This window comes from Choloepus didactylus, chromosome 8 (assembly GCF_015220235.1).
Source record: "Choloepus didactylus isolate mChoDid1 chromosome 8, mChoDid1.pri, whole genome shotgun sequence".
NCBI classification, from domain to species: Eukaryota; Metazoa; Chordata; class Mammalia; order Pilosa; family Megalonychidae; genus Choloepus; species Choloepus didactylus.
Window position 1 is genome coordinate 16893481 of NC_051314.1, and position 70957 is coordinate 16964437.

A 70957-nucleotide genomic window follows, 5' to 3' on the forward strand; every position below is an offset into this window, starting at 1 on the left:
CCTCCCTCCTCCCTGCTCCAGCTTCACTCTAGCACCCCAGTTGGCAGAGCCTAACAGGAAACCAGCTGATAGAGCAGAATTGTGGTTGGGGAGTCCCGGCTCCAGCATCACAACAAAGAATACAGAAGGGTGAGTTTGGAGCTGAGGGACAGCTTAATAACCGGCGCAGGCAGGTTTTTCATATGGGAGGAAATAAGGAAATGGGCTGGTTGGTTGAAAAGGCACTGGGCTATCCAATAAAAGGATGAATTCCCGTGACCACACTGTCCAGGGAATTTCTTGATTTTCTCTGTTATGAGCACTTTGAGAGCCACTGAGTGACCCCTCCCAGAATTTAGAAAACAGATCACCCTCTGAAAGCCAAACTGTGCAGTGCAAAGATATGCCAAACCTTCTCATGAGACCAAAAGAAAATGACAAACTAAAGGACAAAGTTTGCAAAACACATGCTGGATTCAGAGTTGATAACTTCACAACTTGAACAGGAGTATTACAAATGCGTAAGGGATTAACAACAATCCATAAGGGAATGCATGCAAATGGCCAATAAATGTGAAAATAAATGTGAAAAAAAGTTTAACCAAGAAAATTAAAATTTAAAAAAGAACTGCATATCATTTCCTCAATAAAAATGACAAATGTTGAAAAAACAGTAACGAGGGCTGGGGGGAAAGGGGGACACAAATTCTCACACACTATTGATGAGTGTCAGTTGTTTTAAACCTTCTGTGGGGCTACTTGTTGATAATTATCAGCAACCTGAAATAAAAATATACATATCCCTTCACCCAGATATTCCACTTCTGGAACTTTATCTGAAGGAGAATCTTAAGGAGATGTGCACAGATTTATGCAGTGTAGTTTTTGCAGGGCTTTTTATAGCAAAAAAAAAGTGAAAACCACAGGAATATTCAATGAGGGTATTATTAAATCAATTAAGTTATGTACTTTATAACCAATATGGAATGGTGTTGTAGATACTTGCTTTGTAAAAAAGATGTTCTCAGTGTATTAAGTGAAAATGCTGATTGCAAAATTATGTTTGGTATGATCTAATTTTTGCCCTCAAATTATAAATTATGTATGTTTCCAAATATAAAAAGAAAAGTCTGAAAGGGCATACACACAAAAAATATCAAAAAAATTTTTTTCTGGCCAGGACTTTGGGTGATTTTCTGTTACTTCTTTTCGCTAAGCTGTCGTTTCTAATTCTTCAACATATATTATTCGTAAATAGGGCAAGAAAAGAGAAGGAAAGACTTAGTGGTCCCCAGAGGGTTCAGGTATCTAGAGACGGCGTGTGCCCGTGAGGAGGGAAGGGGCTCTCCTTGGAGGGCAGGCATGGGCAGTCTTGGAGGCCAAGGTCACCCAAGTCCTGTTCAGAGGCGGGGGCCCTGCTGAAGCTGAGGCCCAGAGCTGTGCTGAGAGATGCACCCTTTGGGCCATCTTAGCTTCACCTTTTTGAACACACTAATCACGCACTTAACTCCCCATCCCGGGCGTTGAGGGTTAAGATTCATCTTTCCATGATGGCTTGGAGAGAATGCTGGACAAAGATGTGAGTGTTTGGTCCCTTGCAATTGTATGTCTTGCTGCAAATTGATAAACTGGGGCAAGGGAGCATGGCCTGGTCTGGAGCTTCCAGCACTCAGGGACTCTGCTCTCTTCCCCGACCTGCGAGGCCAGTGCGCGGCCAGTCGATGGAAGGCCTTGGGGCTTGACTGTGGCCACCATTGTCAAAGGCGAGGGCGTCCCCCAAGGAAGTGGAAGAACAAATTGCCAGAGTTCTGAAATAGACAGATTACAGAGAAGTGTTCTCCCCGCTGGAGTCAGGGCCGCCTGGCAGGTTCAGGGGGGAAATCTACGGAAAACGCTTACCACAGGCCCGGGCTGGACGACATGCTCCCAAAGTCTTTATGCTGGACATTCTTGACTCGGAATAATGCTATCTCTTCCATACGGTCAGATTAATTCAAGGCAGCAGCCTGTTTACTATTACTCATGCACGTGTTAGTCCTTGAACCATTCACTGATAGAAATTGATGCATTCAGTTCATTTAAAAAATATTTAATCTTTCATAACAAAACCCACTATCTTTCCAAAAGTGCTTTAGCTTTTCCCTTTGGCTGTGGGCACGTCCTGGGCTATAGACATTCATCAATTTCCTTTACCTCTGCCATTAACTCTGCTGGACACTTGCTGAAATGTCACTGCAAAAAGATTTTCGTGAAGGAATGTACATTCTATTTTTTCTCTGAGTATTTTATTTTTCCTGGAAAAGTTTTATGTCTAGGCTCCAACAACCTCAGCAAATGTTTAGAGCTTTCAGAGGGATGGTGGGGCATCTGGCTTCGTCTGGCTTCGTCCTCAGGACGTCCCTTCTGTGTCAGGGCAGCAGGTGGGCAGAGATGGCACTTACCAGATGGCCTCGGCCATCCCCAGTGACCTCTGATCCCTGACCTGGCCGTCTTCAGGTCTCTTCCTACTCCAGGCTTCAGAAATGCACACTTTGACTCATCCATCCCATGTTGGTTTTGTTGCTCTCCCATGTTGCACCCCTTTCCCAACACACACATATCCACACACACTCACACATACCACACACTGATCCACACTCACACATACACATACACACAGTCACACTGATCTTCAGAGGTTCAATGACTCATCACAGGGATTTTAGGATTCTAGTTGCCCAGGTTTCTGAGGTTATGAGATTTTAGGATCTGTAAGAGCTAATGTTGCTTCTCAAATGTCCCACTTTGCAAGCAGGAAGGGGCACAGGCTCTGGACCCAACCACTGCGTGTTCCAACTGGTGTGATCTGTGTCCAAGTGTGAATTATTTAAATGTCAAACGGCAGCAAATCATTGCAAGTCAGTCCTGCTCTATAGGAAAACTTTTGGTGTATTCTCTTAAACAGCATGAGAGGAAAGAACACAATTGCAAAGCCTACTTTAGAGTAATAACACGGTCACAAGCACAGTTCCTGGGTGGTTTAACATTTAAAGCATGTGGAAAGTATGATGGAGGTGTTGGTTGCTTCCCCCAGGCTCCAGCCAGAGTTCCCTGCCCTCTGCTCCCGGCTGTGCCATGGTCCTCTCCTTAAATTGCTCAGAGTTCCTTGTTAAAGCACAGGCGACTCAGGCAATCTTCTTTTCCTTAAGTCAGCATCAATTGAGTGGGTGATGTGTGCCAGGCAACGTTCACAATATATTCCCTTATTCTCACAAAAACCCTGTGACGAAGGAAGTACTCTCGTGAGCCCGTTTTACAGATGGAGAAACCCAGTCTCTTACCCAAGTTAGCCAACTAGGAAGTGATGGCAACAGAGCCCGTGGTGCCACCCACCAGGTCACCCCCCGCCCTGCTTTCCCTCCCTTCACTGCCTCCGATGCCCAGCTGTGGAATGGAGCACGGTACCCGCCCTTCCTTCCTTTTGTCCCACTCCTGGTTGCCCCGACAACAAGCCTCCATACCAAAGCTATTGTGTGCATTTATTGCATTTGCTTGCTGGGAAATGGGGCGTTAACTGGAACTTCCAAAGTGGAAAGTCCCAAAGTTTGCAGCCGGGAAGAGAGCTCAGAGTCCCTTCCCAACAGCGGGGCACTTGGACTCCTTCCTCAACTTTCCTTCTCCAAAGCGAGGCTCGCCAATCCACAACCCCCAGCCCAGCCTGGCTCTCCGGAAAGCCCCTCACTGTCCGCCGGAGTGACCAGAAGGGCAGAGAAAACATCTTTTTTAGGAAACATTCACAGCTGACCTGTTGCAGGCTTGGAACTCTCTCTCAGCACTCCAGCATCCTCCAATCCCTGGAGACAGGGGAAATGGGGTTCCTCACTCCTGCCCCGCTCCTCCTGGAGCCAGGAGAGAAAGGATCAATCAGTGTCGATTGATCATTGTCAGCTGATCAGTGCCAAGTGACCCGAGGCAGGGAGGAAGCGAAATAATTAATTCACACAAAATAAAGGCAAAGTTCTGAAAACCAGAGATGAATCTCCTGTGGAAACCAAGTTTAAAATCTCAGTCTGTATTATAGCTTCAATCTGGACACATATAAAAGAATATATGCAACATATATGTAATCTATAAAGTTTCATGTAATGAAGAGCTGTGAACCCACCACAGAAACCCAAGAATTGTAAGAAACTACAGATAATTTTTATCTACTTATGTCTTCCTCCCCTATAGCTTTCCTCCTGGAAGTAGCTGCTACCTTGGATTTTGTGTGGATTGTTGCCTTGCTACTTTTTGTTCGCAGTTGTTGAGCTTTTTACAAATGGTATTGTATCTTCTGAGATTTGATTTGTTTATTCAATTACATTTCTAAGAATCAGTTGTGAGGTCTTTGTTTTGCTCTGTGTTATAATCACTGTGTAAATTTACTTTTCTGGACAGGTGTTTGGGTTTTTTGTGGCGGGCTATCACAAAGACACCTGCTACGGACATTCTTGCTTCTGTCCCTTATTGCTACGAAACATCTTTTCATGTATTTTTGAATATTTGTTTTATCTCCTTGAGTGGAATACCTGTTCTTGTTCTGTTTTGTTTTTATTTTGCCCATTTTTTATACTGAATTGTCAGTCTTTTTCTTATTGCTAATGGATACTAATATTTTGTCAATTACATGTCTTGCAAATATCTTCTAGTTTTTTACTTATCTTCTTTACTTCCTTGTGTCTTTTTTTAAAAGCATTTTTTTTGTTGTGAACTTTAACATGTATACATAACAGTGATACCTTTCAAAGTATGATTTAAGAAGTAGTCAGGGAACAAATTTCAAAGACTATTATGGGTCAAACAGTCCCACAACTTCAGCTATTTCCATTATTGTAAAATATAACATGCGTACAGAAAGGTGTTGACTTTCAATGTACAGCTCAACAGTAGTTTTTTCTTCTGTCTTTTGATGAATAGAAGTTCTTAAGTTTAATGTAGTCAAATTTATTCATATTTATTTTTTCTGTCTTGCTTAAGAAATCTTTCCCAACCCCAAGGTTAGATAGTATCCCATATATTTTTTAGTGTTTTACTTTTCCCTCTTATGACCTAAAATTACTTTTTGGAGTGGTTTGCATTAGTGATCCAATTTCATTTGTTTTGTTTTCTAAATGACTGACCAGTTCTCCAAGTGCCATTCTTTGATATTTTTTTGTTAGAGCAGATGTATAAACCATGCAGAAAGGCCAGAGTTCCCATATATCACCTTCCCCCAACCCCCTGGACAGTTTTCCCAATTATTAACATTTTGCATTGGTGTGGTACCTTTGTTACAATTGATAAAATGATATTTTAATAATTATACTATGAACATTATGGTTCACTCTTTGTATTCTATGGGTTTTATTAAATTTTATTCTGGTAACATACTTACAGCCTGAAGTGTTCTATTTTAACCACTTTCAATTATGCAATTCAGTGGTGTTAGTTACATTCACAATATTGTGCTACCATCACCACCTTCCATTCCCAAAACTTTTCTTTCACCCCAAACAGACACTCCTTTGCCCCACTGTCCTGCAAACTACTGCTTTAATATATTGAATACCACATGTGCATGTTATCTGTATGCGCTCTATTTTATCCATAGGTAAGTCGTCAATCCCTGTGCCAATATCAGTGTTTTCGTTTTGATTCCTTTATAATAAGTTTTGCAATCTGGAGGGTAGCTCTCATCTCTTTATTCCGCTTCAGAACTACGTTGGCTATTCTAAGGCCTTTGATCTTTTATATAAATTTCAGAATCAGTTTGTGAAATCCTAAACAAAGCAAAAACAAAATGAATTTATTGGGGTGTTTCTGTTGATTGAGCCAGATCTATGGATATCTATGAATCAATTGGGGAGAAGAGATATCTTTATGTGATACGAGCTTCCTAGCTATGAGTAGATCTTACACACCTTGTGTTAGATTTATTTCCAAATACCTTAACGATTTTATGGCTGTTGTAAATGGTACCTCTATTTACAATTATTTTCAAATTGTTTATTGCTGGCATGTAGAAAGGCAATTTTTAATATTAATATAATCAGCCAGATAGCTAACCTCTATCATCACATCTAATATTTTGCCTATAGATTCTGTTGGGTTTTCTATGCAGGCAATCAGATCAAATGTCAATAATGACAGATATGCGTTTGCCTTCCAATCTGTGCACTTTAATTCCTTTTTATTGCACTACCTGGCTGGCTAAGATCACCAGCGTTCAACAGATGGGGCAATAATGGGTGTTCTCACCTTCTTCCTGATTTTAAAGGAAATGCTTCTGACACTCTAATATTTTCCTATTGAGAATGATGTCTGCTGTAGGTTTTCTTGAAGACAGCCTTTATCAGATTAAGGAAGACCCTTATATTCCCAGCATACTAAAAGGTGGGTGCTGGGGGTGGGGCTGGAGGTGCATTCACACGTTTGTGTTTTAAATCATGAAGGGTCTTGAATCGTATCAGATTCTTTCCTCCACTTTGGTTGGGATGATCATATGGCTTTTCTCCTTTAATCTCCTGTGTGGTAAACATATGTGTAACTGTTTAAATGTTAAATTTCTCTTGTGTAGTTGGGTTAAACCTAATGCAGGCATTTGTATTATCTTTTTAAAATACCCTGCTGGGTTTAGCTTGCTAAAATTTATATCTATATTCATATATGAGATTTATTGTAGTTTTCGTTACTTATATGTTCTCTGAATGTTTAGAAATCAAGATTATTCTGGCTGCAGAGATGAGTTGGAAAGTATTTTATCCTCTATATTCTGGAAGATTTCTTGTAATAGAATGGTCTGTTTCTTGAACGTTTGGTACGATTCATCCATAAAACCGTTTGTGCCTGGTGAGACAATACCACTGCTTTAATTTTTTTAAGAATTAAAGGAAAATTCATGCTTCCTGTTCTCTTGATTTAGTTTTACTAAATTATACTATCTAAATATTTGTTTTGTCAAAATTTTTAAAATTTGAATATAAAGCTTTTGATAAGTTCTCTTTTAATACCTTTTAAATCTTTGCTTTTTCTATAATCATGATTCTTTTTCATTCGTAACACTTTCTCTCCCTCCCCCCTAACCCCACCTTTGTTTTCATCCGTCTTGCCAGAGTCTTTCCAAAGAAACTATTTTCGGCTTTGTTGATTTTTTTCAATGCATTTTTGTATTGTTACTGACCTTGAGTTCCGTGCTTATCTTTATTATTCCTTCCTTCTACTCTCTTTGAGGTAATTCTATTGTATTTTAAATTTTTTTTTAATTTTTAGTTTTGGAAGCTTAGCTTATTAATCTCCAGCTATTATTCTTTTTTATGCACCATATTTGGCAATTAGAAATGTTTTTAAAAATTCTCACACATTTGGAAATTTAAAAGCACTTCTAAATAACTGATGACTCAAAAAAGATTTAATAATTGAATTTAAAGATACAATCCAAAGATTATGGCAAAAGTATGTATCAAAACTTGTAGTATACGGCAAAGGTGGTGTTTAAAGAGAATTAGAGCCACCTGGATTTCCTTGTCCCACAGAGCCTCAGGCAGGGAAAGGGTCACTGCTTCGGTTGGTGTGCTTGAGCCCTGTTCCTGGGCTGGGGTGGGGGAATTCGGTTCTGTTACACAAGGAGGTCAGCGAGGACTGTGGCTGAAACCAAGGTGGTTCACAGTAATGCCTCTTAGTAGTCTTCACCTGGTCCCCATCAATGGGAAACTGAGGCTACCCAATAAAGACAAGACTACCAAGGGGTGACATCCCATAGGAAGGAGGTTGTGGGTTGCCCCACCAAATAAAGACCCCATATGGCCAACGTGCTGGCCAAGAGTCAATGATATCTGAAATGGGTGATGGAAGGAGGTAGCTTAGATGACCAATTTAGGATCTGTGACCAGCTACAGTTGCAGGGACTTTAACAGCTTTGGGCATTGATTTTCTACACAGACACACACACACACACACACAACCCCACTCCCCCTCAACTTGCCACCCCACTACTTTATATGAAGAAGACTGTGGTAGCTGACATTTTAGGTTCATGTGGGAATGTGTCTGTACTGACATCACCTTACAATGATATTGCAGCTCATGGGACTCCCCATGTGCCCTGTCTTAGAGGCATGGAATTTTCATGTGGTTGAAGGACAGAAGTGGACGACAAGGGGGGAAAGGGGTGGACTGTACCAAATATCTCATTTGCCCATCCATATCTACTCTCCACTCTTCACCCTACTCTCTGCCCTAAGAAGATGCTCCGGGTGTATTACAACCGCCTAGTCCTATGGCTTTCGGTTGGGTTTGGCAATGATCCTCCCACCCCTGCCCTCCAAATTAAAAGGGGAGAGCAGAAGGAGGGAAGAGAGGGAGGCTGGGATGTTTATTTCCCTGGTCCCCCCCCGAAAGGTTACTCAGGTCAGGGCTTGTCTACTAACCGAAGGTCACTGGTTCTCTCAAGGTGACTTTCTCTATGCCACACTCTCCTTCCAGGTTTTGCAAACACTCCCTCCCTTTATTCCTTTGGGCCCAGAGACATAACATGCTCATGGTCCTGTATCTGGGATAGTAAAGTATTCCTTCTGGTTTCCCCACATGCTGCTTACATTTTTGTAAATAGTCCATTTATTAAACTCTCCTTGAATTATCCCGATTTGAGGGTGCCATGTTTTTCCTATTGGACATCTGATGATGGGTCTGGAACAGGATTCTCAAATGGGAGGTGGCATTGGCACAGCACCAGCAGGCACTTGGGAGCAGGTTATTCTGTGAGGCCAGTGGCCAGTTAAGGACAAGGGTAACAGTGGGAGGAAAGGGGGCAAAAGGGAAGCAGGCAGCAGGGACAGGAGTGTCAGGTGGGTTTCTCTGCCCTTGTGGACAGGGAAGGGGAGGGAGTGGCTGGCTCAGAAGAGGAAAGCCAGGGCCCCCTTCCAGATGCAAATCACCCCGTGAGGGTCACTAAATGCTATTTCACTTCCTCCTCTTTTCCCCAAAAGAGACTCTTTTCACCAGTCTTGTCCTTAAATGTGAAATGATTTCTTTAATTCAGAGATAAGTGTAGAAACAGAGAGAGTACAAGCCAAGCCCGATGTGTCCATGAGCCACAGACCAGGATGTCCGTCCGGCTCCCGGCCCTTCCTGGTCCGCATCTCCTCTTTGCCAGGCGGCCCCTCACTGCCCTCGGCTCAGGGGACTGTGTTGTAGACCTTGTAGTCGTCCCTCTGGGTGACGTGCAGCTTCCAGGGGAAGAGGCGCTTCTGGGAGGGGAGGCCTCGGGCCTGCCGCACCATGAGCCGGACGTCCTCGTCCGAGAGCAGCCGAATCAGGTCCCCCTCCGCATCCCGGTAATTTAGGGCGATGTCTTCCTTCTGGAACTCCCGCCTGGGTGGGAAAGGTCAGTGAACGAGGGTTAGTCAAGGGTCCCAGTGGAGAAGCCAGGGGCCTTGGGCCTAAACGCAGAGGCCGGAAGAGGGGGCAGAGGGACGTGTATGGCCTGGATCTAAGAATTAGACAAGGTCAGAGCTTCTCTGGGTCTTACACAGGCCCAAGGGTTGGAGAAATCCAACCTCCCATTGTGTACTTGGGAAAACTGAGACCTAAAGGGGAAAGGGATTTTACAGTAAACTAGTGGCCTAGCCTGAGCTACCTCATGTATCAATGTGCTGGAGACTTAAGACCTGTCATGGGGGGAGGGGATTGGGTTGGGCAGGTTTCCTACCGAGTACAGCAGAATAGAGCCCCAGGGAGATAGCTGTGTGCAGCTATTGGGGAGCACATTTTAAGTCTTGGAACTGTCTGCGGTGGGGTGCAGGAGGTTGGGCACTCTCAGACCTTCCTGGCAAAAGTAAAAATAGATCCAACCTTTCTACAGGTAACTTAGGCAAAATAGGTCAGAAGCCAAAAGACTTGTAAACACTCTGATCCCCATGTTCTTCTTTTAGAAAATTATCCTAAGGTTATACTCAGACAAGTCATCAAATACATGACCAAAGATTGTCATCATGGCGTTGTTGATAGTAGACAAAAAGCAGAAGATAAACTACATGGCTACAAAATGTAGACGGCTACGTCAGTTATGGTGCATCTGTAGACTGGTACCATACCGCCGATTAAACTAATATCTGTGTGTGTGTGTGTGTGTGTGCACAAGCAACTCAAATGAACATCAAATAGTGCGAGGAGTAAAACTATGGGGTGATTTCACTTCTTTATACCTTTATGTGATTTCTGACATCTTTTAGCCTTACAGTTATAGTCAAAATAGCCATCCACTAATGATCTGGGTCTTGGGAGGAAGTGAGTTCCCTACCAGCACAGGGTCCACGTCCAATTTTTTTTAGTTAGAGAGACTCTGGCTTTAGCTGCAAATCTGCACTCGCAAACCGAGTGACCTCAGCTAAGTCCCTTTACCTCTCTGTGGCTCCAGGGCTGGTTTTTAACCTGGGGATGTTGATACCTTCCCTACAGGGCAGTGGCCTGAGTAAACAAGATTGCAGAATAGATGCAAAACACCCAGCACCTCAATATATCCTCTCTCTCCCTCTGGGCTCTTCTCCAGGCCCTCTGAGCCCCCACAGCCCTGCCTCCCCACCCCACCCCTTCACCTCATGAGTCCCAGCAGGTCTTTGAACAGCGGGGTGCTGCTGAGGTCTTCTTCCACGGCGATGTCCCTAGGGGGCAAGGGCAGGGGTGAGGGGGATCAGGCTGGAAGGGGGTGGGGTGGGGATGAGGCTGGCCGGCCACGCTGGGCCTTGACCTCTTATTAACGCTAATCTGGAAGGCAGCGGGAGCCTGCTGCAGACTTTTAAGTGGGGGAAGGAACAAAATGAGATTTGGTTTGGTTTTCAGTGCCAGCAGTGGGGGAATGCGGGATGGGCAGAAGGGTGGTGAGGGGAGGTGTGGGAGGTGGGCAAGGAGGGTGCGATGGGGTGGGGGGTGGGCAAGGAGGGTGGACAGGCCCCTCCCTCCCAGCAGCCTCTAACTTGATGGTGCTGATGGTGTCTTCGTAGTAGTAGCAGCGCAGCCAGTTGGTGGGGTCATCTTCCTCAGAAAAGTCCTTGAGGATCTTCACAAAGGAGAGCGGGAAGATGCCGGTGGCTCCCCGAACAGTGCCCTGGAGGAGAGGGTGGAGAGCTGGGGGGCTGGCAGAGAGGCAGCAGGGCCTCGCATCGGAGCCCCCAGTCCTTTTATAAAGCTGGGGATCCAGGTCTCCCTACTTGAGTAACAAGTTCACCCAGCTCTTCACCCCAAGAAGACTTAACCTTTCGATTTTAAAATGGGTGAAGACCTGAATTTATCTGGAAAGCTGGTTTCATCTCATTCACTCGTTCATTGACTCAGTCATTCATTCCACAACTTCTGGAGCACCAGCTACATGGCAGGCTCTGGGCACACAGAACAGGTCAAAGCCTCTGCCCTCGTGGAGCTTCCTGACAACAAGGGCAACGCTTCACAGGTGAGTAGTGAACTAGAGTGAGTCAGATGGTGGTGGTAGGTGTTAAGGAGGAAAGTAGAACAAGGGAGGAGGCAGGAGAGCAGACACCTCCCGGCACTGCTCTAGCCCTTTTCCCAGCCCAGACCTCCCTCCTAAACTCCAGCCCCAGCCCTGCCTGTATTTTGTGCACTTTTTCTCTTAACCCTCAGAACAGCCTATGGAAGACATACTCCTTACTCCTCGTTTCACAGAGGTATAAATGAGGTTCAAAGTGCCCCCCTCCTTGTGACTGCCCCTCCCCTCTGTCTGAGGACAGAAGTTAGCCAGCATACAGACACATAGAACTTTCCAGAAAACAGGAAGGCAACATACATTTCCTGTTTCTGAAGAATGACGTAGTGATATCCCTCCTGCAACAGAGCACGAGGATCAGGGTCAAACCGAAACTAAGTTGAGGAGACCAATCGTCCCCTGCTCCCTCCAGCCCCTGGACAAAGGGACCCCTCCCTGACCCCCGCCACACGTCCCCAGGGGAGCTGCCTCAGGGAGCTTTCCCAAGGGCCCTCACATCCGCTGCTCTCTGTGGGCCAGAGCCTGGGCACCCACCAGCCCACTTAGCCCCCATGGGACTCCTATGACAAACGGTCAGTGTTATCTGCATTTACAGAAAAGGAAACCATGGGGTTGAGCAAGTTTCCCAAGGTCCCAAAGCTAGTTGAAAACATGACCCAGTCAGGCAGACTCCAGAGCGCAAGCTCTTAATTGCTATCTTTTCCCGCCGCCTACAATTAAGCAATGCTATCCCCATATTACAAACCAGCGGCTTCCACCCAGGGGTGATTTTGGTCCCCAGGGGCAAACGTCTGGGGACATTTGATTGTCAGAAGTGGGGGGAGGGGGCTGCCGTGAGCAAAGCACAGGACCCCCTCCCCCAATTAAGAGGTGCCCAGCCCCAGATGCCAAGAGTGCTGGGGCGAAGCAATCCAGCCACAGACCAAGAAATTAAACTCCGCAGATTAGCTGGTTTACCTGGGCCGACAAGTCTGTTGGAGTCAGAACCAGAGGCAGGTAGGCTGGCTCCAGAGCCTTCTGCTCCGCCAGGGACTGGGTCCTCTCACACTGGCCCCCTCCCCAAATCTCCAGGGCTGTCCTCAGACAACACCTCTCTCCTGAAGCCTCCCCCAGACCCTCCCCGGCCTCCACCCGCCCTGGCTCCTGACGCCGCCTCACCTCCAGCCAGTCTTTGTTGATCCGACTGAGAAGGAAGATCACATCCCCAGTTTTGAAACTCAGCTCCAGTTTGCTGTTCCCAGTGAAGTCAAACAAGGCCTGGGAAGCAGAGCAGGGGTGAGGAGGGAGGGGAATGACACTCATTAGCTCTTTCTGAAGTGCTTTATGTACTTCCATATCCCCATTTTACAGAAGAGGAAGCCGAGGCTCAGAGAGAATGTGTGACTTGTTTGAGGCCACCCCATTTGTTAGTGGTGGAGCCAGGATTTGAACCCGGGTCTACTCGACTCCGGAATGCCTGCTCCTTCCAGCCCAGGACTGACAAGCAGGGGGGAAAGGGAAACACAGCACATGCTTGGACACCCACCTCCCTGTCCCCAGGCCTCACCAAGGGCTTCCAGCATGCCCATAACCCTTAGCTCCTCTCCTCTGGCCCACAAGCAGGGCTGAGGCCATGAAAACTCACTGAAGGAATGGATGGGAACATGCACTCCCCTCTGCTTCTGGGTGCTTGCCGATCCCCTCCCTCTCCGGACTCAGTGTCAGAGGCTTTGGCCCTTTAGAATCCCTGTCCCCAGCACCATCCCAGGCACACAGCTGGCTCTCAGCAGGAGGGCCTCATCGGCTGACCAGTGGAGCCTGGAGCAGAGGCTGCTGCCCCTCGGGAAGGCCTGGCCTGGGCCTGGGGTACCTCTGCCCGTGGAGCTTCCAGGCGGTCAAAGCCGGGGCCTTGTGGGGAGACGCTCTTGCTGCGGAGAAAGAAGGGGGGCTTGTCAGCCCACCTGAGGCCCTCGGGGCGGCTGCCTGCTCCCACACCCAGAGGGGGCCCTCCCCAGGTGTCGGAAAGGCAGGGGAAGGGGATTTAAAAATGCGGCTGCATGTGCTCCTCTCCAACATCACACTGATGGCGACAGGGCTCTCAGACCCCCGTGGAGGCGGATGCATAATCCACTTCGGATGGGGAAGCAGGGGCTCCGAAAGGGGGTGGGGAGAGGTGACATTTGTTCAGTGCCTATCACTAGCCAAGCCTTTCACATTTGTTTTATCTTCGAATCCCCACAACCAGCTTTTGAGGTAAGTGCTATTATTCTAACGTTTCAGCTGAGGAAACTGAGGCACAGGAGGTGGCAGAGCTGGGATTCAAACCTGCATCCTGAGCCCGCCCGCGGGGATGGCCGTGACCCAGCAGACACACACAATGTTTGCTGGCAGAGGACGAAGGAGGGGCTGGGAGGGAGGCCAGGGTCTCGTGAACACCATTCCCTGGTTTTCCTGGAATTCTTAGCGGTTTGGATTTTCTGATTATTTCCTGCGTCTGGAAGGGGCGTGTTTTGTAATGGGGGGGCCACAGCGCCCCTGGGGGCCAGTGTGATACAGCAGGAGCCTCAGACGATCCCTGGAGCTAAAACCCACCAGGGACAGCATCCCCGGAGACGCTCAGGGAATGTTTGTTGAAGGAGTGACTCTTTCCTCCTCCCCCTGCTCCCCACTTTCTCCAGGCACCCAAAGCCCTCAGGCCATCCCTACTGGTCCTGTGCCACCAAACCCTCCCTGGTCAGTGTCCCAGCGCTTGTCCTCTTCCAGTCCTAACTGTCACCCACATCAAAACGTGCCCACCCTCCGCCTCCAGGCCCTGCCCTTGATTTTCTAAGCTCACCTAATAAGCCAAACCATCCCGGAGAGCTCGGGGCTGGAACGGGCCTGTGTTCCTGCTCTCCTCCCAGGGAAGAGGGGTGCCTTTCCAGCAGCAGCCTCGGGGACAGGAGCCCCATTACGAGGGCCCTGGCTGGGTGGGAGGCAGGGGGAGCGCTTACACTTTCCGGGTGCGCGGGCGGAGCCGGCGGAGCGCCTGGGGCACCTGCTCCGAGTCGTAGGGCGACTGGTAAAAGAAGATCCGGACATCCTCATCCATCAGCACCCAGACAGGCAGGCTGAGAAGTTTCTGCGTTTGTGGGGAGGGGGCACGGTGGTCAGCAGAAACATCTGGACATCCCAGCCCCACTGCCCGGCTCCATCCTCCTGATGCTGGTCCTTCTCTCCCTATTAGTGCGTTGTATGCCCAAGAACCTTCATCAGGTTGAAGGTTGTGTTTCAGCTTTGCCCCTGAGTTCTAGGTTGGGAGGGAGACAACTGAATTGAAAAAAAGCTCATTTGGAAAAGACCTACATGTCTCCAGAAATGACGAGAATGGTGATGGCAGACGGTATGATATGATAATGACAGGGTAGGCACTGCCCTACCTGTCCCACACCTAGACCCTCACTCCATCTCGCAAGAGCCTGGTGAGTTAGGATCAGAGACATGAAGCCACCTGCCCAAGGCCACACAGCTAGCAAGTGACAGAGCTGGGGGTGCCCAGAGCCATCTACTGAGGAGGCGAGACAGCAACGGAAAGAGGAACCCCAAAAAACCCAAATAACCCCAGTTAGCAACAGTTGATGTGGTTATTACTACCTAAAAAATGCTTCCGGATGCTTTATCTCATGTCGCAGTAAAGAAAACCAGCCTGGGAAAGGGGAACTGTCTTGCCCAGAGTGGCAGAGCTAAGAAGTGGTGGGGTGGGGACTCAAGCCCTGGTGTCCCCCTGTGCTGGCCACACCCACCACACACAAACCCTACGGCTGTTTTCACGGATGCGGAGGACCCAGAACCTGGCTCCGCGCTGCTCAGGCCTCCCCCTGGGAACACTGCGGGTCAGCCTGGGGCATCGCAGCTCCAGAACCACCAGATCCCTGCAGAGAATCCCACAGGGGTGGCAGGTTGGGAAGGTCCGGGAAACTCCATCCTGGAGGAGCTGGAGCTGCAGAGCCCAGAAAAGACCAGGCTGAGGGAGCTGGGTGAACTGGCCTACGGGGCGGGGCGGCGGGGGGGCAGCCCAGAGCGGGTTGAGGGCCGAGGCCGAGCCAGGCTGCACCTGGGATTGAATCCCAGCCCGACCACTCACGAGCTCGGTGACCTTGGCAAGGGTGCCTCTGTTTCCTCATTGATAAAATGAGGATATTAAGAGCATCTGCCTCATGGGATTGTATAAGGATTGAATAAGAGAATACATGTAACACATTTAGGACAGCACCGAGTATATAGCAAGTGCATCACCAGTGTTAGATATTGCTCTTGTTCTTTTCATTACAACGTAGCACAGTGGGTCAGAGTACAAACCCTGCATCCACACAGATGTGAATTCAAATCCCAGCCCTCCTTCCTACCAGTTCTGAGTGACTTCACCTGTCTCCTCTACTTCCTCAGTGGTAAATAGGGATAATCATATACAACTTACAAGTTACTAAGGGGATTAGATATTCAGTTATCCAAGAAATGTATATCAAGAGCCTCCTGGTTGCCAGTCAAAGCACCCAGGCAACTCCAGTTGTTGTTATCATGGGACCTATATCCTTCATGAGGAAAGGGGTGAGACCACCAGGGGGTGGAAGTTACAGGGAATCAGGCTTTTCTGATAGCTGTCCCTTGTTGGACAAGGTGGGACAGGAGAGAGTGAGTGGTAGTGAGCTCCCTGTCACAGGAGGTGTGCAAACAGGGGATGGAGTTGCCAGAGCAGGGGTTTCCATACTGACTGATCCCTGGGCTTCTAGGAACCCAATCTGATACAAACCTGTAGAGATGGAATCCTCTGGCCAGCTGTTTGCTAAGACCAGGGGAGCTGTTGGTGTGAGAAGAGCCCAAGCTCGCAGCTTCTGCTCCCTCCTTCCCTGCAGAGCCACGCCCCCTCTTCCAGCCCCGCCCCTTGAAGGTGGAGCCTGGTCTACCCTGAGCAAACAAGCAGTTGTCACAGCACCCCCTTGAGGGGAGATGCCTCCAGTGCTGGAGCCCACAGGGCTTCCCTCCCTACCTCTTCCCGGCCACCTCCCCTCCTCTCATCCCCTTTGCACTCCTCCTACCCCAACACTCAAAATCATTAATTCTCACATTCCAGGAGCCAGTCCACAGAGGGTAGGAAGCACAGCCCCTTGGCACACATGAGAAAACCAAGGCCTGGAGAGGATAGGCAACTTGCCCCAAATCACCCAGCCTGTCAACATCAGAGCCAAGACCAGAGACTCCTAGCTCAGTGCTCCTCAGCTGCGAGAGTCAAAGAGAAGGTGGAGCCCTCGGCTGCATGTGAGGACCCTCTGGGCGATGAGGAGTGCTTCCCTCTCTAGCTTCCTGAAGGTTCCATCAACTTAGACTTGTATGCCTCTAGTGCTGGGCTGCTCACTACCTCATGGGAAATACAGCCCCTTCCGTGGACACCCTGATTAGTGGAAGGCCATTCCTGACCACCATGGCTTTTCCCTTAAGATGCTCCTTCCTCTGCTCCCATCTTGTAGGGACTCCTTAGCTTGCAGTTTAGAGGAAATACAAGGGCTCCCAGCCAGGGGTCTTGAAGGCAACTAAAATCCAGTCTGCACCCCAGCAAGGGGGGCTTCGGCCAGAGGCACTGTATGAACAACCTGCGGCCCTGGTCAGTTTGTGCCCCCTTACCCAACCCATGCCTCTTTGCTTTGTGATTTTATGACCCATGTGTCAGAGTGCTCCCTGGACAGTGGGTATCCGAACGCCTGGCCAGGTTTGGAGCATTAAAGGAGAGTTGTTAATTGAAGTTGAGCCTCCTTGTACCTGCCCCCCAGCCCAGGAACCCTCAGAACGCACGCTGTTCCTCTCCCCAGGCCAGACATTTAAGGACTGAAGATGGAGCGGGGCGCCTTGGAGCTGGAGAGCCAGCCCAGTCCCTGGGGACAGTACCCAGGCCACCCCCTCTCCCACCCCCACGGATACCTTCATGTAGGCGTTGAGGGCTGGGATCCGCGACTCTGCAATCTCCTGCTTCACACCCATGTAGACCTTGGCTGGGGAGAGGCAAAGAGCTGTCCTGGGAGCCTCACCCAGGCACGTGGCTCCCGGGCCTGGGCCACCCACCCTGTATCCTTCCAAGGTGGCACCTTCTCATCATTAAAGTTCCCACTCAGGCACCACCCACCACGCAGCGTGAGCTCTCTGAATTGCACTATTGCCAGCTCCTAGCTGTCTCCATTTAGTTGTTTGTTTACTGCCTGCTCCTGCAAAATACACGCACACACACACATACAGGAGTCTAAGTCCCGAGAGGACGGGAGCCTTGTCTGTTTTGCTCACAGCTGTACTCCCATCACCTAGAACAGGGTCCTCAACCCTGGGTGCACATTCCAATCACCTGAGGAGCTTTGAAAAATCTCAGTGGGTAGGCCCCGCCCAGAGCAATTAAATCAGTCTCCAGGGATGGGCTTGCCTCAATCTTTTTTAAATCTCTCAAGGTAATTCCAATATGCAGTCAAAGTTAAGGCCATGGGTCTAGAGCAGTGCCCAGACCAATAAATCCATGCTGAGTGGATGCATGAATAATTCCTCAAAAGGAAGGCAGAGTGTTTTAGGGGTAGGGGAACAGATGTTGGTGGATGGAGAGACAAATGTCCCCTACAGGGGCCTTCAGCAGGGGAGTTGGGTGTGGGACCCGCCTGGCTTACGTTGCCATGAAACAGGCAGGTGCTGGTGTCTGGTGGGGTCAGAGGTACAAGGATCTGGGCTAGAGGCAGACTTTTGGGAGTTAGTAGGAACAAGTCTCAGGTGTGGATGGGTCAGATGGCCTAGACAAGTGTTTGGAGTAGACAAGACAGAGGACAACGGCAGTACAGAGCACGTCCACCTTCAAAGGAGCACCCAAAAAGGGAGATTCTGTAACTGAGGCTCTGCGGGAGGAGCCGGGCAGGTAGACGGGGATCAGACGTGGGTGCCCAGCAGTCAAGGTGGAGACAGCTTCAGGGTGGAAGAAGGGGTCCATGAAGACAAGGCCTGGACTGTGGCCCCAAGGTCAGAGTGAAGAGGTTATGGGCCCCGGTACTAGAGGCATTTCGGGGGTTCAGTGAGAGTTGGAACCAAGCCGGTGGGCTGAGGAGTGGACAGGGGATGAGCGGGTGAGGCAGCAAATGATGGTTTACTGTGGACAGAGGGAATAGAGAGCGTTGAGGGATGGAGGCTGCTTCAGGAATGCTTATTAACAGCCTGTGTGTGTTTAAGGACAGAAGAGAATGGAGTCTGTGCAGGTGCTTAGGAGAGGCAGTCAATGCCCAGAGGAGAAGGTGAGGGTGCAAAGAAGACGGGGGGGCGAATTATGGGTGAGGGAAGGCATGCAGCACCCGAGGAGAGGTCGGCTTGGAGCAGGGGACACTGAGTCTCCTGCAACCTGAGGAAGGAGAAACCCAGGTGCAGGGGACGAGAGAGAAGTGAGGAGCCCACAGGGGAGATTTGGTTTCCTTTGTGGGACATGAGGAGTGGGGCTTATGGTCATTTGCTCAGCGAGAGAGAGAAGAGGGAGCTGGAGGGGGGTTTGGAGCTTGAACAAGGGAAGGTCGGGAATGGGCTCGGGCTGGGGTGGGGGCCACACATGGTGCACCGATCCTGGAGGGCATGGAGGGGCCCCTGAGGTCACCCCACCTAGTCCACGCCTAGCCAGGGCCCTAGTGGCAGGGCAGGACCTGGGGAGCCAGAGCTCTGGAACTGTCCATGGTGCATTAGTTCGGAGTAAGGGAGGAGGCTAAGGAGGCAGGAGGTCAGGGGGAGGGCTGGAAAATGAGTCCCTGTGTTTAGAGGGAGGTAGAACCGTGGCCTCGTGGTGGATGGCTCATGCCGGGTGGCTGTAAAGGTCATCGGGGTCCAGGAGATCAAGGACAGTGAGGCCAGAGGGTTGGCGGTGACAGTTCCAGGATGATGCAGAGAGCTGGGGAGGCAGCCGTGGCTGCTGGGAGGAAGGCCATGGGCTAAAGAAACAGTTTTCACTTGGGGTCAGAATAGAAGAACCCAACAGTGCCAGGCGGAGCTGGAAGGCTAGGCCAACACGGCTCCGTCCTGGGGCAGAGGGGAGCCCAGCTCCGCAGGCAGCAGGGCTGGGTACTGGGGTTCTACCTGGGAGGGTGGGGAGGTTGCAGGCCAAGGGACTGGCCTTGTTCTCTGGCCTAAACCGCTCCTCCAGCTTGGTCTGCAAGGCATAGAACTGGCGGTAGCGGCGGTAGATGAGGTACTTGGTTCCCCCTTTCGTCTTCACCTCGATGACAAAAACCTAGGGAGGGAGGATGGAGGTCAAGGGTCAGGCTTCAGAGGCCAGGAGTAGAAGGGGGTTGGGGTTCAGAGGTCATAGGGATAGAGCAGGAATCCCCGACCTCAGCACTGTCGCCATTTGGGGCTGGATAATTCTTTGTTGGCGGCTTGGGGGGTTTGCATTCCGGCCACTGCCCACCGGATGCCAGTAGCATCCCCCCACCCCCACCCCCAAGTCATGACAATCAAAACATCTCCAGTCAAATGTTCCTGGGGCAGGGGTTCAAAATCATCCTGGTGGAGAACCACTGGGATAGGGGTTGAGAGTTGAGAGAGTTGGAGGTTTGGAGGTCAGAAGGTGAAAGTGCAGAGGTCAGAAAGATAGAGGTTCAGAGGTCAGAGGGTGAACGGCCAGGGGTCTCTCTTACAAAGTGACTGGTGAAGCCTTTCTTCTCTTCAATGTCGGCGATGTTGGCTGAGATGGGAATGTCATCAGGAAGCTGTTCGAAGTCACTGATGGAGGCAGAGGGAAAGAAGCCCCAGTTATCACCACGCCTTGCCCAGTGGGCCGTCTTGGTGTGAGGCAACGTGCAAAGCAAACCAATAGTGTTACCCGCTGCCCCTCACTCGGCACTGGGCATCCAGAGATAAACGAGGCACCATCCTTCCCTGAGGGCGCGGGCTCTGAGGATGGGGTTCCCAGGTGATTGTCGTGTTAGCATCTGACAAATGGCTTTGCAGCTGCACTGATTCATTCAGGAGCAAGCACCCCCTCCATGCCAGGCCCTGTTCTAGCACTGGCTCATGGGGGTAAAAAAGTCCACACGCACCCTGAGCAGCGTCCCTGGGAGCCCCTATGAGAGAAGGGCTAAGGATGCCCAGGTTGGAGAAATCATAAAATGGAGACAACCTGCGGGATGGTCTTCCAGGCAGTGGGAACAGCGTATGCTCAGATTCTGAAGCTCAAGGGTGGGCCCGGGTCTTGTGTGGCTGGAGCCTGGCGTGACCTGAGACCGAACAGGCCAATAGGAACGGTCTGAGGGGAGCCTTGAGTGCCAAGCTAAGGGACCCCTATGGGCAATAAGGAGCCATGCCAGGCTTTGGAACAGGGCCAAACACACCATGGTCCCAGCGTTAGGAGGCCAATGCAGGCAGCCGTGTGGAGAGAAAGGGGTATCAGAGACTGGAGGGAGGGAGGACCACTGGGAGGAGATGAAGTGGTCCAGCTAAGAGAGGACACAGGCCTGAGCAGGGACAGGAGGGGAAGGAAAGATGCAGGGACACTGCCCTTGGCAGACAAAGCTAGCATTTGTTGTGTCCCCTGCTTCTTCCTGACCAACTGAGCTCCGATTTCTTTCAGGGCGGTGACATGCCTAGCCCCAGGCATGATTGGTCTGCACCAAACATATTGATCTTGTTTCTGTTTCCCAGACTCCCTTGCAGGTAGGTGCGTGTGACCAGTTCTGGCCAATGAGACCTGAGAGGAAATCTGCTGCAGGGGCCTCTCAAGAGCATTTGCTTTCCTGATCCAGAGGGATGGACAAGGCCAGTATGGACATCCCCCCCTTCCCCATTCTGCTTGCATTGAGAACAGATGTGATAGCTGGACTTACAGCAGCCATATTGCATACATGAGGCAAAACCATGACGAAGACCAAAGGAATCTCTGGGCTGTCGGTCCTGAAGTCACTGAGCTGTGGAACAGCAGTGACCTACCCTTGGACTTCTCGTTATGTGAAAAAATAAATCTCGGCTTGTGTAAGCCACTCTCAGTCCCTCTGTTCCCTGCAGCCTAATGTATTTCCAATGGAAACATACCAGTTTGCAAGTCATTTCTGAGTTATGAGCAGCAGGATTCAGGGACTGATCGGATGTGGGGCGAAAGCAAGGGCAGTGTCAAGGGTGACGCCCAGATTTCTGGCCAGGATGGGGGGAGATTGGGCGGAGTTGATGGACTCAGTTTGGGGACATCTAATTAGAGAGGCCTCTTGGGCCCCCAGGTTGATGTCCAGCAGGAAGCTGGTGTGTGTAGCTCTGGAACTCAGCAGGGCAGGAGTGGGAGAGGCAAGTGCCATCTGCTTGCAGCTTGTGGTTAAGGCTTCCAGGAAAAAGCAATCAGTGAGCGGAGGAGAAGGCCGAGAGGGCAAGTGGAGGAAGAGAAAACAGGCAAGGAGAGGGAGGAGCAGCCGGGGCCACTGAGTCCAGCCACTTGTGACAGATGATGAAATGAAGCAACTGCGATCTTCTGTTGTCATGATTGGGAAACTGGGGGAGGAGGGGACGGTGCCATGTCCGAGGCCTCCGAGATTGTCAGGACCGCAGGAGAAGTCAGTTTCAAGGCCTGCCTGTCCCTGCATGACCTCTGTCTGCCCGGGATCTCACACTGTGTCGGACCCAGGAGGCTGCACCAGCTGGTGACTCCGGTGGCAGTGGGCACAAGGAAATCCCCCAGCATCCCCAGAGCAAGGCGGTGGCTGCTGGCAAGCTCTAAGCTCCCCACTCGCTTTCCACACATGCCCCTGTGGTGACACCCTTGGCAGAGGCCTCCTCCGCCACTTTCCCCTCGGATGCTGCGCGTTTCATTTGCAATATGGTGGGGGTGAGGTAGGAGGGACCCAGAGGGGAGAACAGGGGCCCAGCACAGTGGGCAATGACTTCCCCAGCTGATATTTCCTGAGTGCACCTCATGCCCCAGGCACTAGTCTAAGACAGGTGAGGAAACTGAGGCACAGTGAGGTGAACTAACTTGCCCAAGAAAGGTGGGCAGCTGGGGCCTGAGCGACTGGCTCCCAAATTTTGCTCCCACACTGCTACATGGCCTCTAAAATAATAATGATAAAGCTGACACTGTGCTAAGTACATTAGGACACAGCCTCTGCCTTCTTGGATCTTACAACTGAGTGGAGGAGTTGGACAGTGAACAAATAATCACTTAATTGAACTGGTCAGCAATGCTAGAAGAAAGAGCTCACACTGTTTTGAGCTGCAACAGAGAGCCCGACTGTTCTATATTCTCTCAAAGAATCAATACTGCAGCAGGCAGGAGGGCTTGGCCAGCAGACACTTGAAAGATGGTGGGTTACGTGCTACCAGAGAGGAGAGCAAGGGTCTGCCCAGACTGAGGGTGGCCAGGGAGGGCTTCCTGGAAGAAGTGGTACTGGTAGTGAGCTGGGGAAAGCAAAGAGGAGTTGGCCACAGGATGGCACAAAAAGCATTTCAGGTGGGGGAAACCAGGGCCATTGAGGCAGGGCCAGTCCAGGGAACTGTGGGTGACGGGGGGTCAAGCGTGGCCGGAGCACAGAGCTAGAGGCTAGAAGTGAGGAGACAGGCAGAGCCCACTCACAAAGGCCTCTGGGCCTCAGAGAGGGGGGTCAGCATTATCCTGGGGTGGGGGTCAGCAGGGACAGACATGGTCAGACTTGTGCAGAGTGGTCAGGACACAGGAACCATCCCACAAAGGTAAAGACCCCGCTCCTGCCCTGCCATGGCCAGCTGGGGGCCCCAGGAAGTTTCCACCCTACTCGCTGGCTCCGTCCCCTCCTCAGTGACATGGGAGTACTTACAGCTTTGGGTAGCTGTGAGCTCACATCTGTAACAAGCACAACCCTAAAATCTCCAGGAGAGCAGGGTCTCCGTTCACCCCCGGGGCCCAGTGCGGCACCAGGCACACAGTAGGTGCTCAACAAATGCCACAACCTTCATTTGTGTTCTAGCAAGTCCTCTGGGGAGGGCAGCAGGAGAAGAGCCTGGCTGCCTGCTGGGGCGAGCTAGAGGCTGCACCGGGCCAGGGGAGAGCCGCTAACTCGACCAACGCTGCCCTTGGAGTAGGGGCTCCCTTGGAGGCTGGCCCTCGCCCAGCTCCTTCAGAGAGGACGGCAGCTCAGGGCCCTGCCCAGCGGGGAAGCTCGAGGCTTTGGACAGGCTGCGCTGCTCATGGAAAGGCTGCTTCAGAGCCCGGCTCGGAGAGGTGGAGGGCCGGGAGAGCAGTTGATTCAGGTCCATGGCTCTGAGTACACAGAAGGGGCTCAAACATGGTTATGGGAACTGAACTCACTCCCCCGGCAGCTGCCCCATCCATCTTTGACATCTCAGGCTTTTGGAAAGTCCTGTGATGTGAAAACTGTCACCTGCCAAGGGAGCCTCTGCCTTGGCCTCAAGCAGAACAAATCTAGGGCCCATTTCCAGGGAGGCCAAATGGCCCCAGAACCTCACTCGAGCGCCCCTGATGGGGTGGGAGAGGGCAGCCGTTCCTCCTCTGAGGCTAAAAAGGGATGGGGAGTGGGAGGCAGGGAAGACACAGTCCTGTTGGTCTGCTCTTGGCATCACCTCTCCAACCCCCGTACCCTGAGAAACGGGAAGTGCCACAAACCTCCAACAGCTGCTGTTTCCTGAAGGTCTGAGTTTGCGTGCCAGGCCCGGAGCCAGTGAGAACTTGTGGGGAAGAGGGGCTGGGATCCAGCTGAAGATCTCACGCCTGTCCCCAGCACCACCCTCTGCGGCTCTAAGCACCTGCTCTGGTCCCTCCTTCCCCACCCCCAGCCTGATCTGCTTCCTCCTGACATTCAACCCCAGCTCCACTTCCAGCTGCAGGTTCCACCCTGGTGTCAACCAGCCTCCCCCATCGGAGTGACCCCCCAAGTCACCCCACACAGTGAGCACAGACACTCTGCTTCTTGTGTCACCCCTGTTCCAATCCAGGAGGGCAAGAGCCCAGCCCTGTTTCCTCAGCCCTCCCCCATCCCACCCCCCCACCCCACCCCCAGCTCACAGCACAGCACTGGTTACCAAGAAAACATTCAGAAAACGCTCACCGAGAGATGAGGGTAGGCCCTGGCAAGCCAGGAGGCCGTGGTCCAAGCCCCGGCTTACCACTCCCGAGTCTCAGCCTTCTCAGCTGCACAATGACAGGGCTGGACTAGAAGGGTCTAGGGATTTTATTTCCAGCTCAAAGATCCATCCACAACTCAGTCAACAACATTTATTTAGCACTTTCTATGTACAGGCATGGGTGTAGATCCTAGGGATGCAGCAGTGATCAAAAACAAACAAAAACACTCTTAGAGTCTGTTATTGATGGGGGGACAGTGGCAAAGAAAAAATGACAAATGACTAAGTGATACAGTGCGTGTAGATAAGGACTATGCAGGAAAAGGAAACGGTCAAAGAGTGATGGGTGGGGGCAAGGGGGCTATCCAGGAAGGCTTCTCAGAGGAAGTGACATTTGTCCTGAGCCTTGAATAAAGACTGAGAACAAGCCCAGTTCTGTGCTTCTGTTTGAACAGAAGCTGAGAAGCTATTTCTGACCACAATGTAGAGCAAAGAGCCCCAGCCTGGGACCCAGGACACCTGAGTTCCCATCTGGAGATGGCCGCCCCCTCGTTGTGTGACCCTGGCTTGGGCAAGTCACTCCCCCTTCTCTGAGCCTCCGTTCCCACATCTGTGCCAGGGGGGAGGTGAGCCACAACTCAAGGGTTCCTTAAAGCTGTTCTAAGAATCTGCGTTTCAGAGTATTCAGGTTCTGACTCAACCCAGCCTCTCAGGATCTGCAGGAGGGCCAGCCTCGGCGACCCCAGGCCTGCCGGGAACAGCGAGGAGGCCCGGGGAGGGCAGCGCCCGCACTCACCTCTCAGCCCGCAGCTGCTGGGCCACAGCCATGGCGGCCAGCAGTCCACGGGAGCCGCGGGCGGCGGGTCTCACCCAGCTAGGCCCCGGGCTGGGTTCACCTCTCACTTCCCTCCAGCCACCCTGCAGCTGGGCCTGTGGTCCCGGGAGGCCCCGCCCCCACTTCACTCCATGCTAGACGAAGCTCCTCCTCCAGGCCCTCTCTCCATCTGCTTGAGGCCTCCACTTCCTCTTAGCCCATCTCCTAGCTGCACAGCAGGAGGGGAAGTGCCCACCCTCGGGAGCTGGTTTGGTAGGAACCCACTGACTTTGGGGCTTTGGAAACTTCCTGGGTGCCAATCCTTGGAGCCAAGCCCTGGTGGTTGGGACATTAGAAAACCCCACTCCGAAGAGACGGTCCTGGTGCTGGCTCAGCCACAGACAGGCCGGGTGAGCTTGGGGAGTCACTTTCCATCCTCTGGCTCACCCAACCCCCTGCACCCTCCCTCACTGCCCAGACTTATGCAAGCTCTTCCTGAGGCCGCACTGCTGGCCTCTACCTTGTCTGTCATCCCTTAGCTCAAAATGCTGCCACCTCCAGGAAGCCTCCCTGGTTCCCCCAACAGCCTTAGGGCTCTGGGAGAATTCATGCTTACCGGTCTCACTGTCCTATTAGAGCGTGAAGATCACACTACGCTCCTGTCTTCCTCTCACCTCAGAGCTCTGGACCATACTCTCCTATCCCTAGGTCCCCGAGCCCAAGCCTGGCAGAGCCAGCCCGCTCCACCAGGCTGCCAAGCAGAACAAGCTTCACATTACAAACCTGAGTGCACCCCTTCCGCTTTACTCTTTCACGGCTCTGCCCTGCAGTTAGCAGAAAGTCCAAACTCCTGGCTGCCCTGCCCGCATCCAAGGCCCTGGAGGCCCTGCAGCCTTCCCCAGCCTCCTCTCCTGAGCTCCTTTCCATTTCTAGAATGCTCCAAGATACCTGCCCCTCAGGCCTTCCTCCAGGCAGCTCCCTCGGCGGGAAGGCTATTTTTCCTGCCTCCTTTAGAGGGGATCTCCCTGTCCCCCCACCCTAAATTACGCCCTCCCTGTTACTTTCCCTTGCAGATCCCTGTACTTTTACTTCAGCACCCTTACAGTGATTGTCACATTTGTTTGTTTAACATCCGCCTTCTGAGCTAATGCAGGGTCTGGCCAATGTTTGATGAGTGAATGAGATGCTTCTGGTTGGTGATTCTGAACCTCCTTCTAACATGTGTGGCCATTTGCTCCTAAGAGGAGAGATCCACAAGGGAGAGGGCCCAGGCACACCCAGCACCCTGCAGCTGGGCACGTAACTTCACATGGAGCGGAAGGAAACAGAGGACAGAGGAGGCAGAGTTGGGGTCTGTGTCCTGAAGCCGGCAGCAAGTAGGGGTCCTTTCCAGGGGGCTGGCCCTTCCGCTCCCTCTGCCCCAAACCGAGCCCAGTTGCCTTAGGAATGCCCAAGAATGGGTTGGGGGTCTGCAGGGACAGAGCTAGCCGGATGGGGTCTGGGGATGGGGTCTTGGGCTGGGGTCCCCACCCCAGGCCTCTCAAGTCCCAGGCAAAGGGATGGGGGCAGCAGCCATTCTCGAGCAGCTGGCAGCCTCGGGGCCTTCTTCCAAGCCTCGTCCCCGCTCCAACAGCCACCCAAGCTCCGGGACGGGACAGGCTCTGGGCTCCCCACAGCCCTGACCCTTGAGCAGCTCCTCACTTCATCCAGCCAGGCTGGGGCTAAGGGCTCCTCTGAAACCAGAATCCTTTACGGACTCCTTAGGAGGTGGAGACAGAGTTGGTTGGAGAAAGACAGAAGTGGGTACAAGAAAAGCGAAAAACAGAGAGTGATAATCAATGACCATTAACTGAGCCAGGCATTTGGAATACAGAGATAATTCAAGATGGCAGCATGAACAGAAGCTGAAATTCCCCATCCTGCTCCAAACATATAAAAATGCTGGATCATCTATTTCTAAATATTTTACACATACAGAGCCAAGTTTGAAGGCAAGAGAGTATAACTTGAGTGCTCTAAGAGAGGGGTCAGGAAGCGGTACCAGTGAGGGGAACTAGTGCCCCACAGCCCATGGGGAAGCCAGGAGTGGGCCCGGATCGGGTGCGCTGAGGTTTTAACACCTGCTCTGGGACTCGGTCCCGGGCATGGGGGCAGCTATTGGCCTGGAGCCGCATCTGAGCTCCCGGTGTGAACCTGGGTGCAGAACCAATGAGTGTCACTGCAGGGATTGGGGTGCTCTCCCAGGCCATGGCTGGAACAAGGGACATGTCCCCCAGATCAGAGCCTTAAGCCTGAAGCATGCACCCATGTGAGGCCCAGATATGAGCTACCCACATGGCACAGATGTCCCTGGCTGAGGCTTTACATAAAAATAGTCTGGAGTCACTGAGCCAACAAGGGAAACAATCAAACTGCCTCATGAGCTCACAGACCAAGACTGAAAAACACGTAAGTCACTCTTGCACTATGAAAGACAGCTTAGACTTGATACACTGGAAAATTCACACCCAAAGAACTAACAATAATAAAAATGATGACTCCAAACCCAGTCACTGGTCTCTCAAGACTCCCAATCTGGAGGACAGAAAATTAACTGAGCCACTACCGGACAGAGCTTGGAGGGTCTGCAGTGGCAGCTGTCTGTACCTACCAAGAAGTCTAGGCACCCAGCCTCAGCTGAGGGGACAAGGGGACATCGGGAGTGGATCGGGAAAGACAGGGAGCAACAACACAGTCTTAATTGAAAGTGTGTTTCATCACAGGCATGTGATTGTGTGTGTGTTGTGTGCATAGAGGTGAAAACTCTTATTTATGTCTATAAACATGTACGTAAATACATGCAACCATGTGTAGGCAAGTGTGAGCGTGTTTATGGTCATGTCTATAAAAGAGTATATAATGTGTATGGCAGTGATGTTGAGAGGGTGAGGTTATATCTAGTTGCTTGAGTATAAGTGGGTGCAAAATGAGTGAAAGCACAAGTGCACGTATTGCATGCAGACTCAGGCAAGCTCTGCACCCTATTTGATTCTTTCTTTACTTATCAGTAAAACAAGCATACCTAAGGGGGTGTCGTAAGAATTGTGAACATGTATGTAAAGCACCTAGGCACGTGAGAATTTCTTGTTCTTGTTTTTGTCCATAGTTTTCAATGTGTGTGTGCAAGTGACAGAGAGAGCCAGCGAGCAAGAATGTGGCTGTTTCTGTATATCCTGGTCCCCGAAGGCAGGCCAAGCCCTCAAGTTCACCTCATCTGCTTTCCCCAGGTCTCTGCCTCCTGATGCCCCACCCCACACTGGCTCTGACTCAGCCACATCCAAAGCAGAGGGGACAAGGGAACCCAGAGAGGGCCTGCAAAGGGGCAGCTCTCCCCGCCCCCCCGCTCCTTCCCTCCCTTCCTCTCCTGCCTGTGGTTCTGCTGAATGCGGGTTTTTCTCTGGCTCCTCTCACACAGGGCACTGCTGCTAATTTTACGGCCGAGCTCTGATGGGGTGTAATTTGAAGCCAGACACCCTGTCAGCAGTGGGCTTCCATCCTGCTGCCGCTGCCCCTGAGGTCCCCATGTCTTCTGTCCCAACCCCACACTGAGTCTCCCGCTGATGGGTGGGCAGACCCAGGCAGCGGAAAAGCCTGGAAGAGGAGCCAAACTCTCCACACGCTCCATTAAGCAAGTGTTTATTGATCCTTTCTGGGGATACCAAGAAATGCCTGAAGTGACCTGGGGGTGTGTGGAAATTCGACTTTTGATAACCTTCACTCTGCACAGCCTGGGAGGAAACAAAAAGCCGTGGAACACTCTGATTGGTACCTCCAACTCTGGGCACTAAAGCTCACATATTTGGTTCATAGAAGAAAGCACCTCTGGCCCTCATTTACTGCAGGTGACTTTGAGGGCACACACACACCTAACAATTTAGAAAGTTGAAACAGCAAATGCGGAGGAGGCAGAGGCCTGCCAGGGCAGGCAGAAGCAAACGACAATGAAGCGACAGTCTGACCATGACAAAGAGGGTGTGATTCAAGAACTCTGAAACACACACCAGGGACCATTCCGAGAAGCAGCATCACTGCGTATCGAAGTTTACAAATATCCATTTATAACCAAGAAAATGTTCAATAAGCCGAGACCATACACAAGAGACCCCCAGGGCCTGAATGATGAAGGGATGCACAGGCTGCAGAATGCACAGCCTTTTCAAACCTTACTCCTCCAGGCCCTGGGGGCAAAAGATAAGTTACGGCCCTCATTTTAGAGACGAGGAAGGCAGCCTCCAAATGGCCAGTAGCCATGGCCAATGGCTCTGGATGCGGAACTGGACAGCAGAGAGGGGCAGGGCTCGGGGGTAGGATGGGCCTCTTTTGCAGGACCAGGAGAGGCCCCTGGGTGCTCATTCCAGGGACTCAGCAAATGCCTGCCGCCTGAGCCAGCGACTCTGCTGGCAGAGAGAAGAATAATCCCCGATTAGACTGAGCAAGGTTTCCTGAGGTTCCTCATGAACCAAATTCCCCAATCCTGATCCACATGTCTCCCCTTATAATTTATGAGGGGAGCTTTCTGGGGCCTCCTCCCTGAGCTATAAGTAGCCTTCCCTGGCAGGCCCCTGCCTGGGAAGGGTATCTGAAGACAGGCAGGGTGTGAATGAGGCTGATTAGACGGCCAGCCTGCCCATCTCTGGCAACCCCTGGTGCACAGTAGGTCTGGAACGCAGGTGCCATGGCTCTGTCATTCTTTCTCTCTGTGACCTTGGGAAAATTACTGAACCTCTCTGACCATCAGTTTCCTTGTTGCTGTTGTCATTGTTTCTGTTAGTGGAGATAATTTTTGCCCCATAAGATTATTTTACTTATTTGTTCAAAATATATTAAGTACCTACTATGTGCCAAACACCTACTGCGTGTCAGGTTCCAAATTAAACAAAACCATTGCTCTCATGACACATACTTTCCAGAGATGTGTTAAATAAGGCAAAGGATGTCATATACTTAGTACAATACCTGGCACATAGTAGGTGGTCAGTAGATTATAGCTGTTAATGTCAACGTTATGGATGATAATTTCCCTTGTATGGCTTAGTTCCTCCCTTCTCGATCCCCCTGTGCACACTTTGCTCCTTTGTATCATAAGACTCATTAGATTAAATTCTAATTTTGGGGGCGGGGGAGTCCATATCAGTCACCCACTCACCCTGCAGAAACCGAGGCTACACTTGACCTGTAGAAACAGCTCTCAACTTCCGTCCTAGTGTTGACGGAATCAGACCACCAGGGGGCGCTGCGCCCCCGCAGGCCGGTTTCCTCTCTGCAGCGCCACCTAGAGGATGAATGTCATGAGCAGCAATGGAAGGAACGGCGCCCGACACACAGGGTCAAATGATGAACTGGCGCGGCATAGCGCTCGCTGCCTGCCGGATCCGCTCCAGACTGCTCCATCAGTCAGAATCTGAGCAGCACTCAGGGAAATAAGTCCCGACAGGCTGAGGATCCTGAACCCCTTCTCTGCAGACTATAAATATGATAATAGCCAAGATGCACTGAGAAGTTTCTGCACAAGCATCCCAATGCCAAAAAATTGCAGGGAAGTGCATATGAGTTAGCACTTCCAAAGCCCTTAGAACCGTGCCTGCCCACCGTCTGGCCTCCGCACAGATTGGCGCTGATTATTGTTACTTAATCCTTAAGCCGCTCCCCATAAAATAGGTCATATTCCTATCCCTATTCTGGAGATGAAGAAACCGAGGCTCTGTGGGATTAGGAGACTTAACTGAAGTGATAGTTAGTGAGCCACAGAGTAACATTTTGAACCACCCTGTTAATTACTGTGCTGTATGGGTCCCCATTCATCCACTTATTCATTCATTTATTCGGTCCACAAATATTCATTTAGCATCTACCTGTGCCAAGCACAAAGGATGCAAAGAGGAATCCAGCATGCTTGGTGCTCTCAAGAAGCTCACACTCCTGTTGTACACATGCAAACATACATGCACACACACAACACATGTGCACACTTGCACATTTACACTCGGGCACACATGAACATACACATGTGCACACATACATACAACCAAATGCAATTCAAGGAGAAACCAGGAGATACGTGTTTAGAACCCAGTTTCCCTGATTCCATCTCCAGTGCTGTCTTCAGGGGTTGCAAACACAAATGTCTACAGGGGTTGGGCAGGTGTCTTCCCAGTTCCAGATAGTGCCAGGGGTGGGAAGGCACCGAGGACAGGCTGCAGGCAAGCATCTGCCTCCCCATGCCAGCACTTACTGGTACAGAACTCCAAGGAGTCCAAGAATTCTAAATTTGAACCTAGCCTTCTAGATCATTATGAAGACCTATTTGTCAAGGTAAGAGGATAGAACTTGTTTTATTAACAGTTTGTAGGTTTGATTTGTAATGTTTACATATTAAGACCCGAGGCACACAGGCTCTCATTTGTACTGTTGCTTCAGGTCCCACAAGTGTTGGATGAGTGAGCAGGACAGAAGGACCTGCAGCTCACAGTGCTTCTCTGGATTTCATTTGAAGAGGAAAGAGAATCTGTCAGAGTGTTTTAATAAGGGAGTGATGTAATCTGATTGCTGTTTTTAAAAGATCCCTTTGTCTGCTGTTTGGAGAGTGGCTCACAGAAGGGTGACATTGGAAGCAAGTGGAGTAAGCTAGCATCATTCTAATTTGATTTTTAAAATCAGCTTTACTGAGGTATAATTTACATATAATAAAATTCACCAACTTTGAGTGTACAATTGAATGGGTTTAGGACATTTCCATTATCCCCAAACAATTCCTTGTGCTCCTTTGCTGCACACACCCCACCCCCCACCTCCTGGACCCTGGCAACCACCAATCTGCTGTCACTCAATTTAGCCATTTTCCAGATTTTGTATAAATGGAATCGTAGAACATATAGTCTTTTGTGCCTGGCTTTTTTCATGTAACATAATGCTATGGAAATCCAACAATGTTTTGTTGTTTACATCAGTAATTTATTCTTTTTATTGCCATGTAATTCTCTATTGTATGGATAGTCCATACTTTGTTATCTACTCCTCAGTTGATGGAATTTACAGTTGTTTCCAGTTTGGGGTTATTATGAACAAAACTGCTACAAGCATTCATGTGGAAGTCACTGGGTGGACATGTGTTTTCATTATTTTGGGTAAATTTCTAAGAGTGGGAAGGCGAGGTCACCTAGTAGGTGCACATTCAACTTTGTATATATAAGAAAACTGTTTTCCCAAGTGGTTGTACCATCCATCTTGCTTTCCACCAGCAATGTCTGAGAGTCCCAGTTGTTCACATCCTTGCCAACATTTGGTATTGTCAGTCTTTTTAATTTAATACACAACCACTGGAATGGGTTTATCTGTTCTGAGGCCAGGGCAAGGTTTGGATATTTCCATCAGCAGATGCTCCAAAGTACCAGGTCCACACTGGCTCCGAGACAGTGTCCAGGTCTGTAAAGACTGGGGATCTGAACGTAGTCATAGCCTGGGGGCTCCAAACCACACTTCTGCTTTGCCAGCTGATTCCCATTCACCTCTGCCAATAGGGGGCTCTAGACTGAGACTAGGCAGATGGAGGGGAAGGAGGGACTTGCTCCTTTATGCCTGCTTACAGCCCTGCCCCTCAAGTGACATTTGGCCCCAGTAGCAGCTGATTCCAGTTTCTAGTCTTTTCCACATTTCCAGGACCAGCCTCACCCCACTCCTTCTGCAGAGGACTTAAGTTCTGAGTCCCCAGCTCCCAGGGCCCTTTATCAAGCTCCTAAGGCACCATTAGCACCTGCTGAGTGACAACCCTCTAGCCCCTAAGCTCCACAGGGCCCCTTGTACAAGCTTTGAGGGTGTGATAACCCTACCTTCTTCTTTGTATCCCCATGGCCCTAGGGGTGGCTGCTGCTTCCTGCAGTTATTATCTCTCGTTACCTCAGTGGTCTTTTTTGTCTCTTCAGTCCTCTAAGACCTGTGTAACCAACTCTTTATATTAAAACTCTGCTCCAGGAAAGAAAGAATCCCCTGGTTGCTGTCTGCACAAGCCCACACGTGTTGAAACTTGACTTTCTTGAAGGCACCAAAGGGGCAAAATATAATCAACACAAAAGCCGTGGCTCCATACTGCCCAGTGTTTGTGTGGAGCCATATTCAAAAATCCGTCCAGCCTCCAAATAGTAACTAAAAAGGAATACCATCTTCTCATGAGTCCTCTTTTCTCTTCCATTCCTTCACATCCTGCAGCTGCTCTGAAGCCCCCGCCTTTGCTCTCCTTCTACCCCAGCCCCCCAGGGCTTTCCTTCCTCCCTCTCACCTTCCACCTCCCTCTGGCCTCCATGCTCTTCAGTCTAGTGATCCAGTTGGCCTCCCCTGCTGCATTCTCCCCACATTCTTCCCATCTCTAAGATTTTATGGCTTTTCTTCATCTTTTTGACTCTCTGCATCATGGGAGATTCAAAGCCGGGCAGGCAAAGGCTTTCCTGGAGGGCTGGAGCAGCCCCCTCCCCAGCTCCTACAGGCTTCTTACAGAAGCACATCTGGGGCAAGGTCTGTCCTGTTCAGCTCTGTCTCTCCAGTGTCCAAAACAGGCCAACAAATATTCTTGGGAGGGAGGTATTGGGGAGAACAGGGGGTGAGCAGACATGCGGACCATCTGCACTGGGCTTCTAGTCCTAGATATTCACTCCCCTCTTGCTGGGCCAAGCCAGGACCCTGGACACCAAGATAATACATTTCCTCCTCCTCGTGGACCGTGTGGCAACACCTTAACTGCCATACCCCCCAGGAAATCGCACACCCAGAAGCCAGAGAGCTTTGCATCGTGAGGTCCTAGAAATTCTAGAACTGTCCTTCCATCACGCCAGTCCTTAGCAATCTGCACCCCACCCCCCAAGCTCCTGTCTTGCCACGGTCACCAGCAGTCTCCTAGGGGCTGCCCCCGGGGAAACTTCTTCCCCACCCACCACCCTCTAACATGTTTCCCCACTGCCTCCTGGTCACTCTGCCCCCTGCCCAAAATCCCCAGCCCCTCCAGGCAGCTGTTCTGTTCTCTCCATAGCGGCTCCTGCTCATACATCCTCTGCCTCCTCCGTCCACTGAAGCCAGAAACCTGCCAGTTACCTTGGCCTTCTCTTCTGCCTTTACCTGCCACATACAACCTGTCAGGAATGTATTTTACCTCTTTAAGATCCCTTAAATCTGCCACTCCCTCTCCATCCCCACAGCCCACATCCTATTTAGGCTTCTCTCTTCTCTTACTATTTCAACAGCTGCCTGGCTGATCTTCCTGCCCCACTTCCGCTCCCTGGTCTGTCATTCACACTGACCCCTGGGAGATCCTTCCTAATTATAATGAGCTCTCATGCTGCAGATCCCTCCAGGCCTCCCCATTGCTCAGAGAACAAGTCCAGACTCCTCTCATTTAATCCAGGCTCCTGCCTGCCTCTGGCCTTGTTGCTCTCCCCTCCCAACTCAAACCCCACATTTCAGGTTGGTCCCCAGTGGTGCTCAGACTGTTGCACATGCTGACACCTCCACTTGGAAGGTCCCCTTCCCCCTGCAGTGATTCTGCTTTACCAACTCCTATTTCTCCTTAAAGACTGGACACCACTCTAAGGCTGTCACAGGGTTAGAAATGAATCTGCCCGGCACACAGTAGGTGCTTAAGACAAAAAAGGTGAGATTATTACATGAGCATGGGCAGCGGGAGCTAGAGTTGTGATGTGATAATGATCATCACGTAACTGCTTTCCAGAAGACCTTAGAAATGGGTTTTAACCCGTGGTCACGTTTGATGCTCAGACCAGTGTAACAACAGGAGAAGGGTCACCCTTTTCCCATTTCACTTAATAGAAGGATCTAGACCTTCTCCAGTCCCCCTCCCCTACCATCCCACAATTTTTTCCAAGAGTCCCCTTCTAGTATGAGGGAGAAGAGGGAGGGGCCTTATCTCCCACCTGCCATAATTAAATATACCACATGGATACTATGTTGACCTGTATCTTTATGAGATTATTAGCAACATAAAAGTTTTCTTCTGTTCCCTGTATTATCTCAGTTTCTTCCAGTTTACTTTTCTATCTTTTTATTTTGGTCTGTCTTTCATGTTGGAGGCTTTCCTCATATGTCTAACAATCTTTGGTTGCTTATTCATATTTAAGACAAAGGCACTGAAAAGGCCAATCAGAGGCTCCTTATGTGCGATGAAAGCTTGTGCACTGGCAGGTATCCGTAAGGGTGTTGGGAGCCCCCACAAATGATAGTATGTGTAAGTTCTTTTCTCAAGTAAAATTTCCAGTGACCTGCCTGGCATCTGGCATTCCACACTTGGAATATAGGAAGGGACAGGGATGTGTTGTAGGGGTGGGGCCTGGAGCTATGTCCTGACCATCTGCAGTGCAGGTTTCCAACCGATGCCCTGTTTTCAGCCCCATGTCTTGTTCTTGCCCTCTGTTGACCTGGGTCTCCAGAGAAGTGACATCTTGCAGGAGGCCCTGGGGTAAGCCCTTGGCTGCTGGCTTTTAACTCACCCCATCAACCTCCCCACCTTGGTGGGTTCTGGAGGCTCACTAGATTTCTTCTCACTAAAAGAGGGGCTCAGAGAAAACCCGAAACTGATCCAGCTTTCACTTGCGGGAAATAGAGAGTCCTGTTTGACTGATATGCTGGTGTGAACCTCTGTGTGTTGCAGTGTCTCCTGCCCTTTGAAATGCATTGAAGTTCCTCCAAACCATCCACGCCTTCTGAAACTGTGTGGGACTCTCTTACAGGCTGATGTCCTCCTTCCATTCTCTTTGCCCTTTTGGGATCATATGTTTTAGATTTTTCTTCCATAATACCAGCGAGTGTGTAGGAGGTATGGGAGACCGATACCTGTACCTTTTTTCTACAAAACAGTTGATTCCTTTTTGCATATGTAAATATCTTCCATCCAGACCAGGCCCAGGAGGCCTCCCCTGTTTAACAACAAAAAAGTAATCAAGGTACTTATTTTCCTGAACCAGGAAATCTTCTGCCTCCTCTCCCCTAAGTATACAGTGTAACAAGCATTGCATTTTTTAAAATTTGCCATGTGTTTCTTTTTTCTTTTCTTTACATTATTCCTCTGCTGTCATAGATGACGAAACTGCAACTTGGAGAGGAGAAGGTGTGGCCCCAGGTTACAGAGCTGGGACTTAAGGTCCATTCTTCTAAGTTCAGAGTTCCTGCTGTTTCCCCTACAGCACGTGGCCTCGGGCACCAGAGCTCCCCTGATAGAGAGTGCACACACAGGTGCGCTACCTGCCCTCCTTCAGTCCTGCTGGACACAGCTGTCCCTGTTTTATACGCAAGGAGACTCAGAACTGGTGAAGTGACACACTAACACCCTCTGAGGGCAGGGTCTGTAGAGGCTGGCCTCAACCATTTCCACTGCTTCCCTTTCAGACATTTCTGACATTGCCACAAGTTCAAAGATAATTTCCTGATGGACACCACAGGCATCCAACAAGCTAACCCATGGGGGCCATGAGAAACATTGAGCAACAGACACATAGGAGAGAGTTCCTGTTTCAGGACCCGTGAGGAACCCAAGGCCCACAGAGGCTGAGGGCCAGGCCACCGGGTCCCCACCAGCCCAAGAACTTGCACCTCCTGAGAGATATCATCTTTCATTTTTTAATGTGGTTGCTAAACTGTTGTCTCAAAGGCAAATCCAATTTGCAAACCTATTTGGATGAAGGTCTCTGAAGGCCAGTCATTATTTTGCATGCCACTTCATGCTGTTTGTTTAGTCTGCGCTCCTTTCCAGAACAGGAGTAGAGCAGGCTGGGATCTCCCTGTCCCCTGCTGCCTGAAGGCCCCTGGGCTGAGGGAGCTAGAGACAAAAGAACCCAGCCAGATGGGTGTCCACGGTGCCATATGACAAGGAAAGCTTTCCAAGCCCTGTGGACAAACTCTGGGGAGAAAAATGGGCCACTCAAACTCCATGACCTTCAAAAGAAGCCTGCAATGATGAGGGGTGGGATGTGGCTGGCAGAGCAATAGAATAAGGCCTGGGGAAGCTGGGGAAGGCCAAGAGGAAAGCGGGACCCAGGATTGGAGAAAGAGCATCCCAGGGGAAAAGGCACAGCTGTACCAATTGTTAAGATATTGAAATGCTTCTATACCAGCTGGTTAAAAAGCGCCGCCCTCCACCCCCATTGCCTCTGCCGCTGCAGACCCCTCCCCCTTGGTCCCCACACTCCAGCAACCAAAGGGTTAATGCCCAGCACAGCAGGACACTGCTCTGGAGCAGACAATTGTAGTTAAAGATTTTGAACATGACCCCTAGAAAAAGCAATGGCATGCACGGACATCAGTGTCACATTGGCTTCCAGAATATTCCTGTAAATGCATTATCCCATTGGGGCCAAAATTGAACAAGGTTTCCAGAGCACCTGCTGTGCTCCAGGCACTGTGCTAGGCCCTGGGGGATCAGAGATGAGGCAGGTACAGCTCAATGTCAGGCATATCTCAGAGATCTAGGATCCTGCCTGAAAATGGAGCAAAGGGGAGTTGGACGAGAGAGGAAGTGGAGAGGTCATCAGGAGGCAGACCAAGAAGGACCTTATAAGTTAAGCTAAGGAGTCTGAACTTGATCTGGCAGCCAAGAGCAGCCATGGGAGGAATTTGAGCATGGGAGGGCCTAGACTGGGTTTGTGTTTTACCAAGAGAACCCTTGGAAACCAAGGGCAAGGCTAGAAGCTGGTAGGTTGAGTGGTGGGTCAACTAGGTGGTAGGTTGACTGGGTGGTGGGTTGACTGGGTGGTGGGTAGACTGGGTGGTGGTCGATTGGGTGGTGGTGGAGACTATATCCAGGGGAGGCTTAGTAAATAGTGTCTAAGGGTAGTGCTAGTGGAGATGGACAGACAGAAGGTAGGATCACAGGATGAGCAGCCAATTTCACATAACCACACCACGTAGAGAGCAAGCTACAACAGTCATCCCCAACTGAAAGAAAAGTCAAAGTAGCCCACCTTTATCTAGTGCTGCTGCACTGCTCTAGGGCTTTACCTATCAAGTCCCCAGTGAGGTGTGGATTGCTATGATTCCCATTTTATAAATGAGGAAACAGAGGAAAAGGGAGATGAAGGTCCAAGGTCATGCTGCTAGGAGGTGGCAGAGCCAGATGAAGTCAGGGATTCTGAGAAGAGGAGACATCTCAGAAAGAGACTCATTCTGGCTCTGAAGAAAAGTAAATTTATTCTGGAAATTCCAGGAACAGGGGTAGAAGCTAGTAAAAGGAAATGTCAGGTCCATATAAAGAATGTGGTAGCAATCCAGGCTGTCTCGTGAAGCCTAAGCTTTGGATGCAGGGAGGTGAATAAGAATGAAGTTGTGGCCCTACAGAGTGAACCACCAGGAGGGGAGGGATGTCTCTGAGAAGGAAAACTTGAGAGGTTTGGTTAAGAGGGGGCTCAGGATCCAGTCTAATTGAGTTCAAATCCCAGCATGCTACTTACCAGCTGAGCAACTTTGGGAAAGTTACTTAGCCTCTCTGTGACTCAGTTCCATCAACATCATCTGTAAAATGGAGCAAGGAATGGTGTCTATCACATAGGGCAGTGGTAAGTATTAAATGAGTTCGTATGTGAATTGATGTGCTTACCATCCTCACCGCTAGAAGGATCAGGAATTCAAGCAGACACACCTGGCAGAGGATGGGGGAGGTGTGGCAAAATGGCACGGGTCCCAGGGAAGTAGGCCTAGAGCTAGTCAACTGTGTCCCTCTTTCTCTAAATTCTCTTGAAGGACAGGTTGCAAGCAATTTCGGAACACTGTAAACTAAGCACGGCTGGCACGGATTCGTGCCCTCTTTATGCTTATTTCCCAGTTGTTCTCCCTTAGAGTTTGGTAAAGTCTTTTGACAGCCTCAGTCTGATTCAGCCATTCTAAGAATAAATCCATGCAGGAGTTTGTGGCCCTAATTGGGCCAGATTGTTAAAGGGACAGCAGTGTGGACGTGCTGTAAGGGGCCAAAGCCAGACTCCAAGGAGGGTCCTGTTCCATTGCTCCCTGGGATCCATCTTCACCGCGTTATAGTCACACGCTCACCAGTCAGGGCTGTAAAAGTAGAAAACAAAAACAGAGGACGGAGATAGCTCTCCAAGTCACATTAGAAAATCCATCTTGTTTCTTCCTGGTTGAGCCATCATCATACCCAGAGATAGCCTGATCCTCCTCCTTTTTCCCAAGACTGGGGTTGGAAGGATGGCTACTATCCCAAATCAAATTTACCTTGTGCATCATTCAGTCTCATCAAAAAACAGAAGGCACAACAGTCATTTTAATAGAAAGAATTCATGGTAGGAGTTGGTTCAGCAGGTCTTGGAGGATTGAAAGGCAAAGGGGACACTGAGGCTAAGCAGAGATAGTAACTGCAGGATGGAGTGGTCAGGCTGTCGGAACCAGGGGAGAAGGGCTGGTTAACAGAACCTAGATGCTGGGAAAAGGGAGCTGGGACCCGAGTTCTGGGGAAGGGACACTCCTCAGCTGGTTCTGGGATCTCTGGTTATGCAATGGGGCTGATTCTGGGACGCTGGGGAAAATGCTGGCAACGGCTGCCAGGATAAAGGGTCATGGCTGGGTGAACAAGCAGAAGGGAAAGTGCAAGGCCCTTCTATCCTGCAGCCTCATGGTCTCACTCTAGCACTTGCTAGTGGCAGAGCCTAGCAGGAGACAGCTGCAGCTCAGAAGTATGTATGCAGATTCCCTCCCCTCCCTGCACAATGAGCAGAGCAAAGAAGAATGGGTTTGGTGCTAAAATCACAGATTGATAACAGGCACACCCTGAAAGGAAGGCTATCTCTACCACTGGGGACTTTCACAGAAGTGTGTCACAGGCCCTGGGGCAACTCCCACAGCATAATTTCAAGAGATAAACACCCTTTCAGGAATAAATTTCAATTTATCTAACACTGATTCATGCTTACTATGTTACCAAGCACCATGCCTGGTACTATGGGGAGGTTTGGAACCACAAAGAAGGCTTCAGGTCTCCATGATTGCTTGCGAGGAGACCTCAGACAAGTCACAACATTGACCTGTATTTCCTTAATCATAAAATGCAGCTGGGGGGATTACCTTATGCATAGATCTCACGGGATAATTAGAACACTTGGATGAGCTAATAAAAGTAAAGCGTCTGGCACACAGTAGGGGTCCAGTTGGTCCTCCCCTCTCCTCCTTCCTTTTCCTTTTCTTCTCCTCACCTTGGTCTCTCCCCAACTCCTGTCTTCTCTGTCCTTCTCCTCTATCATCATCACCATCATCACCATCATCACCATCATCATCATTTATTGCACACTTAACATTCAGACTCTGTGTTAAATGCCGTACATGCATCATTTAATGTACTCTTTACAACTATCCAGTGAGTAATATTATTGTCCATATCTTCTAAAGAGCTTGAGGTGTAGAGAAGTAAAATCACTTGCCCAAAGTCACAAGACAAAATGAAGATTTTTATTCCCATGTTACAAATGAAAACATCAAGGTCCAGAGAAGTTAAGTCACTTAACCACAGTCTTGGGCACGATCTTCAGTCTGCAAGTCTAGATTTCAGATTGCCAAAGACCGGTTGCAGGTTTTTCTATTATGTTTCATATTACATGTAGTAGGGTGTGTGTGTTTTTAAGTGAGAAAAGAAAAATGGGTTAATCACCCTACAACCCAGATCACCCCATAAAGATTTTTTAATAAAAATAAATCATGTTCATGGTAAAAAAAGAACAAAACCTAGAGCATTTCATTGTATGGCTAACTTATAAGTGTCTCCCATTGATGGATTTAAATTATTTATAGCTTATTTTAGCTACTACCCAAAATCTTCTGACATCAACATTTCTTTGGGAAACTATTCTAAGATATCCATAGGGCAATTCCCCAAGTTGTGGAGCTGCTGGGTCACAGGGCACAGGCCCTTTTAATTTGGATAGAAACCACCAAACTTCCCTCCTCAAAGGGAAATTTATGTTTCCAGCAGTAATATGAGTCTGTTTCCTCTCCTTGTCACCGTCACTGGATACAATGACACTTTACAGAGTTTGCCAATCTGACAAGTTTAATAATCATCTCATTTTGGTTTGTGTTTCCTGGATGGTGGATGGGCTGAGCATATTTTCATACAAGTGTTAGCCACTTATACTTCTTTGCCTGTTGCCCTCCTGTCTATGCCCTTGATCTCTTTTATTCGACTGGACTGTCCAACTTTTTCTTTTTGATGATGTGTTCTGTGTAAATCAAAGGTATTGACCCTTTTTCTATCATGTGTATGGCAAATATCTTTCTTCTCGTTTTGTTTCCTTATTCTTTATCCATGGCATTTATTGCCTTCTAGAAGTTTTACATTTTCATTCAGCAACATCTGTCAGTTTATTTATTTATGGTTTCTGGCTTTAGAGCTGTCTCAGGCCTTGCCAGCAGGTGGAAGGAATGGCCCTGGGTTGCTGGCCCTCCACCACCCGCGGTGAGAGGCTGCCCCTCGAAAATTCAGAGGGCACCACTGCCTCACCCTTCACGGGCAGCTTTGGGGTGATCCCTAGCCCCGACACCCAGCTCCTTTTACGGAGCTATGCATCTTATACGCTCCTTAATCCTCCAACTAAATTTATCAGCTGTCGCTTGCAGTCAAGACATCAACTAAATTAAACTTTGGAGTGGCAAACTCGTGTATCAGATGCACCTTGGCGAGAGTTGGGGAGGGCAGCCCCGCCCACCTGTCCTGAGTGATGGGGGCCAAGTGCTCCCCACCCCCCAGATCTCCTGCACGCGGCACCCTCCTCCAGCCAGAAACGCTATTGTCCCGCCACCAGGACACTCTTTAGATGGAAATACTCACATTCTTAAGGGGTCATCCATTCATTCAACAAATATTTACCTTCTGCTTGATTTTGCCAGGCACAGTTCTGGAGGCAGGGAAATATTGGAGGTTGCCATTCTAGTGGGGGGGACAGATGGTGAACTGTTAAATATGTAACCCACAGCCAAGCAGCAGGAGCCTTGAAGAAACTAAAGAGGGGGCAGAGAGGGGAAGAGAGGACGGAAGGAAGGAAAGGGGGTTAGAGAAAGTGGGGAGACAGAAGAGTGGAGGGGGGCAGAAGTTACTTTAGATATGGTGGTCCAAGAAGACCGCTCTGATGAGACAACGTGTGCAGAGACCTGCATGAAATACTAGAGAGAGCCACGCAGACATCGGGGTGGAAGGTCCCGGCAGAAGGGACAGCTAGGATAGAGTCCCTGAGGTGAGAACATGCTGGTGTGTCACCAAGATGGCCAGTGAGACTGGAGCGTGCAGCGGGTGGAGGGCTGGAGGCCGGGTGGATGGCACAGAGCTGTGCATGGCATGGGAAGGAGTTGGGATATTCCTCCACGTGTGACAGAAAATCACAGGAGGATTGAAAATTGGGAGTAAAGTCACCTAATTTCCATCTTAAGTGAGTTCAGTTTGCATTTCCCCTCTAGGGCAAACTTTATGCAGGAAAGGTCAGAAATCTTTTACAGGAAGGGAGATCTATTGGCAGCTCCATGTAAGCACCAATGGTGGCCTTTGAGGCACCTGAGAACAGCCCCCCCCACCCACTCCCAGGAAATCAAGAGTCTGGGGATGTGCACAGGGCCCTCCCTGCTCTGGGTGCAGAATCACAATGGAGGACAGTCCACCTGAGCCCCCATCTGCAACCCTGTAGGGAAGCACCCCCTCCCTCACACCTGGATGCTCAAGCCCAGCAAGTTCCTTGCATGGGTCCATCCAAGACTCTGTATCCTGGCACTAGATCCCAGTGTGCAGCCTGGCCTCCGAGGCAGGGGCAGGCTGGCAGGGGGACTATCCAGGTGCACACAGCCCAGATCGAATCTGGCCCTTGGTGAGGAAGGCTCCAGAGTTGAATTGGACAGCACACCCAGAGCCCAGCCAAATGTGCAGCCCTTGGCCAGCTTGTCAGGAGCACGCAGGAGGAGTAACTATAAAACACTCTCAACACCTGGTGGACTTGCTGGACAAATAGCAGCTCCCTGCCTGGGTCCCTCTCCAATCACACAGGCTGGGTCAGCACGACACAGGTGAGCTGCCTATCGCACCTACCTAACCCCACCGCCACCGTGGCATCTGAGCCAGGAGTTTTGGGGCCCTGACCAAGAGGGACCCAACTACAGTTTGCTGAAATGACAGCACATGCACACACAGAAGTCTGCTCCATAGGAATAGACACCAGCAGTAATTTCTGCAGAGGGAGGGTCCCCAGACCCAAACATCTCCCCATATTGCTATTGCTAAGTCCCAAATGCCATCATTAAAGAACACTTGCACCTCCAAATTCTGCACGAATTCTGCACAGATGTCACTAAAAATACCTCTTGAGACCTCATAGTGTTCCAATAATTGTAAGTGGAAATTATGCTGATCAAAGAAAATAATGCCTTTTGGGGATAAATCACCAAAGCTTATATGTCTAGGTCCTACTCTCGAGATATCTGCAAATGTCACATGTGCAAATGCAACTTGATGGTCAATTAAATAGTAAACACAGTCACTGCTTCTTTAGACACATTCTTTAATCTTCCTCATTAACCTTCCTCCAAACTGAAATTATCTTTCCAAAGTAAAGGAGCATTTCTCTACCACTTCTGCTGCAAATTAATTCTTTTTTAGTTACTGGAGATGATGGAAAACATGAGAGAAAAACCCTTGAGAGCGGGAAGGATGAGTCAGTATTGCCGGAGTGTTCTGAATGTATTCAACGAGGGGAGCTGAAGGTTAAAACATCCCTCAACAGAGGAGCCCGTCATGTCAAGGGAATATGCAGAAAGTCTGAACAGATTCGTTTCCTCCTGGCATAACATATTCCTTCTGATCATAGTGAAATTCACTTGGAAGTGACTCCAGAAAACCACAGAACTGTTACAAGAGAGGTGCTGAGTACAAATCATAACTTTGATGGTGACAAAAAACGAGAGAAAGTGAACATCTCTGAATTCAACTTTGCTCTATCCTGTCATTATTAAAAAGCTAATTCCCCAACCCCCTGCCTCACCTCCACCAGAGAACTGTAAGTCCTTCCCACCCTAGTATGCAATAGACTGTTTATGACCACTTAAACAGATAGACAGACAACCCTAGAGAAGAAAGAGAGCAAAAGGGTCAAAATGAGGGCACAGGAGCAAGAAGTTCTGCCTGGCTGCATTGCACCTTACTGAGTGTCCACCATATTTTGCATCAGGTGTTCCCAAAGTGTGTTCCATGGAACACAAGTCACACAATTCTTCCCCAGACATCTTTGTCACCAATTTTCCAATCATGGTCCTTCGAAGTCCCTGACCATCCAGCCAAACCATGATCAACAGCCCATGAATCAATATACAAATGCACCTCTGGCCAGTTCTCTTTCTAAGCAAAATGAACAACCAGGTAGGTGCACTGCTTAAAGTTCTGCCCACTGGGAGGATTTTCACTCACCACTGTCCTTTGGGGATATCCCAGAAAGGGGCTGCAGTGCTTTCAGGGGATACCTGCAAGTGCTAGTTTGGATATAATATGTCCCACCAAAAGCCATATTCTTTAACGCAGATGTGTTAGTGTTGATTAGGTTGGAATACTTTGATTGAGTTTTTCCATGGAGATGTGACTCAATCAACTGCGAGCGAAACGTTTGATTGGATTATTTCCATGGAGATATGGACCCCACCCATTCAGGGTGGGTCTTGATTTAATCACTGGAATCCAATAAAAGAGCTCACAACCAGAAGGACCTCAGAGCAACTTAGAGAGACATTTTGGAGATGGCCATTGAAAGCAGACTTTTGCTGATGCTTTGGAGATATTAGCCCAGAGTTTGGGCCAGAGAAGCTAAGAAAGGACAAAATGCTCCAAGAGCAACATTTTGAAGAATGCGCAGGAGCTGAAAGTGGAGCTGGAAGAAAACCCGGGATCAGCAGACATCAACCACATGCCTTCCCAGCTTACAGTGGTTTTCAGGACACCCTTGGCCTTCCTTCCCTGAAACTTTACTTGTGTTGATGCCTTAATTTGGACATTTTCATGGCCTTTAGGCTGTAAATTTGTAAACAAATAAACGCCCTTTATAAAAGTCGATCCATTTCTGGTATTTTGCATTTCAGCAGCATTATCAAACCAGAACACTACATATTGTGCAGAGCCATCTGTAAAACAGGCCTGAGTTTTCTCTTCCTCAGTCAACTGATTGTAAGGAAGTCCCTAAGAGGCCATAGCTCTGGGTTGGGAAAGAGAAGGTAACGTGGCAGAAGTGGGGGGCATGAGCATTTGGGCCACTTCCTCATGTAACTTACTTGTGCCTTCAGGACCCGCTCAAGCCCTATCTCGTATATACCATTTCCCTTTGATGATGGAGTGCTGCTGTGCACACCCAACTTTATGGCTTGGGGGGTCAGACAACACCCAGCTCATGATAGGTAACTCAGGTCTCATGGTAACTTGGTGGCCCATGGTTAAGCGTTCTGTCTCTACTAGGGCCCAATAGCAGGCCAAAAGCTGTTTCTCAAAAGGAGAGTAGTTATCTGCAGAGTATGGTAAGGTTTTACTCTAAAATCCTAAGGGCCTGTGTTGTAATTCTCCTGTAGGAGCCTGCCAAAGGCTCCAAACAGCGTCTCTATTTGCCACTGACACTTCCAGCACCATTGGATCAGCTGGATCATATGGTCCAAGTGCCAGAGCAACTTGCACAGCAGCCTGGACTTGTCACAGAGCCCCATCTTGTTCCAGTCCCCACTCAAAACTAGATGCTTTTCTGGTCACTCAGTAAATGGGCCAGCGTAGCACACCCAAATGAGGAATATGTCTCTAAAATCCAAAGAGGCCAACTAGGTGTTGTGCCTCTTTTTCGGTCATAGGAGGGGCCAGATGCAACAGCTATCCTTCACCTTAGAAGGGATATCTCAACATGCCCCACACCACTGGACACCTAGAAATTTTACTGAGCTGGAAGGCCCCTGTATTTTTGTTGGATTTATTTCCCATCCTCTGACATACAAATGCCTTACCAACAAATCTAGAGTAGTTGCTACTTCTTGCTCACTAGGTCCAATCAACATGATATCATCAATGTAATGGACCAGTGTGATGTCTTGTGGGAGGGAGAAATGATCAAGATCCCTGTGGACAATATTATGACATAGGGCTGGAGAGTTAATATACCCCTGAGGTAGGACAGTGAAAGTATTCTGCTGATCTTGCCAGCTGAATGCAAATTGTTTCTTGTGGTCCTTACTAACAGCTATTGAGAAAAAAGTACTTGCCAGATCAATAGCTGCATACCAAGTACCAGGGGATGTGTTGATTTGCTCAAGCAATGATACCACATCTGGAACAGCAGCTGCAATTGCAGTCACCACCTGGTTAAGCTTACAATAATCCACTGTCATCCTCCAAGACCCATCAGTTTTCTGCACAGACCAAATAGGAGAGTTGAATGGGAATGTGGTTGGAATCACCACTCCTGCGTCCTTCAAGTCCTTCAGAATGGCATTAATCTCTGCAATCCCTCCCGGAATCTGGTATTGCTTCTGGTTTACTATTTTGCTAGGCAGGGACAGTTCTAGTGGCTTCCACTTGGCTTTTCCTTCCATAATAGCCCCCACTCCACAAGTTTGGGATTCTGCCAGTTGCTGAGTATGTTTATTCCAATTATGCATTCTGGAACTGGGGAAATAACCAGAGAGTGGGTCCATAGACCCACTGGACCCACTGTGAGACAGACCTGAGCTGAAATTCCATTGATCACCTGACCTCCATAAGCCCCTACTCTGGTGGACCAGAGTGACATTTAGGGTTTCCAGAATTAATGTCACTTCTGAGCCACTGTCTACTAATCTACAAAATATCTGATCATTTCCTTTTCTCCAATGCAGTTACCTTGGTAAAAGGCCATAAGTCCCCCTGGTGAAGGCTGAAAGGAAGATTAACAATATAAATTTTTGGCAGTGTAACAGGGTCCTTCCCCAAGGGTACCCAGCCTTCCCCACATTCTCTGGGGGAATAAACTGTCTCAAGTCTGGGAATTGATTAAGGGGCTGTGACTCTCTGTTTTTGTAATTCAAGGTAGACTTTTCTTCACTTGACCTAGAATTCTTCTGCTTATACAGATCAAACAAGAATTTAGTAGATAGCCCATCTATTTTACTTCTAGGTATTCCATGATCTACTAGCCAACACCATAAGTCTCTGTGAGTCAATTATTTTGACTGCTGCTTAGGGCCTGTTTTCCATTATGGTAGCCACACCCACTTGTCTTTGTCAATTAACTGCTGCCATGTGGCTTCTGCCAACTCAGTATCTGATTATCCCCACTGAGTTTAAAGATTCCAGCTCAGTGACAGCATTTCCCACAGTAATATCTGACCTACAGAGAAGGGCGACTACAGAGCTCTTCAAGGATGTTGGAACTAGTCTCACAAATTTATTCCTCACAGTCCTGGTAAAAGGTGTGTCCTCTGGACATTCCAGGGGTGTGTGAGCAGGTCTTCCATGATAAATCCACTCTAACATTCCAATCTCTCTAAGCCTTTGAATCCCCTCCTCCACATTGTACTATGGCAGTTCTGGCATTTCAACCTCAGGTGATATCAGCCACCTTTTGATCCATGTTTCATCCAACCACCCAAACTAACTGTTAACACCCTTTCTAACCCCTCAAGCTACAACATTGAATGCAGAATCTCTGCTTAGTGGGCCCATATCAATAAATTCAGCCTGATCCAATTTTATATTCCTTCCACCATTATCCCACATCCTTAATATTCATTCTCACATGTATTCCCCTGATTTCTGTCTATATAAATTGGAAAACTCATGCAGTTCTTTTGGAGTATAGTGTACTTCCTCATGGGTCACACTTTGTACCTCACCCTTCGGGGCCTGTTGGGACTTTAGTTATAGGTCTTGAAGCAAAGACTGGTGGTGGGGGTGGGTCATAAAAAGAGTTAGAAGTATCCCTCAAGTCATTTACTTCAGGACATTCCATTGCAGTTTCATCTGGTGAAACAGGATTAATCTCTCCAGTCAGAGGAGTGAGGGCTGCCTCCTCAGGGGAGGTGATTACAGGTTTAGCAGGCACTGAAGGATTAATCTCTTTAGGTGGGGGTTGGATGGCAGGCTCCTTAGGGCAGACTGGAGGTGGGGAAGCTGTTTCCTCAAAGCAGGCTGGAGGTTGGGTAGCTTTCTCCTCAGGGCAGACTGGAGGTTGGAGGTGGGGGTTCCTCAGGGCAGACCACTACAGGAATATCTAGCAAAGACTCAGCAGAATCCAGGGTTCCAATGTCCTCACTGCCATTATTATCAATCCATATGTCTGCTTCCCAGGTTTCAGGATCCCATTCTTTTCCAATCAATGCCTTTACTTTAACAGCAGACACCCTGCGAGGTTGAGATTTTAGTTTACGTTGTAAATCTGCTATTCACATACTGAGACTCTGGGTCTGGTTTTCAGAAATTTCAAGTCTGCGGCCACAAGAAATAAGATTTTCTTTCTGGGCACACATAGAAACCTTTACATCTATCATACGGCATTTAAGTTTCAAATTTGAGGACTTTAGCTCATCCCTTTCTCTTATAACTTTACCCAGCATATCTAAGAGCAACCAGCCAACATCATTATACCTCTTAACTCCACAAAATCCTGTTAAGGTGTCAAAAACACTGTCACCCAGAGCCCTGCTTCATACAGCATATGATTAGGAGAATCAAATTGGGATATTTTGTATATCTCCATTGCCAGCTCACACCATGGACTGTCAGTGCCATCTTGATTATTGGAAATGGAGTCATTAGTTCCTTTGAATCTAATCAGAGTAGAAAACCAATTGTAAAAGCTCATTTTAAGATTCTGTTTCTCAAGAACCACTCCTGGTACCAAGTTGTGTAAGTTAGGGTTTGCTAGGGTAACAGAATGAAAAAGAGACGTCTGTAAATATAAGATTTTATAAAAGTGTCTCACACAACTGTGGGGATGCACAAGTCCAAATTCCATAAGGCAAGCAGCAGACTGGCAAGTCCAATGAAGATGTTCAATGAACTCTTCAGGAAATGTTTGGCTGGCTAGCCAAAGATGTGATGGTTCTCTTTCTTTCTCCCTTAAAAGTCTTCAACTGATTGGATTAAATCCAGCTGATTGAATTCTCTCATTGTGGAAGACACACCCTTTGTTGATGTAATCAGTCACAGGTGCAGTCAATTGACTGAAGATTTACTAAACCAGCCTTCTGGCCTATTAACCAGCCACAAATGTCCTTTCAGTAACAGTCAGGCCAGTGCTTGCCTGACCCCTGTACACCATCAACTGGCCAATTGACACATGACCCTAACCATCACAAACAGCATGCCGTAGGAGAAAAAGCTGCAACTAAAGAACCTTATATATTTTTTTGTTTTTCCATTACGTATCTCAAACTTATTTGACCATGGAATGCTCTATTCATTCAAACACCTATAATGGCACTTTTTCCTAAGGTATTTTTTATTTATATGGTTATTTATCTGAAGTAATTCTGTTTTTAATTCCATTTTAATTTTTTACAGATCATATACTCAATTAGCAGAAGTGAAACAACAAAAGGAAGCAAAAACAAGACAAGAAGCTTATCCCCAAAATGGAGCAAAAACTATGGAATTTCACAAGACATAACACTTAACCCCACAAGTTTTTCGTATTTAAGGCAACTGAAGCTGCTAAATTTGATTTTTATTTCCTCCACAGAAAATGCTAGAGAAACTTCAAGCCAAAAATACATCCTGATTTTCGACTGTGTGGTTTTATTATGTGTAGCATTGGGCAATATTATTTAAAGTCAATAAATTTTTATTTAAGACATTCCACATGTTGAGTTTCATTTCACTACTCATCAGTCTCCATATTCCTCTGAAGCTTGAGGCAAGATTTGTCTTCAGTTAGCCCCTTTTAAAAGGAATCCACTACTGTTGCAATTCTTTTAGTTGGCCTTTTCATCTCCAGTTGTGTATGGACATAACTTGAGGTGTCAAAAATTCCCCACCTAGTATTCTTGTAACCCAATTTCTTTATATTATTCACCTTAGGGCCTTTAGAATCAGAATTGGTAGATGTGCAATGTTCTCAGTTTCAGACAACCTCTTATCATGAGTTTCTATCTTGTTCACACCTAAAGATTACCACACACAAAGTAGAGACCTTTGGGATACGCCCTTACCTAAAACACTAAACATCAGGTTCTTAAGTCTTGTTTGACATTTATACTCCTGACTCCATTTCATGTCATTCTTTTTGTCCAATGTTTTTGCCTTTGAATTTCTTTTTCTCGATAAATCCTTTTCTTTACTATTTTCTCTTGCTCTAAATAAGCATTCTTCTTCTTTGGCAATTCTGAAAGTATTATGAAATAATTATCCTCCACCAATTTGATATCACATGCATCACCGTGTTCAAGATGCACTGTATCTTCATCCTCTGCCACTGACTCTTCAATAGGAGAAATGGATCCATCATCATCCACGTATTTGTATCTACAACTATCATGATCTTCTTTTTCTAAATCTTCACCAACATGCATTTGTTTCAAGGATTCCTTGAGGTAGTATTCATACTTCGGTTTCCAATGTAGTTGAAAAATCCTCTTGCAATAGTTTGCTCAAAGGTTAAAATTTTCTTCCAAGGTAATGGTTTCTTCCATTCTCTGATTCTAAAAATGAGAACCTGGGTCCTCTTCTTTAAGTTGTTTTTTGCCTATTCATGAATTTCTGGTGTTTCTCCTTCCTTTTGGTCTCCCCTTTAGTCTTCTTGTTGGTTTTTATTTCCTCTCTATATGTTTCTTATACTTGGATCTTTCAAAAATAGCTTTTAAAGTCAGTGGTATTGATTCCAAAGAGCAATCACTTGATGAATCTCTAGCTTGAACATTTTCTTGTAAATCAAAGTTCCTAACAGGGTTTTCTTGCCTCTGCTTAGATAAGGAAGGAACCTACTGAGTTTTAAATAAGCTGCTACCAGACGATGAGGTATCACTTTGATTTTCAATTTCCATAGCAGTAGCTATCATTTGTAGCCAAGAGACTCCATCCCCCAAAATACAGCAAGTATCTTGGGTTCACTTGTGGGACAAATACAGGGAAGGGAGCATTAGAACATGCAGAAAAGATGGTGGGGAAGATGACAGGGTAGGAAGGTCTTTCAACACCAATGAAGAAATGTGTAATAGAATTTTAAAATCAAAGTATTTCCATCTAACTTCTAGCTGAGGGTTCAAGACAAGACCAACCAACTGCTCCCACATTCCAAAGTGAGATTCTAGACTAGAACTTAGCATATTATTTTCTCAAAAGGCCAGTAGTAAATACTTTAGGCTTCCTGGGCCAAGAGGCAAAATCAGTAAATATGTGGGTACTTACAGAACCATTTAAAATGTAACCACTTAGAAATGTCAAACAATTCTTAGCTCATGGGTCATAAAAAAGAAGACACACACAAAAAATAATGGCTGGATGAATTTTTATTTGGCCCAAGACTGTAATTTGTTGACCCCTATTCTAGACCTCTTATGCTGGATGTGCAAATGAGAGGGTCAAAAAGCAGCTCTATGACTTTGGTCTCTCATCCACTGGAAGATACAAAAAATTAAAGTTATAGAGGCTGAGAAGCTGAAGGTCACAGATTTTCTTTAGAGCTGTTGGAGTGCCATGAGCCTCAATCCCAGAGGGAAATTGTTGGCCGTGTTTCAGTTATCTATCATTGTAGGAAAAACCACCCCAAACTTAATCTTCAACAATATATTATTTTTTTAAGATTCTTTGGGTTGCCTGGGCTTAGCTGGGCAGTTCTGCTCTACACGGTGTTATCTGCGGTTATGTGGCTCCATTCAGCTTGGATTTTGGCTACAACTGGGAGCCAAGTTGGCTTCACTCCAAAGTCGGGCACATCTGTTGGGGTAGGCTGGAATGACTGGAGGATGGCTGGGTCCCTCTATCCCCATGTAGTCAAACACAAGCTGCTATAGATGGTGGCTGGGTCCTAAAAAAGCAAAGATAGAACCTGCAAGGCATCTTGAGGCCTAGGCTCTGAAATTCACACAATGTAACTTCTGCCCATTCTGTTGGTCAAAGAAAGTCACAAGATCATCCCAGAGTCAAGGGGGTAGAGAAATAGATTTCACTTCTTGATGGGAGGTGTGGCATGCATATATGAGGGGGATTGTTGGTAGACATCTTTGGAGATAAACCACAATAGTCTTCCCAGAGAAGTTTACAATTCTACCACGGGCAAAATATGGCCATTCCATTGCAATCACTAAAAGTATCATCCAATTATAGTATCCACTCAAAATCCAGCATCTCAGAATCTACATCAGCCCCAGATGCAGATGAGGCTCCTCAGAATTAAAAAGATCATTTATTTGTCCCCCACCCCACCCCCAACACACAAACCCAACATACAATGGTGAGAGGGAGACAAGATAATGACAATGAACACTTCCATACAAAAAAAAAAGAGAAAAAAGAAGGCTACTAACAGTCACTGTTCCATAGCAATTTGGCATCCAGCTGGGCACATGTTGCCAGTAGATTTTCAAACCCCACTTCTGGTACCAATTTCTGTATCAGTTGACTAATTAACAAACTTTAGTCCAAAATTTAGTGTCTTAAAAAAACAACAACCATTTATTTGCTCACAATTTTGCAACTTAGACAAGGCTTCGGGAACGGCTTGTCTCTGCTCTATATGGTGTCAGTTAAGTTGGTTCAGCTGGAGCTGGAGGATCCAAGATGGCTTCTGTAACATGATTGGCACCACAAGAGAATTACTGGATGGCTAGGGCTGTTAGCGGCTTCTCTCTCACCTATGTTGTCTCTCATCCTCCAGGGCCTCTCTCTCCAGCAAGTAGTCAGACTTCTTTACATGATGCCTGGCTTTCTGCTGCATTGTGTTGTTAAAGCAAGTCACAGAACCAGCCCAGATTCAAGGAGAGGGGGAAATAGACTCCACCTCTAGATGAGAAAAGCTTCAAAGAATTTGTGGCCATCATTAATCCACCATAGTCTACCCTTTTGAACACAAATATTTACATTCCTCCCTGAAAGATACACTCACCCTCTCCCCAAGCCGTTATAGAATCAGGCCTGAATTCCAGGCTCTCATCATCTAAATCAGGTCCACACACAGTGAGGCTTCTCAGATACAACTATTTGGGGACAGTTTCCTCTTGATTCACAGACTTATGAACTAAAAAGACAAGTTTTCTCTACCTACCTGTGCTGGTTTGAATGTATTATGTCCCCCAGAAAAAGCCATATTCTTTGATGCAGTCTTGTGGGGCAGACATTTTGGTGCTGATTAGATTTGCATGGAAATGCTCCCCACCCAACTGTAGGTGATATCTCTATTGGGATATTTCCATGGAGGCATGGCCCCACCCATTCAGGGTGGGCCTTGATCAGTGGAGCCATATAAATGAGCTGACGGGCAGAGGGAACTCAGTGCAGCTGTGAGTGCCATTTTGAGGAGGAGCTACAGCCAAGAGGGACACTTTGAAGAAAGCACAGGAGCAGCAGATGAGAGACAGTTTGAAGATGGCCGTTGAAAGCAGACTCTTGCTCTGGAGAAGCTGAGAGAGGACAAATACCCCAAGTGCAACTAAGAGTGACATTTTTGAGGAACTGCAGCCTAGAGAGGAACGTCCTAGGAGAAAGCCATTTTGAAACCAGAACTTTGGAGCAGACGCCAGCCACGTGCCTTCCCAGCTAACAGAGGTTTTCCAGACACCATTGGCCATCCTCCAGTGAAGGTACCCAATTGCTGATGTGTTACCTTGGACACTTTATGGCCTTAAGACTGTAACTGTGTAACCAAATAAACCCCCTTTTATAAAAGCCAATCCGTCTCTGGTGTTTTGCATTCCGGCAGCATTAGCAAACCAGAACACTACCCACCCCACCCCACCCTCACACACACACTTACATACAATGCTGATACAGGCATAAGACAACCACAATGAATACTCCCAGTCAAAAAAGGGTCAAAGGGAAAAACATATAAGCAGTCTTGGTACTTGGCAAAAGCCAAAATCCAGCTACTCTAGGGGCAGGAAATGCTTCTTCACTGGGTGTAATCCCCTAATCCATTGTTCCCAGTGGCTCTTGGCTCAGCCTTTCAGGCTCTTGGTTCTACCCTTTGAGACATTTTTTCTTTTCTGTAAGATACGGCCCAGATTTGCAGTCTGAAAGTTGGGAGCCCAAAGATCTCTTTTCAGTTTGAACTGTCTCTGTTCCTTTGAGTCCAGGCTGATAGTCCTTTCACCAATCACTTATCTTAAATACTTTGTAGGTTTTCCATGAATCTTATTGGGATTTACTCTGCTGCAAAGGACACATCCCTAATTCTTTCCAAGACTATCTTCTATTTTAAGCATGGCAAGCTGTGTGGGAAAACTTTCTTAAGATATTTAAAACTCTTTTGTCTGGCTGAGAGGGTCTGCAATGTTAAATCTTTCAGAGGTCTTTAGAAAGGTCTTACTACCTTGATTTGGTAGTAAGTAAGTAAAACCATATTTTACTGGCATTCACTCTCCTGGGTTTTATCTTTGTCCTGAGACTAATTCTTATCTTGAGAATTTTTTGCTGGCTGGTAAGACTATTCTGGGCCCCCTATTTCCTTAAAATTCTGCTTGAAAATTGAACAGTTTCTTCTTCAGTGTATTGTTCTCTGAAAATACCTTATTACACCATCACTAAAAGAAGCCAATTTACACTTTAAACATTCTGCAGAAAATCTCTTTAGAGGAGCACAAGGCCATTAGGTACATTTTATGTCATCTGCATTATTGTAGGTACAGAACTGTCAAAAGTTCTGCCACTACATAAATGAGTCACCCTTTCTAGGGTCACCAATAACAAGTTTCTCACAGCACTTACAGCCTTAAACAAGCTTCTCACCTCCTATATGGTTAATCTTATTTGTCAGCTTGGCTAGGCTGTAATGCCCTGTTATTTAATCAAACACCAACCTAGGTGTTGTTTGTTGTAAGGGTATTTTGCAGATGTGGTTAGCATCTACCATTGGGTGACTTTATGTAAAGGAGTTTACCCTCAATAACGTGAGTGGGCATCATCCAATCAATTAAAGGTCTTAAGAGCAAAAACTGAGGTTTCCTGGAGAAGACTACAACATGAAATCCTGCTTGAGTCACCAGCCTGCAGGCCTGCCCTACAGATTTCAAACTTTCCAGCTCCCACAATCATGTGAGCCAATTCCTTAAAATAAACCTCTTTTTATATATAATCCCATTGGTTCTGTTTCTCTGGAGGGTGCTACCACCAAGTCTCGAAGCCAGTGATTCATCTTTTAGGTTTTATTTCAGCAGCACCCCACTTCTAAGTACCAACTTCTACTCCCGTTTTCTACTGATGTGAAAGAAACAACCCAAAACTTACTGGCTTAAAACAACAATGTATTATGTCTCCGGACCCTTTGGGTCAGCTGGGGTCCTCTGGGCAGCTCTTCTGCTCCTCGTGGTGTCAGCTGGGGCCCTCAAATGGGGCTCACTGGTACTTCTGATCCTTCTGTCCTTCCTGCCACATGGGGGGACTGGGGGGGGGGCATGTAACTTGCTTTGGCCTTGGAAAGGTGAGTGGAAGTAAAGCGTGTCCCTCCTATGAGAAAAAATTTCAAAGCCACGTGGTGTTCTGTGCCTTCTCTTCCCCTGCTGTGCCAACCAAGGGGACCCTGTGTTCCCATCAGTGCAGCCACAGGGTGGTGGAACCTCCTGTACTGTTGGGTTTCTACAAGGAGGTCAGTTCCCCTGGAAGCGGTCTGGACCCTCAACGGACTTCATGTGAGAGTAAAATAAACCTTGGTTTTAATGGGTCCCTGAGACTCAGGGCGGGAGGGGGGTGTTTGTTACTGCACAACAGTTGAGTCAATGCTGACTGATACAGGTGAGCACCTGATGCAAGCTTGGCCAATTGGGCACCATTGTCTGGATCTTTCAAACTGAATTAAGGGAAGTGGAGCAGTCTTCTGCTGGCAATGAAGCCGTCAACCAGAGGCTTGGGGACAATTAAAGACCAGATTCCTCTCTCTGTGGATGAAGCCAACCAGAGAGAATTCAGCCCCTGTGAGGAAAGAAAATGCAATGAGAGACAGAGACGCAGCTTTTGAGGCCCTGGTTACAATCTTCCTTGGGGTCTATCTGAACCCTGCCTTTCACCAGCAGCTACACGGAACAAACACCGATTGAGCACCGTCTACGTAGCCGGTGGTGCTCGAAGTGCTAGAGCTACAACATGAACAAAGTAGTCAGAGAACCTGTCCTCATTGAGGACCTTCTACACTGGGGTGGGCATAGAAAGTAAACAAATAAGCAAGCAAAACATATTGTGAGTTGGGTGGTAATAAGTGCTATGGGGAAAAATAAAACAGGGGAAGGGATAGGAGCAGAAGATACTACTAATCTAGACCAGATGGTAGGAAAGGCCTCTGTGATGGTGACATTTGAGCAGAGACCTAAATAAAACCCAACACTGAGCCATCCAGAAAGAGGAGGGAAGAGCATCCCAAGCAAAAGGAACAGCCAGTGCAAAGGCTGGAAACAAAGGTGGAAACCCGTTTGTTGGGGGGGGAGGGTGCAGAGAATGGGGTGATGGAATGGTGGGGAGGAGACCGGGGTAGGGGGTGACAAGAAGCCAGACCATATAGGGCTTTGTAGGCCACGTAAAAACATTGGCTTTTATTTTAAGAATGATGAGAAGCTACCAAAATATTTTGGGCAAGGAAGTAACAGGACCTGGTTTTAAAAGCTCAGTCTGACGGCCATACAGAAAACGGCTGTAGGGGCTGCAGTTGAAGCAGGGAGAGCAGTTAGGAAATGATTATAGAAATCCAGGGAAGAGATAAGGCTTGTCCGGGTGTTAGTTCTGGAGATGGTGAGAAATTGTCAGATTCCAGGCATATTTTGATGGTAGTTTCCATGGGATCAATATGGAGATTATTTGTGGGTATGAGAGAAAGACAGGAATCAAGTATGATAAGATTTCTGGCCAGAGCTAATTCAGGTATTTGCCGAGTCAGGAGAAACTGTGAAAGGAGGAGGCTTACAGAGAAAACCAGAAACTCAGATTTGGACGGAATGGTTTTAAGAGGCTTAATTTCCCCAGAGGTAATTTTGAGTAGGGAGCTCAAAATACAGGCAAGGAGCTCAGGGAAGAGGTCAAAGATGGCAATTTCCTTTGGGGAACCCCCACCCCATCCCCTGGTAACATCCCCCCACCCCCACCCCACGCTCAGTGCATGCAGCTGGGAGGGGCGGGGACTGAGCCCAAGGTGAGCATGTGACCCAGGGCTGGCCAATCAGAGCACTACCTTGCCCTAGCAGCGGGGAATGCTTCCTTATGGTCATGTGACCCAAACAAGGTCCATGGGAGCTGTCCTCGGAATCTTTGTCAGTGTTTTTGGAAAAGGGACTTCCTCTTTTTGCTGAGTGACTTGCTTTGGCCTGTGAAAGGTGAGTGGAAGTAAGCTCACCTTCCAGATGTGCTTAGCTTGGATTCAAATCTCCAGTTCCCTGTGCCCCAAAGCAGTCTCTCTCATCAGAATTTAGATCACCGTTTGGGATTAAGAAGTAAGAGTCCTGCTGATATGTGGCTTTTACCCCAAAGGAGAGCTACTAGTTGCCCCTGAAGTGCAGGTGAATAAATGGATTTAGACGGCACTGTAAGTGGGACTCCAACAATGTTTTAGAGATAACCACTGTTCACACAGCCAAAAATAAAACCATCACCTTGACTTATTTCCTTGGAGTCCCTCCTGGAGAGGCGCTGGACACCAATGTTGTTGCTTCAACTTCCAATTAAGAAGGCAGCTGGAAACACGTAGAGAACAAGTAGAATCATGGGGCTGGGATCACACAGCCGTGATCAAGGTAAACACGGGGCCTCAGGAGGAGCATGAGGTCGGGGAAGAAACCCAGGAGGACCTCCCATAAGAGGTGAAGCCTGAGCTCAGTCATGAAGGGGGGTCAGCAGGTAGATGGTGTGGCAGGAGTGAGAAAGCCAAAAAGCTCCAGAAAGTAAATGCTGTCAGTGGTTTTATTTAAGTATCAGTGGATTTGGGGTGACTCCCCCCTACCCTTTTAACCCCTCTATTTTCCATTGTTTCTTTAAAGGGTATATATCTCTTTTATAGTGATTTTTTAATTAACAAAAAAAAAAGGAGAAGTATTTCAAAGCATTTGGAGAGTTTTCGTGAGAATGTGGTCCAGTGTCTGAGCCATGACCTTTCCCTCTTGCCCTCTGTCCAGCAGTTTCTTTCTGTGACTGGGGTACAGATAAACTATGAGAGGTGAATCCTTTATTTCCCTCCTTTGCTATGAGAGAGTTCAGAACCTTCATACTTGCCTGATTTTGAAACAAAGGTGCTGGATGCTAGAGAGGATGCATGTGGATTTGAGTGCACAGATGTTAGAATGCCCGGCACTGGCCATTCCCGGAGCAAGTTAAGAGCACTGGATGGGAGTCCCCCAAAACAAGTGGATGCTCATCAACCCTCCCCACTGCTCCAACACAAACACAAATACATACACACAGCTCTGTCTAGGAACATCCTAACTCTTTGTTATGGGATATAGGTTGTCATGGTGATGGGGGCAGGGAGGGAGGATTAAGGAGGAGATGATAACCTGAGAAAGGACATTGCTTTTATAACCCAGGAACGTCTTATCCATCTGAGTGGGGCTCAAGATGTCATGTCTTCCTTTCCCCTAGTGTCACGGGCATCTAAGAGCATTCTCCAAGAGTCTACTGACCGGACCTGTCTTTGCCTCTCAACTCCCATCATCCAGCACAGCCCAAGGAGGGAGAAGCCCAGAGGGGGCACATTATCAGTTTCTCTTGTGTCTTCCAATTTCCATAGCCATGACCCGGGACTGCCTTGTTCCAGACCACCCAGGGACCCGGTGGCCTGTGAGCAGCACTGAGATGGGATGGGGTTTTCAGTGGAAGGACATATGCTCAGGTGGGGGCCCAGGGCTGTAATCGCTTCTGCTTGTACACCACCAACTGCAAATTCCCTTTCCAGAGCCCACCCCATCCACCTTGCACAGTCTCCAGCTCCTCACTTGCCCAGCAAGGGGCACTGAGTCCTGGTCTCAGAGACCTTCCTGGGAGAGCCAGGGGCTCTCCATAAAGCCTCTCTCCAGGGGCCCCTCATTCAGTGCCAGGACAGGATCAAGGGCAAGTTCCTCCCAATGACACCACCCTAATGGCCATTCGTGTAGGATCTTGTAGTCTCCAGACAACAGATATGTCCTCCTCAGCCCCATAGATGAGGAAACTGAGGCCCAGGGAGGTGAAGCAGGTAGCTCGCCACAGTGTGTCCGACCACCCTTGGGACTCTCTTTATACCCTCTCTCAGTGGTAAACTGGTGTTTAGATATGGGGGAGGGAGGGGACACAGGCCACGGGCTCAAGATCTAGCTCTCAGGAATGGGGCCGAGATGCCTTCAACCTAGAACTCCTCATCCCACATGGCTGACCTCATAAATATCATTAGATTCTGCAGCTTCCACCCAGCTTGCCAGGGTCCTGGTGGTGAGAAACTGTCTCCTGGTCCCAGCCACAACAGGTGGAAATAGTGTGAACTAATGAAACAGCAGCAGCAAAGCTAACAACTGAAAGCCTGTCTCCTGGCAGATGGCAGCTAAGGGCCCACTGACCCCCACACACTGGCCTCCTCCCCTCCACCAGTGGAGAGGCCAGTGCTGCGGCCCTCAGGGAGAGCCCTGGGCAAGAGTGGAGGCAGACAGACCAGGTTCTGGTCCCAGCTGGCTGTGTGACCTCAGGCAAATGACTTGACTTCTCTGAATCTTGATTGCTTTATCTGATAAAGGGGATAATGGGTTCCACTTCAGGGATTCTGGTAAGGATAAAACACAGTAACATCTGTGTGGACATGTCCAGCTGAAGGCCATGTTTAGTACTAGGGGTCCAGGAGATAGAGGGGTGTTCCATGTGGGAATGTGACATCCATCCATCTGTCCAGGTGTCCCATCCCTATTCAGAGCAAGAAGCCCTGAAGCTAGAGGAACATTCCACAGGGCCCTGTTGCTGCCTTTAAGCAGAGGTACAAAGGGTTGGGAGAAGTTGCCTGTTAGGTCTCACAGGCGACAAGATAGAGTGTCTGTTAGTTTGAAGCTGTGATGTACCCCAGAAAAGGCCATGTTCCTTTAATCCATTCCTGTGGGTGTAGACTTATTGAAGATGAACCTTTAGATTAGGTTCTTTTAATTAAGATGTGATGCACCTTAAATGAGGTGGGTCTTTGTTCCTTTACTGGAGTTCCTTGTAAGAGGATAGAAGAGAGAGAGAGAGAGAAATGAAATTAAGGGAAGCTCATGGAAAAGGCCCCAGAGATGCTGAGAGACAAGGACACCCACAGAAGCTGAAAGAGGAAGCCACTGAAGCCAGAAGCTAGAAGCAACAACCTGGGAATGAAGGACCAGCAGGTGCTGGCTGACCATGTGCCTTCCTATGTGACAGGTGTCCCAGATGCTGACAGCCTTTCTTCAGAGAAGGTATTATCCTACTGATGCCTTAATTTGGACATTGTCATGATCTTAGAGTTATAAACTTGTAAGCTAATAGATCCCCATACTTAAAAGCCAGTGCATTTCTGGTATATTGCATTTTGTCAGCATTAGCAAACCAGAACAGGATGGGAGTCTCAAGCCCAGAAAGGCAACGCTGGGCCCCTGGAATGAATCATTCTCTAGAAGTCTGATGCATGCTGTTGTCACACTCACCAGGGATTTAGTGTTGGGCATGCTTGGGTGCCTCTCCTCACCCCAGAGACCCACCTCAGTGAACAGTTCACGGGCTTTTGCCTCCCTGAATCCCTGCCCTCTCTGTCCAGTGGCAGTTCTACCCCCATGCAGTGTCACTGGTGTTGACACAACCATGCCCCGTCCCAACTTAAAGGGCGGCTTATGACCCAGGCCTGGCTAGCTGGCCCATGAACTCCCCTTGCAACTGAACATGAGTGGTTCCCGGTGGGGGGACAACCAAACCAAGCCAATCACAGCCAGTGACGCTCAACTCTGGGACTTTTGGTTGAGCTCTCAGACCAGTGGACTCCATTTTCTCCACAGGGCTTGAAAGCTTACAGCACTGCAGGGGGACAGTCATCTCGTTACCCTCAGGGGACAGCCAGCCTGAAAAGGTGGACAGTACCGCAGAAGGTACTGCTAAGAAATAGAAACAGCATCCTGGTGACAGCATTTGAGCTCTGGATCAAGCCCTACTTTAAGCCTCCTCACTTTTCAGTTGCGTGAGTCAATCAATTCCTCCCTTTTGTGTTAAGCCAGCTTAAGTCAGGCTTTCTGTCATCTGCAGTCAAAAAAAGCCCCAACTGATAAACCCACTTTCCAGCTTCAAGGCCCTTATAAAATCAAATCAATAAACTAAAGATTGCTTGAATTTAGCACAGATTTAGATAACGTTTCAAGATTTTCTACTCGGGCATTAGAATAGCCCTATTCTACTTCAAGTGTTGTGGAAAAAAATGTTTCAGAATTAAAGTATAAGTCTTTAATTTAAAACAGAGTTTAAATCCCAGCTCTACCACTTACTTTCTAGCTTGACCTTGGTGGGGCAAGTCAGTATACCTCTCTGAGATTCTATTTCTTCAAACCTCTGAGGGCTATAATGAGGGTGAAATGAGCTAATGTGCCTAATCTGGGTATACAGTGCACTCAGTAAACACACTCCCACAGCATTGTTCAGACCATGTAAACCTGCGTAATGAAAGGGTCACACAAAAAATACATGGGGAAAGAGAGCAAGGCCATCCTGGTTTCAAGAATTTGCTCATTGTGGACACTGTCCCCACTGTGTTCCTTCTCTTGATCTTTTCCAAGAAACAAGATAGGGGAGTAGAAAGAAGCAAGGCCTTTGAAGTCAGAGAGATCTGGGTTTAAATCCTACCTCTGCTCTGTGACCTTAGGCAGGTCACCCAACCTCTCTGAGCCTTGTTCTCTCATCAGTAAAATGGGGAAGGTGATGCCTACCTGAAAGAGGGGGGTACAAGGATGAACCCGTGATGCCAGCTCAGGATGCAACAAACAAGTTCATTATTTTCCCAATCCCTAGTCAAGAATCTTCTTTGTGGGTTGGTCCTCAAGACTGCCACATTCCTTCATCCCTGAGCTCAGCTATGTCCATGACTTCAGCTCCTCGACATCTCTGATGACCACCAAAGCTCTGTGCCAAGTCCTGACCTCTCTCCAAAGTTTGGGCTTCCTGGGCATCTCCAGGATGTCCCCCCAGCACCCCAAACCCAGCACAAGATCCTGGGTTTCTCCACCTGGAAAATGAGAAGGTTGCAGTAGATAATAGGGAAACGCCCCAGCCCCAACATCCTAGGAATCTCAGTTCAAATGTATCCTCTTCCCAGCCAGGTGCCACCACCTCCCCAGCCTCACCACCTTCAAAAATGTCACCACCATTCTTCAGCTAACTGGGCTTGAAACTTTGGTGTCAACTTGGATTTATCCATCTTGTTCATCCCACGGCACCCCCACAGCTGAGATATTTTTCCTTTGGAATCGATGGGGATTGGTACACTCCTCCTTTTTGCCATCATCCTAGGCCAGGACCCAGCACTACACTTCCAGGCTACTGTGCCAATGCACCCCATCCAGTCCACCCCTCTGCTCTTCCCAGCTGTGGAGCCAATAGCCAATAAAGGCTAGTGTATCTCCCCTCCCCAATAGCTTCTGCGCAGAGGCCAGGCCTCCTCACATCACCATTAGGAACTAAGCTCCAAGGTTGACAATGTCAGTGCCCTGGAGATTCTTTTTATGGTTCAGGGCATGGGAGGAATCTTTCATGGTGTTCATACCACTCAATAAATATTTGTTGAATGAATGAACAAATGAATGAATGAATTCTTTTCAAAACAACCCCCTTAGACTGTCATCTCCAATCCAAGACAGACAGCATCAGAGATCCCTTTGCAAACCTCATGAAAGCGATGATCCTCTACTGCACCAAAGTGCGCTCGCATGTGGCGTATCCCATATAACTTAAGGGAGTTCAAAGTGCCTCCAAGTCCATCTGTAGAGCACCGGTGGCCCCTGGTTGAGCTTATTTTACTGATGTGAATTCTGAGGCCCATAGAGAGGAAGAGGCTTGTCAGAGAACATGCAAAGCATGTCTTTATGCTAGGCATGAGATCATCTTATGAAAGTGCCAGGGTTCCCTCCAACCCCCAGGTCTGTGGCTTGAGCAGTGAAGACCTTAACATCTTGGCCTCCATCTTCTCCTCTGGGCAAAAGTTCCTAGGCCTGTGTTATAGCGAGAAGGTAGTCAGAGTTGGATAGGAACCCATCCCAGCCCCATCCATGGAAGACAATTCCTGTTCCATTCCTGTGCTGGTTTGGAGCTGTTATGTACCCAAAAAAAGGCCAGTTCTTTTAACCCATCCCTGTGGGAGCAGACCTATTGTGTGTGGGACCTTTGGTTCAATTGATATATGACCCAGCCTATTCAGGGTGTGTCTTAGTCCCTTTACTAGAGTCCTTTATGAAGATAAGTGAGATGAGAAATGCCCAGAGAAGCAAGAAGGACCCACAGGAGCTGAGAGAGAGAGCCATTGAAACCAGAACCCAGGAGAGAAGGACCAGCAGATGTCACCATGTGCATTCCCATGTGACAGAGGAAACCGGGATGCCAGCAGCCTGTCTTCAGAGAAGGTATCCTCTTGTTGATGCCTTTATTTGGACATTTTCACAGCCTTAGAATTGTAACTTGTAACTTAATAAATCCTCATTGTTAAAAGTCAGCCAATTTCTGGTATATTGAATTCCAGCAGCTTTAGCAAACCAAAACAATTCCTTTTCTTTTCCCTTCCTTTCCTTGCAGGATTTGGGAGGAAGGAAATGTTGCTGCTATCTGAGGTGGTCATGGAAGGCTTCATGGAAGAGGTGAGCCCTACCCGAGTCTCAGTTTGGGGTGCTAGAAGGAGGCAGGGGCCAAGGATTATTAACAGGCCTTGCTTGCTGGGCCCAGGGAGGGCGAATGTGATACAGACACCCAGCACCAGGGTTGAGGAGTACCTGACACTGGAAGGGGAGGGGGTGGGGGCCAGGGGGATCACCACCTCCCAAAATAGCCAGGGCAGAAGCTTATATAGGTGGGTATCCCACCACCAGGCTCACTTCCCAACAGCACCTCCCACCAGCCCAGCTTTTCAGTGCAGCCTCCGGCCCTCCACCCCCACCCGAGGTGAGTGGCAGCTCCAGAGGTTGGCCGAGAATGGAGATGGGGTGGAGGCCAGCTAGAAGGGGGAGCAACATCTCCCTTTCCCCCAAGACCCAGGGGCAAGGTGAGGAGGGGCTTGCCGAATGGTAGCCATCGTGGAGTCCAGGCTGACTGCGTGTCCCGAATCCTGGTGTGACCCACGCAAATCCTTCCCCTTGCCTGGGCCTCAGGTTCCTCACCTGTAGAGAGGGGTGGAGCCAGACAGCTGTGGACCCTGGTGATGTCATCAGAGGGGACCCAGGAGTGGGCAGAGGAGACAGGAGGCAGGAGCACGGAGGCAGGTGCACGGAGGCTGGACCAGCTGACCTCACGACATGTGCACAGCTTAGAGGGAGTGCTCCTGGGGGGCTGGGCCCAGAGGAGTGTCGAGTGGATGGGAGGCCACAGCAGCAGGGAGAGGTGGGGAAAGGAGGAGAGGAAGGATGGGCCTCTATTGAGGCTCCATCCTCACCTCCTCAGGGGTCAGCATTTGGGGACTCCGGGAGCCTGTGTGTGGCTCAGAGGTACAGGATACGAAAGGGCTGGGACTCCGGCACAGGGGAGATGCACCAGGAGGGTCACTGAGTTCCGAGCCAGCAGACCCAGGGATAGCCCCTGCCCTGTCACTTCCTTGCTGTGTGTCCTTAGGCCACTCACTGACTCTCTCCAGCCTCAGTTTACCCACAAGTATAGCATAAAGATCCTTCAACCGTGAAAACAGATGTGCTAATAGGTTGAAATGATAGCAGAGAGGCCCAGTATGTTGGAATTAGCAGCCGGCTCGGGGCAGGAGACAGAGATGGAGGGATCCCGGGAAGGGCCTCATGATAAGAGATAGGAGTTAAGGGCTGCAGCCTTAGTGCCTTCGAAACTGACTGGTGGGCTGTCCTCTGAAGGCGCCGACTCACAGGGAAGGGGCCAGGCAGAGCCAACGCTTCCTAAGGTTTCCAGGAAGGGCACAGGTCCAGGACAGGACTGGGGAAGATGGTGTCAACAGCGAGTGTGAAGGAACCCGAGCCACAGGGCAGCTGGGCAGCCCTCCCCAGCCCCCACTGCCAAAGGCCACCCAGTCGCAGCCCCTCCTCACCTGCCAATACCTTAGGTTGGAGTCTCAAGGTTCTGCCAGAAGGGGACACCCAAACCATCCAAGACAAGTGTAAGAGAGAGAGAGAAGCCCAAAGAGGGGAAAGTCACAACCTAAGATCACACGGGGAGTTAGCAGAGCAGGAGATATAGAGCTCAGGCCTCCTGACTCCTTGTCCAGTGCTCTGCACTCTGCACACCCTAGAGGCAGTTGGTTGCAGCCTGAAGCGTTGGGAAACCTTGGGAAAGGATGTGACTGGTCTCAGGCTGCATAAAGATTAAGGGACATCACATGTTGCAGAGATGATGCTCAGAACCAAAAATCAGCTTAAAGTTGTCTAGAAAGTGTGCTCCTAAGATGCTACCCTCCCCTGCTCCCATATTTGGGTCTCCTAGTAGGGGAAGATGCATAGAAATTCCTAGTAGCTTTTCCCACCCTAGCTTCCCAAAAAGAACTCAATGACCCAGGAGACCAGGAAAGCAAGTAGTTAGTGGGGATCTGACTTTGAAAAGTCAGATTAGGAAAAACAAACAAAAACAAACAAACCAAAAAAAAAAAAAAAAAAAAAAAAAAAAACAGTTTTCAGAATGCACATCCCTGGCCAGATGCGGGATGCGGCGCCCGCAGAGGAGCCAAGCAGTGCCCTTCCGCCGTGACACTCCCTCCCTGCGTCTCGTGGGTCAGGTTTCGCGACCACAGAGCTCAGATTTTGCAGCATAAATTTCCATCCGGGACAGAGAGGAGCAGAGACTAGTGTACAGGGCGGAGGGAGACCCGGAGCAGGGCCGAGGGGCCCAAGGTGAGGGTCCAAGCCTGGCCCGGCCAACTGAATCTCCTTCTCCAAGCGCCGGACATCCTCGGAGGTGCCCACACCCGAGACTCTTCGCTGCTCCAAATGGGCGCCTCCGGCATGCCCTTGACAGCGGACGCTCTAGCTGGTAGCGCGGGCGACCCCGCAGTTTCGGAGGGTCCCCCTCCCCTCCCGCCCTGGCCATAGCCCCTGGGATCCTGAGGACCCGGAGGACCCCGGCTGGAGCCGCACTACGCGCCCGCCGCGCGTCCCGCACGGCTCGGCGGCGCGGCGGGACTGAGCGGTTCTGGCTGCGCGCCGAGCTCCACGCCCCCTGGCGCTGCGCCAGGCCGGGCTGGCGGGCGGGCGGGCGCCGGGCGCGCAGCACTGCAGCGCTGGTCATATGAGCAGAAATGATGAGAAAAGCACTTTTTAGTCTTTTCGCACTTGCTCTGCCCGCTCAAATAGTTGCAAGATGTCGATGACAGAAATACTCGGCGCTGAGAACATCAAGAAGGCAGTGGAGGCCTTTGCCGGTGAGCAGCGCGCTCCCTTCCTCCGGTCCCCATTCCTCTCCCCTAATCCACCATCCCCTGTCCCCGCATCCCCGCGGGCCCCGCGGCAGCCCAGTCATCCCCAGCGCTCCTCTGCTCACGCATCCCGCGGGGCGCTGGAGACCGGGAGAATGAATTGTCCTCAGCCCTCAGCATTAACCAAACTGCATCCGGGCGGGACTTGGCGGAGGGAGACCGGGTGCGCTGCCCAAGCAACTGAAACTTGCCAGCGCTGAGGGACAGGTGTCGTGCTGCGAGTACTCCAGGGTCCCGGACCAAGGGCAAAGACCAGGGTCGGAGGCGGGAGCTCCAGGGTCCTTGTGCGCTGTAGGATTTCCCCTTTGATCACATAGAGGGAGCTGCGGGCGCGCACGCCTTCTCTCGGACCAACCCGTTTCTTAGATCCCGGCTCGGGAAAAGAAGACTCTTCCCGCCCGCCGGTGTCCATTGTTGGCATCCCCGATTATTCGAGCCCCCTTCTCGCCCCCCTTCTCCACCCGATCCACGGGCGGGGTGACCTTCCCCAAGCCCGCGCTCCGCTCTGCCCAACACCCGGGCGACGCCTGCTCAGCGTCTGCAACTTCCAGCCCCGACGGGCGGGCGAGAGAGGGAGGGGAGGGGGCAGTTCACCTCCCCGAGCTGCCCCGCACTTTAAGAGCTTATCTGCCTCCAACCAAGTCATCCGGATGGGGAAACTGAGGCCCGGGGAGGGAGAGATACTTGACTAAAGTCACCTTAGAACTAGGTATCCTGACTGCGTCTCCGGGATTCGCCGGTGTCTGGCCCCCAGAGGCGAATAGAGCAACTTTCCTTCTGTCCATCTCTGTGCTGAGGGGAGGAGGTATACCCCTGTCTACAGGACCCCCACCCCCACCCCCAACACACACGTACACAAGTTACACCGGCAAACTTTGTACCCTTCCCCAGGAGTTTTAAGAGAGGAGCTCAAGACAGAATTGGGGGAGGGGTCTCCCACTTCCTCTCTGCTTGGGACACCCCTCTCAGGGCACTGTGATCACCCACTCACTCAGCCTTGAGTCACTTTGAGACCTCTGAGAAGAAACTAATGAAGGATTCCTCAGGAGCCTTCCACACAGACCCTTCACCCCCATCCCACCAGAATGGTTTTCTGAGCAAAGCCAAGACTTCTCTGTCCTCCCCTCCGCCTAACGCTCCCCCCCCTCCCCGGCTTCCCACTGTACGACCTTGAAAGAGAAACTTGTCCTCTCTATGTCAGTTTTCCTAGCAACACAATCTGCGGCCAAGAAAGAAGCTTGACTTTCCTCCCCCCTCACCCCAATATCCACCCAGCAGGACCGCCATCACTCACCCCACCTTCAGCCCCCTGCCACTCAGCCACCACCCAAAAGGCTTCATGAAAACCAGGTTCTCACCAGGCCAAAGGTTACCCCCACCAGGGGTGCAGGGTGCAGTGGAGGGAGGCTCAGCCCGGGAGCCAGCGAGACCCAGGTGCAACCCCATCTCCTGCTCTCGCTGGTGACCTTGAGCAAAGCACCCTCTCCGCACCTGGGCTGCCCCGGCCCTCTTAAGGAGGGGATGTGCCTCTATCTGAGGCCCCCCATTTCCAGGGCCCACAGGCAGGCGTCAATCAGCAAAGGCTGCGACCCCCCCATCCATTCTCCCACCCTTCCTTATGGCCCCTTTGTCTTCATTTTAACCCACTCCTTCCTCATAGCTGTTGGCTCTTTCAACCACAAAAAGTTCATCCAAATGATCGGCCTGAAGAACCGGAACCTGGAAGAACTGAGAAAGGTGTTTCACATCCTGGATAAAGACAAAAGTGGTTTCATCGAGGAGGAGGAGCTGAGGTAAACTGAGGCCTCCAGGAGAGGGAGTAGGGGTGGGAACTCTTGTTTCCAAGTTCCAGTTGGCCCTGTCCCTCCCCTGCCCCCTCTCTCTGCACCCTTCACAGAAAATAACCGTGCCCGTCTGCAGGGCTGAGACCCAGCGAGCTTGGGGGAAAATGTTTCCCAGCGTTGCTTCCGGAAGACTAAACCCTCAACAGAACATCCAACTAACTAGGATAAAGTATAGCCACTTAATATTGCTAATGGGATGCTGCTACTTAATAATTTAGTACAAATGAAGCAGTTTTTCTCACTGCCTAACACCATAGGCAAGGCAGAGGACACTTGCTCTAGGATTTCATTGATTTTCGTTTGTCTAAAAGGCTCTTTCCACCGTCCCGCACACTCCCCCACTTCTTTTGTACTAGGGAGGCTAGAGTTGTTTCTGGGAAAGTCAGGGATGCAGAACCTGCCTTGCGGGGTTGGGAGTCCTTGGAGCAAAGCAGAGGAGGAGAAGGATATGACTAGGAGAATGTGAAACGGCATCTGCAAAGGAACCTCTCTTCATAAGCCCCCTGACCACCCTGGCTCACGTCTGCCATCCCTGCTGTGCCTTATGCCACCCTCCGGCCAAGGCTGCCTTGAATCCTGCCATGGAGAGGAGATGGAGGGTATGGAGAGGGGACTTTCAAGTGAGGACTTCCCCATCCATCCTGCCTCTCCCCCAAACCTTCCTACAAGAGTTCCCTCTATCTGGAACCTTCTCCATCTACCCAACTCACACCTAACACACACAACGAGCAGACACACACACTCTCACACACAGGGAGGCTGCCTTCCAACTTCCCTCCATACGTCACCTTCTCCGGGAAGCCTGCCCTGACTCCTCCCTCACCCCAGGAGGGATAGATGCATCCCCTGAGTGTCCCTTTCCGCTTCCCTGTCATTGCATCCGTCATCCGTGTGGTTGCTCTCGGAGTCCTTGACCCCCTCCCTCTTCTCAGGTGGCTTCCTACGGCCATCCCATACCCCCAGTTTCCAGTACGGGCCCTGGCACAGAGAGGGCACTTAAGAAATGTTTGTCAAGTAAATGAACAAATGCAGATGCCCTCCCTGAAGTTGGTCACCCCTGTGTTGAGGACTGCCTGCCCTTCTCTGGACACTCACAACGAAGGCACAGCCCCAGACCAGAATACCTGGCCTGACCCAGCTGCGTGCCGCCCGCTGCTGGCCTCCTGTCCCAGCTGCAGACATCCCCTGGGCAGGGGTGAGGTGTTCCTGCAAGGTGACCTTGGCCTGACTCCCTCCCCACTTTCTCCCTTTCCCCCTCCAGATTATTCCTACAGGGCTTCTCCCAAGATGCCAGAGAACTATCTGCTCAAGAAGTCAAGAAGCTGCTGGGCGCTGGAGACAAGGATGGGGACGGCAAAATTGGGGCCGAAGGTGGGTAGCTGTGACAAAGGGCCTGGCACATCATGGATTGTGGGTGCTAGGATGCTAAAAGCACAGGGCTGTCCATCCCAGGGAAGCAGAGGGGGGGGGATTCCTCACTCCCCAAGATTAGGAAAAGAAGGGTAATTCATTAGGTCTAAGAGATCCATCACATGAGCCAGGCAAAGATAAACTGGTATATTCTTTTTTCCCCCATAGGGTAGGAGAACCCAGGAGAATGTGGGACTTTTCCTGAACTTTGTACTTTTGCCTGGGTTCTGTCCCCAGCTCTGCCCCAAGCTCTGACCTTGGGCTGTCTCCTCCTTTCTCTGAGTCTCCCCTCTGCAACCAGAGGAGATGAAGCCAACTGATCCCCAAGGACCCTTCCAGCTGTCCTGTTCTCAGATTCCAGGGATGGAAATTCCTTATCTTCTACCCTCCTCACATGTTGCCCTGGTGTCCTGTAACTTAGGTCTCAGAAACCTTTTTGGCTTCACTCAAACATTGTAGGAGAGCAGGGAAAAACAGCCATCCAGAATCGGCTGGGGATTAGGAAAAGCAGTATCTGGGCTTGCCTTACTTTTCAAGCTTCGCATTTAGCACAGGTGAGGGGTTGGCAGGCCACCACCCCGCATCCTCCTTGTTCGGATCGGAC

General features: G+C 49.2%; 2 protein-coding genes and 1 pseudogene across 2 annotated transcripts in view; 1 reads left to right on the top strand and 2 right to left on the bottom strand.

The window, feature by feature from the left end:
- Window positions 1-8981: 8981 nt before the first annotated feature.
- On the bottom strand, window positions 8982-25467 carry NCF4 (neutrophil cytosolic factor 4). The gene is made up of 10 exons (XM_037847172.1): window positions 25320-25467; window positions 20125-20209; window positions 19565-19718; window positions 17405-17475; window positions 14446-14573; window positions 13323-13380; window positions 12632-12730; window positions 10950-11080; window positions 10572-10637; window positions 8982-9348 (listed from the first exon to the last, which is right to left on the bottom strand). Exons 1-10 carry the CDS (start codon window positions 25349-25351, stop codon window positions 9153-9155), a joined length of 1020 nt encoding a protein of 339 aa, XP_037703100.1. The 5' UTR covers window positions 25352-25467; the 3' UTR covers window positions 8982-9152.
- Window positions 25468-27364: 1897 nt separating this feature from the next.
- Window positions 27365-51392, bottom strand: LOC119542552 (annotated as a pseudogene).
- A 15542-nt stretch (window positions 51393-66934) lies between these two features.
- The window catches only part of PVALB (parvalbumin), a 13378-nt gene continuing 9355 nt past the window's right edge, over window positions 66935-70957 (top strand). The window contains exons 1-3 of the mRNA XM_037847884.1: window positions 66935-67045; window positions 68760-68892; window positions 70205-70314. Of these exons, the coding sequence (XP_037703812.1) occupies window positions 66985-67045; window positions 68760-68892; window positions 70205-70314 (304 nt within the window). The 5' untranslated portion in view covers window positions 66935-66984. The remainder of the gene's footprint in view (window positions 67046-68759; window positions 68893-70204; window positions 70315-70957) is intronic.

Excerpts from the sequence above, each read along its gene's own strand:
- NCF4 (XM_037847172.1), bottom strand. The coding sequence starts at position 25,351 with ATGGCTGTGGCCCAGCAGCTGCGGGCTGAGAG. Across the intron at positions 17,476-19,564 it reads CAACCTCCCCACCCTCCCAG|CCAAGGTCTACATGGGTGTG; the intron begins GTAGAACCCCAG and ends GCCTCTCCCCAG. Across the intron at positions 11,081-12,631 it reads TCAACAAAGACTGGCTGGAG|GGCACTGTTCGGGGAGCCAC; the intron begins GTGAGGCGGCGT and ends CCTCTCCTCCAG.